At 40.2% G+C, this 72089-nt stretch overlaps 1 protein-coding gene across 1 annotated transcript; it reads right to left on the reverse strand.

Annotated features, from left to right (window-relative positions):
- Window positions 1-18078: 18078 nt before the first annotated feature.
- htr2aa (5-hydroxytryptamine (serotonin) receptor 2A-a) lies at window positions 18079-54257 on the reverse strand (the record flags this gene model as incomplete). Its single annotated transcript, XM_079170565.1, has 3 exons — window positions 18079-18941; window positions 32456-32656; window positions 53786-54257. 3 exons carry the CDS (start codon window positions 54255-54257, stop codon window positions 18079-18081), a joined length of 1536 nt encoding a protein of 511 aa, XP_079026691.1.
- Between the last annotated feature and the right edge of the window lie 17832 nt (window positions 54258-72089).

Below are 72089 nucleotides of genomic sequence, written 5' to 3' on the forward strand. Positions count from 1 at the left end.
TTCTTTGTCAACAATATCACCACTCATAACCACCGTTGTATTATAGACATCGCTCCATTGCTTATTATCTCTTTGGGCTATAAATTTGTCTGACTTCGTTCTTCACCGTGAGCAGCAACCGGAGGATGCTTGACCTCATACTTTGTGTGGACGAGCTTGTCACCGCTCATTCTGACAGCCATAGGAAGAAGGATCCGAAGTAGACAAGGCGTACGGTGATAAAAGCACAACACTCACAAGCAATAATCACTGTCTGCCAGAAATGGGCTTTTCGGTCTTTGTTATGAAAGTGTCTGACATACAAACCTAAGGACAGACAGACATGGCTAGAACAAGCTTTGCCTCCATTTCAAGTTCAGAGATCTCCAACGTGAAGCGCTCAGAACGGCAGCACTGGAGTGCTCAGAAAAAAAGCATGGCTACTGTCATCCATCTGTACACAGTGCAGTACAATATATTATAGCGAGATGAAATTGGATTTCTCTGGTTTCTGGTGCAAAACAAGAAGAAGAATGAATGATGCAGCTTTCAGTGGGAGTGCAGCAAACATACACATAAGATGCAAAAATAGACACAAAACAAACTACAAAACAAGGTACAGACAAATAATGCGATACCAAATGTAGTGCAACAGTAGAAATATATATATATATATATATATATATATATATATATATATATATATATATATATATATATATATAACTAGTGGAAACAAGGGTGAAGTGAAGTAATAGAAGTGACGTATTACTTAGTTTTACATGTTAAATATACTTTCAGTTATACTTTCAACCAGTTTTCCTACTCCAAGATAATTTTTATTCATAAAGAGATACAATCTCTGCACAACTTTCTCTCTCTCTCACTGTATCCACCTGCCAGTGTCCATTTAATAATAATTAGATCCTCTTCCAATAACTCGTGTCTGAGGGCAAATCACAAAGTGTCCTTTTTGGGCTGCGTGGCTGAAACTGTTATGACCTCTGTCACTGAAGGCGAGACGTTCTTAATAAAGGTTAATTGACAGTGTAATTGTGTTCTTCACACATCGATTTTATTACCACTTATGTCCTTAACAAGGTGAAGACATCATTGCACCAAAGTAATTTGCTTATCATTATTTTCCATTCATCAATTCCACTGCTTGTCAAAAACCATGTGAGTCTATAACAATAACGGTACAGGCCATTAAACTCTGGGAGCATCGCTGTCTCTTTCATCTCGCTGCTCGTGGAATTCTTTTTTCCTTGATGTTAATTTATCTTTTAAATCGTAGCGCCGCTTCGCTCCGATGACTAAAGGAGAAGTCTGGATGCCAGAGGGTCTGACTTTAATAACCTACAGACACCAGAGGTGAGGTGGAGCACCGTGGAAAATAACACTGGGGGGAAATGGAGCGTGACCGTACTGTACTATTAACCAGGAAGGTGGCACGCTTTTCTTTTTATATTTTGGAGGTGTGAGAAAGGCTGAACGACACTTTGCTGGGAGGCACCTGGAGAGGACACAGTTCCCACTCTGTTCCCTCGGTGACATGCAGCATGTGTGACATCAGGAATCAGCTGCCACACAACAGAGTTGTGTTCACAGGTGTTGATTGAAGAAAGATTAAAACTGGAAAAGCAAACAATGACAAAATGATCAAACAATAATCTAATTCCAAGTTTAAAAAAATAGAGATCAATTGGAATTGCGGATCTGCACATGGAAGAATTGTACAAAATGTGTAGATGCTCAGCATAGTGGACCATTGCCCAAAGCAAGATTTTTAAACTCTGACACTGTGGTTTCTAAGTGAATTTATTTGTCATGTGTTCAGAGTTATGAGTCCAAATTAAATCAGCCAGAACAATCAGACGTTTAAAGGTTTTAAAGAACCCTAAATACCTCCATGAACTGTGCGTCACTGACAACTCAACTGCTGGCTGTGAAATCAGAGCGCCAGACAACAATAACTTCTTGTGTTTTTTACCTTCATACTGTCACTTTCACATTGACCCAGTATCTGCCACAGAGTAAGGCTGGTACGTCTCTGATAGGCTGATTTAATGACAACTGAAGTTCACAGATTAAAGAACAATATGTTCCTCTGCATCATTTACATTCTGCAGATTTGGACGGTTTTGCTGTGAGATCATAGTCCACTTTGATGCAGGACTCTGTGATGTGTCAAAGCACGGTGGATGACAGAAAAAAGATGGATTGGCTTGTATCACAGCGCTGCTGCTGTGCACAGCCCACAGTATTATGTAACGTGTGTTTTAATCCTACAGTGTTAAGAACCCACTTCATCTGTCATTGCTGAAAGATATGCAGTGGAGGAATGTAACCAAGAATATTTGCTCAAGTGTTGCACCAAAGGGGATTTTCCCTTTGCGCAGAACAGATCGGGTATGAATCTCGGGAACCCACCAGAGCTGTATCAACTCAGGGGTCATCGTCAGATGATTCGACTAATCGACTTTCAGGGGCGAACGCTGGTGCTAGTATTAGTACTTTTACTGAAGTAAAGAAACTGAATACCTCTTCCATGTTACCTCTTTCTATACAAGAATCTACATATTTCATATTGTAAATCAACAATGATGCATTTCTTGCATATGAAAACCAGACACTGCAGTAACTTCTATGCGAACAGAAGACTTAAATGTGATAACGACGCTGTATCTTCATCCTGTTTTATCTGCTGATGTCCTCTACATGCTCTACTGGCTTTGATTTAATCTCTACTTTAAAAAAAACCCTACATGGTGTACTTTTTCTCTTCTGCTGTAGTTTTATCACTATCATAATCTTCTGCTGCAGAAATGCCACATTCTCCCCACAGGCATCATATCTTATCTGTCGCTCCTCAGATTGTTAATTCTACTCTAACTTTATAGACTTGTACCCGAAAAGAAAGCCAAGCCTGACTTGTATTATGCAGTTCATTATGCAAAAACCGGCGAACTTAGGAGGATGTGACTGCTGCAAGAATTTATTATTAGAGAAGTTTCACTTTTATTGGATTTCCAAACTGTTTGAGCAGCCAAGAAAACTGCTTTGTTTTTTTTACTTCTACACATATTTTTTTTTCAGACATACTCTTATTCTGTCTGTTAACCTTTGGTCCAGACTTTAATGCCTTAACTAAGCACTGTTGGGCCTGATTACAGTCTCACAAAGCTGCTACAGCATAGCCGTAGATTTACCTCTATTACTTCTGTTAAAGAGGTTATATTTGCAGCCTCGTTTGTTTGTTTGTTAGTTAGCAAACAAAACTACTCAACTCTGAAAGAATTTAAACATATTTTGCAGCAGAACACAGACTGAGGAAAATAACCAGAATGAGGCTCTGACAGAGAGACAGGTGGGCTGCAGGTAAACAAGTTAACAGACAGTAATGGTTAGAAAGCTACAAACGCTATACCAGCAGAGACAGTCTGACAAACTGCTGATAAGCAGGGGAATGGGTCAGCAGGGAGACTCAGAGGAGGCGACAGCAGGTGAGGAACAACAGAGTCTGAACCATTTCAGAAAAACCTATAAGCTAGGGAGGGCTTGTGAACAATCTGTCCTTTCTCTCTCTGTGTATCACATTTAATATGAAACGTGTCACTGTCTCATTAGCACATCACAACAAAAGGAAATTACCTTCACAGCTCAGCCTGTCATATGCAGTGATTACAAGACACACAAACAGCCAAGAGGTTCAAAACACAGAATATACGGTAAGGAGTGAACACACATACACACACATTTGTACTTCTATTCAAGTCTCCGGTTTTATTAGTATAAATAAGAGCATGCAAAACCAGTTACTCTAGTAAGAAAACAAATCTATACTTCCACTTACTCAATAATAATTGAAATAGGAAAAACGTTCTAGTCTAGTTGTAATAAATTGAAATGACAATATGTTTTGTCAGTCATTAGTTTTCAGCCCCTGTGTGTTGAGTCCATTGAACCTAGTTTCAGCCTCATTAAACAAGAACTGGAGAAGAGACGATGCAGATTCATTGGGCTGCATCTATAACCTTTCAGTGGGGAAACTGACGAAATGGTGCAAAAGTCGTGCAAATTATAGTTAACTGCCCACAATAAATGTTAGCCGACCAATCAAATAAAAGGTTGCCCAGTTGAGCTGGACAAACGCTGAAACACTGCAACACAACCCTCATTGCAACTGTGCGTCTCGTTGACCGTGCGGAGAGTGTTTTCTGCTCTCCGCCCACAGGGGGCAGCGATGAGCCCATTACAACTTGGTGCTGCAGAATGAGCTGAATATAACAATAAACTTGGACACGCTGCACACAGGTATAGATTCATGCATTATTGGAAGTGTTTAACCACAGTATGTGTTGGTTAGAGATAAGATTTTAAAGATGAAGACCAACTGGTTGGTTTAGCAAATGCTCCTGTGGTTAACTTCTGATAGAGAACAGTGCACAAAGCTTTGCTCCAGGAAGCATTTGGCATTGTCTCTCTCGCTGTCATAACATTTGATACAGCTTGTTCATGTCCTGTACCTGATCGGCCATATGTTTAATAAAACAAACCCTCTCTCTCACTGAATGTGTTCCTCTTCTCCATCGCAGTGTTTCTTGTTTGTGTCTCTCAGCACTGTTGGCCTGATTCCCTGCAGGCCGACGCGTTTCCTCCAAACCAGTGATTTGCAACCTTTAATATCTGAGTCAGACTGAGTGGAGCATTACTAGCATTGCTCCCTGAACCCATGAGTCATGATTTACACTTCGTGTGCTGCAGTGAATATTCATTGACAAATAAACAATGGCATCTCATTTAAAACTGGAGCTGTACTCGACCGGCAGAGAGAGCCTCACAACAGCCAAACTCACGATGAAAAACATGATGGAGTTCAATCCTGCAGGTGGTACAGGGTGAAACGTTTGGAAAGAATTAAATTAAAATAAATTCTCATAATTAGAACATGCTTTAATAAGAAGCTTTTGGGCATTGGATATGAATTAACTACAGTGCATCCTCACAGAGCAGCTAGCTGCTCTCTGACAATGCTAAATTGTGTTTACTGTAATATTACATTATCAATTATTAGAATAAGAGAGTAAAGAGAATTGCACCTGTTTGTGTGTGTGCTCCAAGTTCTCAGCTGATGTTTTGTTTTGATAGTCTTTTATTTACAATGCCAATTATGCAGCGTTTCCCAGCAGCCATTGCAGCAGCAGCAGACTGAAAAACTGAATAGAAAGTCACCATAACAACCTCTCTCTCTTTTCTTTATTTAGCACCGGTCACATCAGCACCTACGTCCACACACAGTTCATTTAAACGGAGTCGTCTCTGTCGGTGGATTTCCTGTTTTTTGCTCTGATTTCAACTCTTGGTGAACTTTTAAGACATGAATTTTGGCTCCTGGCTCCTTCAGTTTCATATCGTTCTTTACTCTCTGTGGACGGTGGAGACGGAGAACTATTCTTTGGAGAAGAGTCTGAATAATTTTGTCCCTTTTCTTGTCAATTAAAAATCTGATGTTTTCTTTATTGTTTTGTTTTTCTGCTTTACTTTCCTTCTCCCTACTTGATTAGTTTTCTCTATTATATTACCTAACACATATTTAGTCTGTTTCTCTGCTGTTTTTAGTTATTTGTCCTTGTTGCTTTTCTTTCTTCTCATCTTTCTCCTTTAGTCGTTCCTTCTGTATTACTTCTTTCCTAATTGTTTCGTCTCCTCGTCTTTCATGCTGTGTTTTTAATTTTTTTTAAATTAATTGTCATATGCACAACAATTACAGAGAAGCAGCCATTGGCAATACAAATCTTAGATCTCAGGTCCCTTCCAACAATGCCCATTAAAGGATAACAAAGGCGTAGCTCCCAGTGGAAAAAACTCAGGTTAACAAAAACAAAAGGTACGCTTCTGCGACGATGCCCTTATCACCGGGAACTGACGTATGAGCGCAGTGCAGCTGCGGCGATTAGCCGGCACACATACACACTGACATGCACTAACATGCATGTACTGCCGGACCGTCTACCACAACAAAGAACAGAGAAGCTCGGACTAAAACACACAAAGAGGGAGTGACTTCATCCCTGCTCAGGACGACATTACTCCACTCTATCTTTACATCGCAAATGCTCTGAATTTTGTGTAAAGAATCTTTAAGAAAATTATACAAGTAACAAAGAGAGAATCTAAAAAGTGTAAAGTTAAAGGGATGAAATATAACTTATACAGAATATAAAGTAATATATATATATTTGTAGAGGACTAATTGAAAAAATATGAAACTGAATGTAAACAGGAATGTATTAAATAGATATATGCTTATATAAGTAAATGAAATTAGAGTTTTTCTTCCTCAAACACACAAATTAATCAGCACAATGTGGGTTATCATGAAGCGTTGTTGGAATTTGTTAGACAGCATGTATGTGGGCATGCTGGATTTCAGAGGGTATTATTCATCTGGACAGTGCTGGAAAGGCACAGGCGCGTGGTAATGCAATGAATTGTGGGTAAACAGGGAGTAGCGATGGCCGGATTACCGTATACTGATGGTAAATCACAGCGAGGTCTCTGCAGGCAGCAGGAGGAGGAAGAGGCTCAGTGTGTTGTTGGACAGAGAGATGAACTCGGAGAAAATAGCGCTAGATGAAAAGACAGAGGATCACCAAGGAGAGTACAGTTCATCCAGAGGGGGAGATGAATGTGTTCAAACATTCATGATGATGAGTCATTCAATGTTTGTTAAGATATTTTGGTTTGGACCAAAGTGGTGGACCATGTGTGTGGCTAAACAGCTCTATTTAAACCAGACGTCTACAACTCTCTATCTTCAACATGGACGTCCTCACTTAGTTTGACCAGCTGACATGTTAAATCTTACGGATTTTATCGGACTAATGCATGGGAGTGACAACACGTACGGCTCCTCTGGTTAGTTGTTGATGCATAAAGACTGAAGATACAATTAATCAATCAGAAAGAATTGATGATCCACAGCTTTGTTCTTGTGTTGTTCTTGTGTTTTCGGGGTGGAGCTGAAGTTATAATAAACTCAAAGATAGTCACCAACATGTCCTCAAGCACACAGTGGGCGTGTGACTGTGGGTGTGAGAGATTCGGTTGAGTGAAGCGAGCGCTTTCTTTTTTCTTCTCGTGTGGATAAGTTGTTTTATTAAAGCATGTCAGTCTGTCTTCCTCCTCTTCCTCCCACCTCGTTCTGCTTCACTCTTCTCCCTCCTCGGTTGTTAATAAAAGTCGAGCTGTGCGAAGAGGAGTTCTCACCAGGGAAACATGTTCACATGAAGAGATGTTCTACATAAAAAAGTGATAATCACCACTTAAAAATTGTCCTCGAGCTTCTTGCAGAAATCTCATTCCACTGAGGACCGTTTCCCAGTTTTTTATTTTAACACTTCAGCACACACTTATCTCAAATACTAGAGCTGGCCGGCCCTTCTGAAAGGACTTTGCATGTTCCCCCCCGTGTCAGTGTGGGTTTTCTCCGGGTTCTCCGGCTTCCTCTCACAGTCCGAAGACAAAGGTTAAGTTTAATGATGACTCTAAATTGCCCGTGGGTGAGCCTGAATGGTTGTCTGTCTCTATGTGTCAGCCTGTGCTAGCCATGGTAACCTGTCTCACCTGAATTGACTCGGTGGTATTTTATTCTTAGCAAGTTCATGTTCTTTGCACATAAAATGAAATAAAAGTTGCAACATTTTACAAACGCAACATATTTCAGTGCTGGATTGGTGTCATTAATGCAAATACCGTTGAGATGAGCCGATTACTCACTGAAAATAACTTTGCAGTGTGTACTGAATTAATTCAATCGCGGATCAATTCGCTATGAGCGATGGTGAAACTCCAGCCGATGCGCCGACATCACGATGAAAAACAGCCAGCAAAAATAGTTTGAGTCAGAGAATCGTCGTCCTGCTAAGTGTAAACACTGTGAAAAATGGAGTAAAACCAGCAACAGATGCTGATCAATAAACCTGCAGAGCCTGAACGCTGAGGCAAATATGAAATACAATCCCCTGTTAGATCTCCTTAGGGAAAAGACAGAGGGGAAAGGATCAGGAGACAGTAAATGAGTCAAATGTTTGGGATCAATTTTGTGGTATCTTCTCCTGCCAACATGCCCTCTGGTTTAGTCTGATATCTGCTCTTGTTATATTTGTTTACTCAGAAACTTTTCCTCGGGGGGTTCATTGAAGGTACGGTGCGATCCTGAAAGTCAATATTTAACCTTAAAAAGCTTTTGATGAAGTCCCAATTGTAGATACAGTCACATCTTGCTGCTGTGTTCACTAAAGTAAAATTCATTGGATTTCGCCTGAAGGGAGGATTAAAGTGGAAACACGAGCTTTATAAGATGTAAAAACGAATCTTATGTCATCGATGTGAAAGAGCTGTTTGTTTTGTTTACAAAGAGAGTTGAGATAAGAGACTGCAGGATGCTTATGGAAATAAATGAAACAGAATAAAAGCTAGAAGAAGATAATAATCAAGAACCAAAGAGGAATCATCGTCGTTATCAGACATTTGGTCGGTGACTTCAGGAGGTAATGGAGGCCTGCCACTGTGAGGGGAGGAGTAATCGGTAAACACAAAGTGCAGCCATGTTAGAAGATGAGCCTCCTAAACATTACATTCCCATAACGAGACCGCTTTGTCGATTACTTTTTCTCAAATGTATTTTCTCCCGGATTATGTTTGTTTTTGACCACACATATCACTCGAGTCACAGTCTGTCAGTCAGGAGGAGGTCGATGTGGATATATGGGCCAACAAACACAGGACTTTTAACCAGGAGAGAAAGTATCAGAGAGAAAATATGTTTTCTTCTAAACACAATTGAAAAGGCAGTTTAGTTATAGGGGAACATCATTGTGTAGGGTTGGAAAGACTGACAGCAAAACAACGACTTTAATGTCATCACCTCTTTCTCTTTTTAGGGTGTCTTCCCAGAGAATTCAATCAATGTTTTTAGATTTTTGTTTATACACATTTGCATTAATTACAACCTTGTAGCCACAGAAATAGGATACAGCAGCTCTGAGAGGATGTAGAGCCGTGCTCAGCGCTGAATGGTAACATCAGCAGGCTAATATGCTTCCACAGAAAAATAACTAGAAAAACGATCATTCGATTAATGTTTTTCTTGAATTTTTTAGTCTCTCTGTCACACACAAGTTTGGATTAACAACCAGGCAAAGTGGACTGCCCCCGGGCCCTACACCCTCAGTCAACCCCGGAAAGCCCCGAGTTCACTGTGTGCTAATTAGTTTGTGACAGTTTGATTAATTGCCCGTTTGCTTCGGAGGAAGTCGAGATGAACTCTGGTGTCTTGACAGAGCTGAGCCGAAGAGTCCGAAATGGAGAAAGCTATCGTAACTTATTGCGTCACCAACAAATTGTATTGATCCTCCTCTGTCAGAATATAAACTGCTCCACAAAAAAACGCATGCTTTTTAGATAGTTATGAGACAGAAAGAGTTGGTACAAATGTGTGTTTGATTTAACTGTTGCTGCGTTGGTGACTGAGCTTGCAGTCAGTTAAGCAAGCTGGTTGTGTCGGTTCTTTAAATCCTTATTGAACGATCCAGACAACAAAACGCCGCGGGGAATAAATGTCCCACTGAGAAAATAAAATCAGTTAGTTGTAAGAGAGGTATATTCTGGTTGAATTAAGACCCACTACAGGAACAATAGTCTTCATTAGAAAGATCAGAAATATTGAAGACAGTTTGTAATGTTTGTAATGAGTGATGTCACACTAGCACATTTTGAAGCATCACATTAGAAAAGCTGTATCTTTTCCTTCTTCTCCCCTCTCCTCCTGTCACACCTTCACCCTGGTCTCCTTCCTTTCATGTTACCATATCCTCACTCCCTGTTATCCCTCCACCTTGAACTTCAAAACAACTTTTACTATACTTGTCAGGACCTTTTGCCTTTTTTTCCAAACCTCTCTCTCATTTCATCTCTCTCTCCTCTCTTCCTGTGTTCTGCCTCCTTCCCTTTCTCTGATTTGTAATTAATCCCCTCTTCTGCCTACGCCTATCTCCGGAGGGATTTGTGAGGAATCCTTTAATTACCTCGTGCTTACTAAAACCACTTAAAAACTAAACTTTTTACCCCTGATAACCTCGCCTAAGGTGACCGCACCTCAGAGGAATGTCTGAAAGGACATTCAGATTCATGCACTTTGGACACAATTCTTACCGCTTACTCAGTTAGCATCAGTGAGCCCATGTTTGAAATCTTCAAACTTTGCCAGGAAGTAAAGTATTTACTCAACGTCATCCTTAAAGTTTCTTCTCTGTGGCTGATTTTGCCTCATCTGTGTTTTTTTGGTGAGTGAGCCGAGGAGGGGAGAATATTTAAGAGATCGCCTGTTTGAATAATTTATAGCTTGAGTGAAACACGCTTAAAAAAAAAAGAGGAAATAAGTGTGTATTTAAAGGGTAATGATGTGTGTCTGTGGGTGTGTGTTTGTGTGTGTGTGTGTGTGGAGCAGCAGGTGCACCAATCAGAGCGTTCATGCTGACTGACATTTCACGACCATGATTTGCTCACACAGAAAGCGGGCTGATGGATTATGACCCACCCAGAGGATTATACATCACAGCTTTCATGATCTCCTCAACACAAACAACACTCCCATCCATTAGTTCAGACACCAGGGAGGATTCACATTGTGGTTGTGTGTGTGGGTTGGTGTGTGTGGGTGTGTGTGTGTGTGTGTGTGTGTGGGGGGTTATTTATTACATATTTTATCTATGCGCTCAGCATGGCTGTAGGGATGGCAGTGTCGGTCTAATAAATATCCCACAGAAATCCTACTGGTCCTTTGAATTTTCCTCTAGTGCCACCATAAGGTGGACATTTTAGCTTTTTAGTGAAATATCTCAAGAACCATTTAGGAGGATTGTGATGATTGTTCAGACATTCATGTTCCCCCTCAGGATGAATTTGAATAATCATCAGGTCAAAATTTGAATTTGAACAATGATTTAATTTATGACCAAATACCTTCAAAACTAATGACATTCCCATCATGCTAACACTAGAATAAAACAATGAACATGTTAAATATACCTGCTAAACATCAGCATGTTACACTTTTTTAAACAAATTTCCCCAATTTCTGAAATCTCTCCACTTTCATAAAAATGTCCCCACTCTTCAGAAATGTTCCCACTTTCTGAAAACATCCTCTCTATCCAAAAATGTCCTCCTAATCCACAAATGTCCGAACTTTTTTAATAAATGGGCAAAATGTCATCTTAAGGCATTCAACCCAATTTGGTCCTCACAAAGATACAGATACGCTTGTTGCTTGTTGACTGCTTACATGAACGGATCAACAAATATTAATATTACATTATTCAATCAGGCTAAGATGAAAGCTGACTTTGTAATTACTGTACTTTGTGTCTGTGCGTGTGTGTGTGAACAGCTCTTGGCCTGTGCTATTTTAAACAGCAGAAGACAGATGGGGAAAAGATAAATTCTTCACAAAGACAAATTGGATGGTTGGACAGTACTCGCTGTGGGCGAATCAGATTAGTACGATATCAGACTCTCTCTCTCCTCCCAAAGTTCCAGCTTGTGCTCTGAATTTATTTCAGTCTAAAGATGAATCATTAGGAATGAAGCAAAGGGAGAAGTAGGTTATTATTATAAAAAGCAGTGGTGTAGGGGGAGCGATGCTGTTATGAGGACATTTGGTTGTTTGTGATGCAGAAAATAACTAAAAATAATACGCCTGAAAATGTTCACTGACTCAGTTTTCTTCATGTGCTGTCTTCACTTTGGCCCTTCAGAGTCTGAATGTGGGCTGCACTATTTCAAGGTTTAAACAGTCCATATGGTGACCACAGTAAGTCTGTACAGTGTAAAGCATCACAGCTTTGAGTCTGGCTCGTGACCAAAACAGAACTTTTTCTTATTTAGAGGATGTTCATTTAACAAAATGCATCAGGGTTTTGAGGTTATCTTAAAAGGGCACTTCGCGAATATTGAGCAGAAGGATTAGTTTACTTGGATGCTATTGGTTGCATTATGGGAAATTTAAGGTCCAGGATTGTTGGCGTTTGCCCCACACAAGAGACTAACACGTCCCATTTCAACATGTCTTAAAAATGTCTTGTATCTGGATGAAACCAAGATACATTTTAATACACTTTCATTTACACTCAGCCGATGATGGAGGCAGTATGGATGAACTTTTATGACTGCTGCATTGATGTGTTTGTTACATTTTAATACTGTAGGTGATTACTCCTTTATATACTGTTGGGTAGTTAATCTACAGCAATGCATTGTGTTCTATAAGATCATCCCATGTTTGTTAAGACCCTGTCCAGTGAAAACCACATATCTAAAAACTCAGTATTTAGTTTTCAGCTCTGTGACCATGCATTTTCCAGCTGATCCAAAAGGCTTTTTAAAATAGTTTATGTAGCTTAAGAAGTAACAGGATCTTCTCAATATTTAAAGGAACACTTCCACAAGCACTCAAACTCAGCACTGGAGTAAAAAGTACAATATTTCCCTTTGAGATTAGAGATTGGAGTATATAAGGTATAAAGAGGTATATAGATCCATAAAGTGAAAATACTTATGTACAATACTCGAGTAAGTGTAGCACCTGAACCTGTCGTGTAAGCCTTGAAACCAAAATCCAATTAAGTACAACAATATTTCAGCTAACTAGCTAACTTCTGTCCACAACAAAAAACACATGTGTGAATCTTCCAATCTTTAAGACTTTAAGGCTCTAACGCACAAACAGCTTAACGCCTCCTGTTGCATGATCCTGATATCTCTGGAGCTGCTTTTTTCCTGTCGCAGATAACGGATTCCTGAGTTCAGCTGGTATTATCACAGTGGGACGGCACCTTTTTCTGCAGCCTGGGAGATGTATCGAATACGTATTTGTCTCGGAGAGACGGGTACATCTGTTCCTTTTCAACATCAGGCTCAGATTCCAATCTGCAGCTAATGCTTCTTATTTGCGTTTAAACTTTTTAGACATCAGATAGCTACAATACTCGACACATGGCGTGTAAATGGAGTCAAAGTCAGGATGTCTTGATCTCGGCTGCTTCAATTTAGGCCGTGTGGGTTTTTTTTATATATCTTTTGTGAGCACCTGAAAAAGACGCTGATGAGTGGAGTAATTGCAATATCATTTCTTCTTTTCTGGAGGGTTGATGTGTGTTGACATATGATGGCAGTGTATCCTGAAAACCTGTCTCTGACCAAGAAATAACAAAATAAAAGAGAAAAATTAAGAAAAGAACCACCCCTAAAACAGCTTATGTGTAATGAGGCATCATGCATTATTAATACACCATAAATATGTCAGTTCTGGTTGAAAAACAAGGCAGGGAGGTTTGGATGAATGTAAACACGGGTTGTACAGTAACCATGTTTCTACAGCAGACGAAAACACGGTCTCCGATTTCCTGCCTCAGCCTGGTTCCTCCCAGTAACCCACTTTATTTTGTGAATCAAAACACAACCAGCTGTCGTCTCAGGGGAATCTGAAGTTATTTGGGTTCAGGGACTTCAAAGACCTCGGGGCTAAACAGGAGAACTGTGTTGTGTACAGCAGAGGTTCCCAAATCACCGGCTCTCAGACCAGAACCTGGCCTCAGGACATCTGCAAAGAAAAAAGCTGAATAATAATGATATAACTCTATTGTACGCTATATCTGCAGTTATCGCCTTGAACTTGGACTGTTTTTTCTAAGTTTCTTCTCTGTTTAGATTCATTGTGTCTTCTAAATTATTTAATTTGCCTATATGTGTTACATTTGAAGATCAAAAAATGCTTGTCGTTCTGGAAAACAGGGACCAATGATATATTTGGAGGACTTGTTGGAACCCCTGGTGTACAAAATATGAAAAATGAACACAGAAATGAAGTCTTTGTTCCCTCTTTATCTACACAAACATTTATTTATCCACTTGAATAAATAAAAGTCTTACGGAAAACGCTTCCTCTCCAGTTTTTCTTTTTACTTTGATTTGAAAACAATGAGAAAAAAATCTGTGTTCGATACAGTTGACATACGAAAGAAACATGACGAACCATCAAACATCAAATTCCAAAATAGACACTATAGTTAAAAAACAAAACCCTCCAAACCAAACCAGAGTCAAGTTTGTGGATCCAAAGTTACGTCAGCAGAACGGTGTCGATGGTCTTCACATCACTGCAACAGCAACAGAACTACACACAGAGCTACGTCATCTGAGTGGGTCCAGATCCATTTAAAAAACCCAGACTGGGACTGGACCAGGATGAGCAACACAACGAAGCCAAACAAGATGGTTCTTCACCTGCCACGGCTGAACTCACACATATACAAAGATGGCTGATTCGGAATCCTTTAGCATTAAAGGAAAATTCAGTTTGTTTGTCTGCAACGTCCTGGGTTTCATTTCCGTGGTTTTGATGAAAATGATTATAAGAAGGCCGGGTAGTATCACTACAGTTCAGTCCAAAAGAGCGGGAACATGAACCATCAATTTACAGCAAAGTCCAAAAGGTAGAAAAGTTGAAAAACTGGTCCAAAATGTTAATTATACATTGAACAAAACATCTTGAACAAAAAACTAAATTGAGATGAAGAGTTCTGGAACGAGCCTACAATTTTCAATTATTTCTTTCACTGCTGATGCATTTTAACGAGTTTTTTACCCCAGATTTACCAAAACTTATCGGAAAAGAAAACAAAGGCAAATATTAAAACTACATCCCGACCTGTGTCTTGTAAACACCAATTAGAATTAGAACTTTAAGTGCAGTACAGATTTTCTATGAAAACTATTAACAACATGTTTTGGTTTCAGTTTCACCTCCAAGTAGTTTTAATAAATTGCCACGTCTCCAGACCTCTTTAAACTTCACAATGGATAGGAATAAACCCCAGATCATGAAATAAACTCCAACAGATGGAAGCTGAAGAATCTGAATTTTCTGTTTCCATGTTAATGCAGGTTGTGACTCAGCAGGTAGGAGAAAATGCATCACTGCTGAATGTTGCTGTACCACTAAAAGCAGACACCTGCTGAGCTAATCTTTCTCTTATTACTGTTGGTAATGAGCAGCCTCATTGTTGCAAGAGTCCTTCTCTGGGCCACAGCACTTTACCTGCTGCTGTAAATAACAGCTGTGGTGATGACAAAGAACCTCCCTGCTGCTTGCTTTGGCTCCTTTTCTTCTTCAAATAACTTCTAGTCCCTCTGTATCACATATAGTGCAACAATCATCATAATATCTCTCTATACCTCTTAATAAACCCTGAGCAAGCTCTATTCATCTCATTGCATCTGAAGAGTTCTGGTCCAAAATGAAATACACTGATTTGTGGAATAAAGTTTCCAGACATGATTATTTTTAAAGAAGCTGTTACCCTAATAAAATCATAAACATTTTGCAAGTGAACTCCTCATTACATCCTACTTGTCAAAGCCACGACAAACGGGAAACATCAGGGAACAAATTTGTGGTGAATTTTGTTGAGTGAATACTTTTTACATCTTTTACATTCCACTTTTACTCCACATTCATTTCCGCCCGTCATCCTGCGTCTTGCCTTTGGTTTTTAAGGCCTCTGTTAATGTGGTAGTCGCCGTATGATCCATGGATGTATTAACAGAGCTAGAAATAATCAGCAGCCGACTGCAACACAAATATACCCTGTGCCCCAAAAAGCACTTTCTCTTCAGACTGCATTTATAAAAGCAGCACAGTCTCACCCAATGTCCACAACGCCATTCTTGCTTTTTGTGTCATTTTATGCCACGTAGTCTCAATGTAAACACATACGTGTAAACATATAAAAGAGAGAAAGACTATTCGCATTGGTTGTGACAGGGGGGGGTGTATGAGTCAAACAAACGGAGGTCTTTCAACCAGGAGAACAATGTTGAGTTGTTGTGAATTTACGTTAGTGACGTTTTTTCCATTCTCATGTGATGTTGTTTAAGTACTTATTTCAAACCCAACCGTGATGTTTTTCCTAAACCTTGATATGTGGTTTTGTTGCCTAAACAAGCAAGGGGCTGCATTGGTGTTGGGGTGCTGTTTTTATCCAGCATCCCTAGCTATACCTACAAATAATAATGCTCTGTAATTCATACATATCCCACAAAATCAAATCCATGTAATCCTGAACTAGACGGCAAACGTTCACAGAGTGGGCGGGAGAGGCAGCAGATGGGTCAAACAAAATACGATCTCTCCCCCAAGAGACCGCTGTTTGTTGAAAAACGAGAAATGTGAAACGAGAAATCAGCTTTGATTTATTTGTCCTTTTGCGTGTATACTTCAGTGACGGCATAACCGTAGTTATTTTAACCCAAACAACGATTTTTTCCTAAACCTAACTAAGTATTTCACAATCTTTGTAGTGGCACAGGACGATTCAATCTGGTTTTAACTGATGCCACCATGAGACGGCAATTGGGCACAGTGGTTTGTAACATGGATTTTACAACTCTGGAAAGTTATCGGGACACACTAAATGTAAATATGACTTTAGTTTGTTCATAAGAAAAACTTTAATTCATGCAAATGTGGCGAGTGAATGTTTTTTTCCGCTGTCAGTGTTTATGAGCGAACGTGTGTCGCATCCGCTCATGTTTTTCCTTTGACTATGTTTGCAGTCATACAGCGTCTAAAATTCAGTTCAGTTCAGTCTGAACAAGAGCTGTGATCAAACACAAGTCCACAGGTCTGAGCTTGCACCTTGTTAATGCATCCATGGTTCAGGACTACTTTCATGCATTAATCCAGCTTCTGTCCTTCCTGCAGACGATGCGCTCTCTTCAGCCTCATTAGATCCACATTTAAAACAATGTCTATACTCGTGGCAACCGACTACTCGACCATTTGTTACAACCTGTAAAAACTGAAGAAAAAACATGACGCGTCTGCAAAACAAATGCCAATTTTCTGCACTGGTAGTCTGAGAAGAAAAGTATGACTTTCACAGTGGAAACATCTGCAGTTAAATCCTCTTAATTTCCTGTCAACGAAATCTCATTTTACAATCTTCATTCTGCATCACATCTGTGGAAATAATCCTTGTGAATAACACAACTTATTGACCTCAACAATCATTTACATTTATTCACATACATCTGCACAAAATACAAATATAGATTTATTCACGTCTCTCTGTAACATCATTATCTTGTGAGCATCTGTTTTCAGACGTAATATATATTTTTCTTGTTATTTCCAACAGAAAATACAGAGGAAGCAGGAACCTTTCCTTCCTCTATTTGGCAGCTTTATCTGACCACTTCAAGAGTCTGGAGTCCCGGTGCGCCAGGCTCATCCTGGATCTCCCTCCCCGACTCTAACATCTAATAAAGTTGCAAGAAATCCAGTATAATCCCTGTTGTTTCAACCAAAGGTATGATGGGAGGGAGGGGCCACCTGACTGGTAACAGGGAGCCAGCGAAATGAGAGGGTGGGCGAGGTCACTGTAGCTGAGCATCCGTGAAAAATAAAATGATGTGAAGAATCGATTTCTTACCCTTTTGTTCAAAGAGTTTGCCAGAGAATAGGTAAGTTATGCCACCTTTTGTCCTGACCATATGCCGATGGTACATGGTCTGTTCTCAGACTGGAAGATATTGATTGATTCAATATCTCTACAAAAGAAGTGAAAAACAAACAATATGTTTTCTGAGAATAATTTCATGTGCTGGCAGTGTGGAGGAGTCTCTAAAACGTTTATACATTTTATTCCATGAAACAAGCACTGATTGACTGATTATTTTTGGGTTATCAAAAAGAGTGTTGTTGTTATAAAGAACTCACTAACTTGATTCAGCTGATTCAGACCCTTGTGATGAGGCGCGGATCAGGAAATGTAAAAGTTCAGACTATAGTTTCTTGAGAGGTTGGGAAACTCATGACCTCAGTGTTTCTTAAATCCTGACTGGGAGGCACTTTGTCTTTGGCACTTTAAACCTCAAACCCTTCGCTTTACGTCAGTATGATGTGACCACAGAAGTGAAAGGTTTTATATAATCCGTGAGTTTCAAAGGATCAACCTTGAAGCAGGCTTTTATTCACACACAGCTCTCGTCCTTGCCTCCATGACTTTTGTCCGGCATGAACTTCTTCGTTTCCTGTCTGGGTAAAGAGAAATCCGTCACTTCGCCTCGAGAGTGAGCCACTCCGTTTTGTAACTTCTCGATGTCGCCCAGGGACAGCTGGGTGGAGCTGTAGGCCAGCGGCGGGATGGTGTTCACCAGTATGAGCTGAAGAGGCTTCTTCTCCGGCTGGTACTGGCAGCGGACGTAGCGCAGGAATGCTGCTCGGTATGTTTTATTAAACAGTGTGTATACCAGCGGATTGACCGCCGATGACAAATATCCGACCCACACGAAAACGTTCAGCAGGCCTCCCATGAGTGCTGCGTCGCACACCGCCGGGTCACACACCACCACCAGCACGTTGGTGATGAAAAACGGGCACCACATGACCACAAAGAGAAAAAACACCACCCCGAGGACCTTAGACGCCTTCTGCTCGTTGCTAATGGATTGCATTGTGCGGCGTCCGAAGAGCGAACCGGAGATGCTCCCGCGGGCGCCTCCCAGGCCACCGCTGCTTCCTCTGCCACTGGCCTCGCGGCTTATCGAGCGTCTGAAGAGTTTCTCAGAGGACAGCGAGGTTTGCGGCAAGAAGCTCAAGGTGAATGTCGTGCTCCATTTAGGCCGCGGGACCAGCTGGTCCAAGCAGAGGGTGGCTTCGTTCTGCAGCGCCTTGATGGTCAGGAAGTAGGTGACGACCATGATGGTGAGGGGCACGAAGAAGGCCACGAAGGAGCCGACCAGCACAAAGTTGTTATCTGTCAGCAGGCAGCTGCCATCTTTGAAGACCTTAGAGTGGTCTCTGAGTCCAAGAACAGGAATCGGCATGGAGATCCCTGCAGAGAGGAAGGAAGCAGCACAAACTCAATAGCTAGACTCTGAACACAAGGCACATAGAATCGAAAGTTTTAACTGGTAAACAGGATTCGGTACACAGAAGTTCTGTCGAAAAATAGTCCAAAACGCCATGCTAAAGGCTCTAAATATACAGAAGCAAGGTCTAAATCACAAGTGTAAGTCATTGGGAACAAAAGGCTGGAGGACGAACTGGAAACAAACAAGGGGATCACAAAGACTAGATACACAGGGGAGGAAGGGTAATGAGGGACAGGTGAAACTAATCAGGACAAGGTGGGTAATACCACAGGCGGGAAACATACAAGGACAGAAAGTGAATCATCTGAAACGAGAGACAAAGGTGAGTCTGAATGAAACATTAATGTGTATTTATATTTAACATAGTTCATTCAAGTTGATCACATATCCTTTTGGATGACAGCTATACAGTATAAGGAGCAAAAAAACATTTCAAGCAGATGACACACAGTTTATGATGATGTTGATGATTTTTATAATTGTTCATTCATGCCAAATACAGTATACAGGATGTCAAACACCACTAAGAGTCTACAGTACTTGAGACTGTTTGTGCACAGCAATGCTTTGAGCTAAATGCTAACAACTAACAACAGCATGCTAACATGGTTACGATGACAAAGCCAACTTGCTACTGTTTAGCAGAGATAATGTTTTGTAATGTATTTTCACTTTATTAACAGCCATCTCAGTATGGCTGAGCTGTAATTCGTCTCTTAAAATTCTTGAATTCTTGTATTTTGCAGCAGCTAATTTCAGGCAGCGCAGGTACAGTCTGTCAAATATTTCACCAGAGCAGCACTGCAATTTGATAGTCCCCGTTCCTTTTTAAATCTGTCACAGTTTCCATTAAGTCTGGGGCTAAAGCTTTTTTTGGCTGTCTGTCACGGTGTGGGAGGAAAGTGCAGTCTGGCCTCCACCTCTCCCCGTCAACAGCCTCTCCTCTGTGGGTTGAGTCTGAGGTCCGACCATCTCCGCCTCTCTCTCTGTGGCCGACCCTGCGATCAATACAGCAGTTCAACTTGTATCATTCTCTGTATCAATCTTTAACCTACATTTCTGAACCATTTTCTCGAAGGTGAAGTCCAGGAAATAGGGCCGCTTTTCAGTCTTGATCTCCCTGGTGAAATATGCTGCCTATATTATTCAGTTTCCACAACCTAAATTATTATTTTTGTCCTTTTTTCTTCTGATTTTTTTATAAATGTACCTATGTGGCCACACATTAATATGAAATGTTCTGGATAAGGGTATGATAGCTGCGCACACCGTATCAACAGGAACTCGTATAACTCCTCATAACAAATATGAAGGAAGTGAGAGAGACATACAAATGATGCAGGGGAGAGGAAGAGGAGGAGGGCGAGGAGGTTGGAGATTGACAGACGCAGCGAGGGTGGCCGGTAATGGTTGCTGCACGTCGGGAGCAGTAGGGTCAAAGACGGATAATTCTCATTAAGTCTGGATGGTTTGACAGAAAAGCAGCTGGAGGGATTCAGTCGGAAGGTTTTTAAACAAATATTTATGTTATTTTTTTTACCTTACGCCTGTTTCATACTCTACATAAAGACATCATCAAGCTAAACTAACTGTCTCTGGTTCTTGACCTACTCACCGACCCAACCGTTTCAATATTCTTTGTATAATCAGCAATAGCCGTCGCAGCAATACCAGCACACAACATCCTCCAAACTGCAGACCCCAACTTTTCGACTCTTTAAGGAAGACGACGCAAAACTATTTGATTGACAGGTGATCTAAGCACCACAGTGATGGGACCCACCAGACCCTGAAGCTCAGGGACAAACACTTTTCTGGCATCTGCTGTTATTAAAACTCCACGGTGATAATATTCAGGCTAAATGTGGAGTCGCCGCAGGCTCCTCATTACAGAATGAGATTTAGAGGGTGAATACAGGCTGTCTGCTGTGAATATGAGGGTCTGTGTGTGTTTAAAAAGGCAGGTGATTCATTTTCTGACTAATCCCGGTCATATTATTCAGCATTAGAATGTTTAAATCTTCTGTGTGACGGACTGAAGGCGAAGAGAGAGGTGGAAACAGACTTTTCATGAGAGTTATATATACAAAGAAAGAAATATCGTTACTGTCTGCTTCATATCCAGCGGATCAAGTGTGATTTGTTGAGGTGACATCGTTGATTTGAGCGCCTGGATTCACTGTGTTCTTCACATAACCCCCCCTTGAGCATCCACCCCCCCCCCCCCCCCCCCCCCCCCCCACACACTTCTACAGAATCCACAAATCACAAGCTAGTTTTTGTCAGTTTCTTTTTCCTTCCTCTCTTTCTCCCTGATGGCAACTCTCTGCTCTAAATACATGAAATCAGAGACATGAGATGGTGGAGAAAAAAGAAACTTGACAGAAGTGGGAGAGAAGATGAAAGGGCATCAAGTGAGGAAAAAACAGAGGGGAGGGGGACACTTTAGACACAAAGGAGCTGACGGGGGAGAGAGAGGAGATGGAGACTTTCAGGGTCTTATTTCAGAATGCAACAATGGAACTTAAGAGAAAAAAAAAAACGCGCCTTGAAAACTTCAAAATCGTTCTTTACTCAAAACTCTTCATTCTGAGAACATTTCTCTTTAAAGTGCTTTTTATTGCCCTGCAATCATGTTGTAAAAAGCTGTGATTTACTTCAGTTGTCTGTACCTGGTGTAAGTGTGAGGTGAGACATGTGATCACTCAACATATATTTATATTCAGAATGACTAATACTACCCAAGGATGTCATTACCATTGATATCCATCATGAGTAAAAAAAGTTAACTCTGCTCATGAATCAGAAAAATATGCAGAACTTTCCTGAGAATTATTAAAAAAGTTTTCTTCAGTATCAAAGTAATCCAGTGATAGTTGTCTTTCCATCTACACTGCAAACAAGAGCTGCAAATATCAAATTCTGCATATTTTTAATACTGCAGGGATGATGTATTTTGGAGGCCAAACCATTTTACAATATTGCAGAAAATAAGCTTTGTGGCAAACAAACGTTTATGAAACTTTAAACGTTATGTTCAGCAAGATGAGCGTCACAAATGAACGCCAGTTTTAGAATTTTGCAAGTGTGAATACAATGCTAGAGGTACTAACTACCGTTAGTTTTAGGATTAACTACACAACAGTTGCATGAGCACGAGTACACACAACGAGGCTGTGAAGAGTCGTCTGTATGATGACGTTTTGTAGTCTCGTTTAGCCACTTGTTAGCAACCGGCCAATTCACGAGGTAGTTACAGAAGCATTTTATATCGTAAAACAAAACTTTCAAACCAACCTTATTTCAGGCATTAAACCAAATACCCATTCAACAAACCCATTGACTTTGACGCAAGGGAACAGAAAGTGCAAAAATGCTAACTTTTTGGTAAGAAGAAAATCATCAATATATAAACGTGACTTCTATGAGACAGGGATGCATTTTGTGACTAAAAACGCATCATGTTGATAATAATAGCACTTCAGTGTTTCATCAGATAGGACTCGGAGTCTGTTGAGGCAACCTGCTTACTGCTGCCGGGTCTCATCTGTAACTTGTGATCCCAAATCTCGTCAGAGAGTTGAGGCCTGAAGGGAAATCCGACGTTCTGCTCTGCCAGGGTGGCAGTAATTGTGGATAAAATGTGAAATGATGGAAGCAGTGATTCAGTTGAAAGATTCAGTCCTGAGGTGAAAAACTGTTTATCCCACTGTTTTTACTACCGGACAGCTCTGACGACTCGTACCTGCTGTGATGTTGTCAGTGATTCAGTCTCTGCGCTCCGCAGATCGCATAAAGACGTTTGTATAACTACGAGGACCTACTACATTCCCCCAAAGGCGTAATCCCCAACTTGAGACCCCCTTCACTTTCATAGTTCGTATTAAACCCACTCCATCAGTTATTAACATACGTGCAAATTGCCGATCTTAACGTGTAGTGCAGCGAGTGCATTGCAGACAAGATGCTGCAACATATTAGAATACCTGCAATGCTCCTCCTCAGCTCTAGTTTAAAGTATGAAGAACTTTGATAAATACTAAAGTTTGCAAGAAGGAGTATTTGTGAGAGATTTTTACTTTTATCTTTCACTTAAGTACAAAGTTTCCCCTTTGGCAGTTTGATTTTATAACCTTAAGACACTGACTCCTGCAGGGGATCCTTTTGGATATAAGGAGCAAATATGGCATCGGAAATACTAATGTCTCAACCAGCCACAGATGCATCCTCACCTTGATCAAATGCAGCCTTTGCCATGCTGATACCTTCTGTTCTTCTGGAGGCTTTTCTACTGTTTATCTCAGTTCGGAAGGTTGGTTGGAGATTGTTTTATTTCTTCTAGTTATATTTGGTTTGTTTAGTTGACCGTTGGCCACCAGCTCTATGTACGTGTCCTCTGAAGCTGTAAATAAACTCAACCGTCACCATGTTCAGCGACCTGTCTCTGTGGTTGCTTGGGACTCGGGTGATGGGATGTGGCTTGGTGAACCAATCACCTCCTCCATCGGGCACACACCTACTGTACATACACACACAAAACACATACTGACACTAGATGCACATCATGCATACTCTCACACTGACAGAGAGAGACACATGCACTCAAATGTCCTAGAACTTTCCTCGTCTTTCGGTCCTGATGAGATCAGTTTCTGGGTCATAAGAATGAGGGAAAGAAAGATGAGGGTAAAGGAAAAGAGCATCTAAACTCCACAGATACATAAAAACTCAAGAGAGTCGGGCAACAAACACACACACACACATAATGGCCTTCTTTCCTCATGTAACGGCACTTGATGCCAACCTCCAGCTCTGTGTTGTATCTGCCAGGCTGTGTGACTATTAGACTGTGGGGGGTTCAGATCACAACAGCAGCTCTGGATGGATTAGAGCTTTAATTCCTGCTAGAAATGTGTTTACTCTCAGCACTGACAGACACTTTGAACACAAGTGTTTTAGTGTCAGAGCCTCTATCTTCAGTGTAAGTAAAGAGTTGGCAGCTTTCACTTAATCGTTTTCATATTAAATCCATCCAAGACTCTGATTGTTTACTGTCCTCACACGCACAACTGTAAATACACCAACTGCACTGTCAGACTCAAATGTCTTGAAGCCCCAGATTATGATAATTTTGTGATGAATGCAAATGTTTTAAAAAAAAAACTTGCTTTCGACATTATTTGCATAGTGAAGGTCGGAGAAACATCGCTGTTATGTTAAAATAAACTATGGTTCGACACATTGGGACATATGCTAATTCAGTGTCTGAGAGTTAAGCTCCTTATATTGATGCCACTCTCATGTCTGTGTGATAAATATGAAGCCAGCTAGCTTTCTCTCCAACATGCAGTGGAGTATAAGTATCATAAAGCATAAAACAAAAACTTCAACATTGTACTAGAACAGTAAATGAGCAAATACTTTTTCTATTTACGATGAAATATTTTGTGGCCGGACCAAATGTAAATTACAAATCACTCTAAATAAAATGTGTTTCTACTCATTTTAATAAGTGAAAATATTAACCATCTGTGTGTGAGTCAAAACTGACAGACAGATTGTGTGTGTGTGTGTGTGTGTGTGTGTGTGTATCTGCATGTGTGTGTGTGTGTGTGTGTGTGTGTGTGTCGGTTGGTCTCCCTCCAGTTTCCGGATGAGGCACTGTAACACTCCCACTGGGAAACACCGAGCCGTCTGTCTGCCTGCACACACACACACACACACACCCACACACACGCTGTTTGGGCTGCTGCTTCTAACCCTGTTATATAGCAGCACACGCTGCAGTGTGTGTTTTTATTGATTTGAAACACCTCTGAGCTGCTGCATGCAGAGTTTGACTCTATTTATTGACAGTGGTGGAAGAAGTACTCAGACGCTTCATTTAAGTCGAAGTAGAAACACCACAGTCTAAAAATACTCCATCATAAGTATTATATTTTAATGTTGTAGTTCATCAATATGGAAACAAGTTTAGACCATTTTAATTTGTTTACTTGTCTGCTGCTTCGTATCATACGTTTTTATCGAATAAAAAGTAACTACAGGTGTCAAATACATGTAGTGAAGTAAAAGGTATAATGTAGCAAAAAATGGAAATACTTGGTTTTCATTGGTGTACACACACGTTCTCTGAGAATGAGCCCTTCATATCTAGACTTTTTTTCTCATTTTTACCACCAGGTACTCTGTATGGGAGGTTAACTTAGGTTAAATTCTCAGCAGGAGTAAAAATAAAAAAAACAATATTTAATCGCAGAGAGACGCAGATGTCTTCCTTTTAGCCTTCACCAAGCGGAAAAGTGAAAACAGCCTCGCAGGAAATGGTTTGTAATGAATGTGGTTTGTGTCAAAAGATGTTTCCACACCAGTGAATCAATATTTGTCGTCTTCGTGCTCAACAAGCAACTCTGGAAATTCATAACAGTGTTTACACTTTGTTGTTTATCCTGCAGAAGCAGATGGAGCCTCACATTTATACCGTTTCACAGACGAACATGCTGAGATACAGACTCAGTTTATTAACGTTTTCTGCATCTTTCCCTCTCTGCTTTTTCCTTTCTTCCCATTTTCACTTCCTCTCTTCCTCGTCCATCCCTTTCTTTCTCTTTTGATTTAGTTTTTATTGTTGGCACTGCAGTTGCAGTACAAAGTAGGAAAGAGTTGCAAATATGAAATATATATAAAGGCAAAAAGCAATCCAAAATAAACAAAATGCAAAAAAAACAAAAGGTTAATGGTTAAGATCATAAGGTCTTCATATCTCAAGTTGCTTTTGGTCAGTTGCATATATAAGTATGAAAAGTGGTATGCACAATAACAAATATCAAGTACAGATATGTGTATTTAAGTTAACATCTTTGATGTCCATTGTATTACGTGTATTTCCCATAGTTCAGAAAGTCATAATGATTATTATCCAAAAGTTATTTATCTCAAAGCAACACATTAACCTTCTTTCTGAGAAATAACGGCGCTAACCACTGAGCATCACGCTTCACCAACAACAACCAAAATGGGCTCAACGTGCCGCCTACATAGCCTCCTGACCCAGCTCGACAGGCAGCAGCCTCACAGGAGCAGAACGCAGCTCTGAAGGAGAGAAAAAAAGACTCCAAATACTGAGGCGTGTACCTCTACAGCAGCCCTGCACCCCTGCATGAACGTTTCAGTGTGGATTATGTAAAGACACACACACACACACACACACACACACACACACACACACACACACACACACACACACACACACACACACACACACACACACACACACACACACACACACACACTTCCCTACTTCTATCTTTGTGAGACAGCTCATTGACATTATGCATTCCCTAGCTCCTTACCTTAGCCATCACAACTAAATGAATGACCCCAACCCTAACCCTAACCTAACTCTAACCTCAACTTTAAAACCTAATCTGAACCCTCTAAAGGGCCTTAGAAGTGATTTTTCTATTTCCTGAACTGTCCTCACTCTGAAGGTCTAAAACTCAAATCGGTCCTCACAAAGATACAATCCCACAAAGTACACACTCACACACAAACGCACACATTACCAGCACGCATTCATGCGTGCCAGTGTGTGCACGCACACCCCCTCTCCTCCTCTGTGCAACGCTGTGTAAGTCCTGATGTTGCGTCCAATCAGATCAGATCGTAACCACAACTCACCGCGGGAGCAGCCTTGACTTAAGGGCAGCCACCACACTCCCACGAGGCAACATCAGTGCTACTTTCTCCTTCTCCTCCTCCTCTTCATGACAAACCCGAGGAGGAAACCAAGGCTGTGTGTTTGAATCAAAATTAAAAATTAAAACGTAATCTCGTCGGGCTCGTAGGTGACACAGCGTATCGTGGCGCGGAGGCCGGCTGTGACTCCGCCCGAGGCCTCCCTGCTGCCCGCCATGCTGACATCACATTATTAAACTCTTCCTCCTGTCGGCTCTGTGGAGCTTCAGCTCAGACGCTTTTTTTTAGCTTTAGCCTTCAGCTATTTATACAAAAAAACGCACAGAGAATCTGCCGTGAAACTGTGTGAGAGTCCAACAAAACGCTAACAGCGAGAGTTAAATCTCAGCTCAAGAAAGAAGAAAATTAAACGAACATGTTTGAGCAACATGAGTTATTCTGATAAAATATCAAAATATCCAAACACAACTAATTACGAACCTTCCTTCTGAAACTGAAGAACAGAGAACGTGAGGAACACACTGCTGTTTTTGCCCATTATCTACAAACTGTCCTCTTCACTGCTGAGAGTTTCACAAAGACAACTTTCACAAGGCAGCCACTTAACGTAGCACAGAACATTATTATTTATACCATTGTGTCGTTATACAGTTGTGATCAGGAACAGTTTTAAAGGAGAACTGCACTGATTTGACACATTTAGATCAGTTTATTTATTATGGTTTGCACTTAGACATTAGTAAAAGTAGAAATACCACAGTGTAGAAATATTCTGTTACAAGTTTTGTATAAAAAATGGATTTAATAATCTGCAAATTAAGCCTACTTCGTCACATTTGTTTCTCATAAAACAGTGATTAGATCAGCATCGTAACATTTTTGACCTTTGCACTAAAGTTCTTTATTTGCACATAAAAATAGGTGGATGGAAAGTTATTCAATAGGTTGGCAGGTCTGAACTATGATCAACCTGCCAATGATCTCAGATCTCAGATCAGTTGTTCAGATGGCGACCGGGACAGTTCATTGGTCAGCATCTTAATCTGAAATAGGTGCTCAAATTTATTTAATACCCTTAAGTTTGGAGTAAAGTGTAAAATGCTTTGAATGCAAAAAAACAAAAGTCACATCATTATTTTAAGAGTAACTACTTAGTCTTTGTCTTTCTCATATGTTTATCCAAAAACACAATTCTCGGGGGTTACAGCGTCCATCGTAACATAACTTTGACGAAAATACTGACTGTTATTCTTCATACACTGATCACAGTTATCCCTACATTCATGAATAAATGATGAGTCCTCAGCTGAATGCTAAACAGGCTGATGTTGCATCACAGAAAAAAAAAAAACAACTGTTATGTCTCTGAGTCATTTCTTCCTGTAGCCTCTGAAGGCTGAAAACAACACAGACGGGTTTATTTTCCTGTTAGAGACGAAGCAGAAGTGGTGACACTTACAAAGCAACACAAATAAATACAGAGAGACATAATCAAACTGAGGAAAAGGATCTGTCACTAAACAAAGAATCAACTTGTCTTCGCGTGCATGACAAAATACAGGGGCATGAAATCAGAACACGGGATTAAAGGTTGCATGTTTAGCCTATAAGTGATCACAGAGCAAACCACGTTCCCCTAAACCTGACCAAGCTGTTTCCTGTGAACACGGAGGTTTATTTTGAAAAGTCTATGCATGTAACAAGCAGAAAGTGACACGTGCTTTAACGCCGCTAGAGGGGTACGTAGAGCATCGTAGTTCAAGTCCACAACTTGGCAGCGCCCTAGAAATAGCCGTGTTCCATTTTCTAACTGTCAATGACTTCACCTTGCTTATGTAAATTCCAGATCAATGAGAATTCACAGAAATCAAATGCCCGTGGATTTATGTAGTCGGCTCTGCATGAGGGGCTGACAATATAACACTGTATCCATTATAACTGGGTTTAAACACCCTGAATGAAGCACTTTGGCTTTATGTTAGGTTTGTTTGTTTTCAGGCACGTATTTATTACAGTTATTACAATTCATCCCGAGGGGAACACAAATGTCTGAACCACCTTTTATCTCAATACGTCCAATGGATTGTTTATATATTTAAGAAGAGACAGAACTTCATTTGTCCCGCGGGAAATTTGCAGCAGTTGCAGTACAAATAGGGAAGACAGCAAATAAAATATAAAAAAGGTGGAAATATAAATATATAAATTTGAGTCTGCGCCTGAGAATCACCTGTTTGCTTAAAGTAAACATCATTCAACCATGTCATTCTTATGTCTTGTTTCATTTTGACTCTGTTGTTTTTCGGTGGTTTTATCTGCACAGTAGAGCTGAACAACACAGTGAAACATTGAAACGTATATATCTCCAGATCTCAGATGAATTACACTGCATTCGTTTATCTGGAACAGAACGTAAATGACGAGCGAATCCCAGCTATCGTGAGTTGGATCTGGACGAGGAAGGAAGGCTAAATTAGCTATCTGCAGCTCCGGCATCACTCGGTCATTAGCGCACAGGGCAGAATGACAGCGCTAATGAAGTGGAGGCAACAGGAAGCAAACACAGACCTCTGGGGCCGCCGGGGAGCTCAGAGGCATTTGTTTCTTCAGTTTGATTGGTCGAGCTCTCCCTTCCCCCACCCTCACTGACCTCGTCCTCCACCCGCTCCACCTGCCCCTCTTAAACTGGGAACAATGGGAGGAACTGCTATTGAACTCATTCACACCAATATGTCTTTGAAGGTGTTTAATTGGATTTGCTGTAACGGCCATATCGACAGACTACAGTGGATCCATTATAATCCTACAGTTAGTTGTTACAATGTTCATGTGTTGTAACCAGCAGGAAGGAGTTTCTCTTTAAACTGTCCCTCTTAACCATTTTTTTGTTGTTGACCCATTGAGACGTACAGATATTGGGAAATACAAATAACCCTGACTAGTTTCTTAATACATTCTTTAAATCGGGTTTAAGCTGAAATAGAGCTTGAAAACAAACCTCACGACTCAGGCTGGAATTGTATTTCTGCAAAGATACATAATTTTTTGTAATTTCCACAACAAAATATCATCTTGTATTTGGGACAATATGGTGCTTTTTATCATTTTGAGTGTAGCAGCACACTCAAGCTTCTTTCCTGAACCGTATAGGCTTTGCACCATTCATTTGCTCACAGATAATGACATGTTCATAATTTATTTCTTGGACCATACAGGTGATCCGAGAGTCTGAACTGAGCTGCAGCAGAACAAACAAGGAGAAACATTAATGAAAAATATCACAATGATATGACCTGAGTGCCATTCTTTATGAGCATGACGCCATAACAAGCATCTGAATGGCAGATATTTATAAATAGGCAGCTGAGTTTTACTTGAAATTAGAGAGGAAGGAACAAAAAAAGAAGAGCATTAATGTGTTGTTGCAAAGAGGCTTTTCTCCAGCGTCCTTCACTTCCACCATTAGAAGACTATTCAGCAGGACTATATCTTTCATGATGATGCTTTTGTGCTGCCAGATGATTTGTTATTTGCCCAAAAAGGTCACATGACACTTTAGTCCCTGACAGCTGTATCCTAACAGATCAATCAAGTGTTTCTATTGTCACATTGTTGTCACAAAATATATTCTCTTGATGTGGCAGACAAATAAAACTACAAAAACTAACAGAAATCATCCTACCAGCACCTCTGAAGCTCACTGATTAACATGTTGTATATCTTGTGTGTTTCATCCGTACACAAAACAAAGTGTACAAACGGCATGTTGTGTTTTTATTCGGTAACTAGTGGTCGTGTTGTGTCTCTTTCTGTTCATCTTGCATATCTTTTTGTTTATTTTGCAGTCGTTTTGCATCTCCGCAGTTGTTTAAATTCTCTTTGTGGTGATTTTGTAGTTTATTTGTGTCTCTCTGTAGTCGTCATGCATTTCTTTGATAGTTGTTTTCGAGTCTGTAGACGCCGTCTGATATGATCCTAAATATTACAGCACAACATATCATATGAAACCATCAAAGAAAGCCTGAGATGCAGGTTCTTTTCCTTTCTTTCTAAAAGCAGTTGTATTTCTATTCTGTTCTGATTTAAATTGCTTTACTAGTCCTTCAGTATTTGAATAAGATGTAACTGTAGCTTCAGTATGCAGGAAGAAAAACTAAACTAAAACAATTACTGGTATGGTTTTCTTTGGCATGTATGCAATATTAACCAACAAGAAATCACAACGACGACACTTTTAACTGAGCTCGATGAAGTCATGTTTACAGCAACTTTAAACAGGCTCTTGTCCAGAGCCTCTCGCGCCCTTTCAGTAATCCAACCACACAAGTGACATTACATTTATCAAGGTGGCATTTATTCATATATCACATTTCATCCTGTACCTTTTGACATTCATGTCACTCTCCCGAAATAAGTGGCGCTCGTTTTTTTATCTTCTAACATCAGGATAACTCAGTTTTTGTCAGCAGTAAATTATTAACAGCATTGAAGTCGAGCTGTAATGTTCCTGCCATCCGTTCATTAGATACAATCTAAGGGCTGGGCTCACTGCCACCTGGATAAAAATGAACTATTCCAACATTTCTCATTTTAATCAGCTTAGTGTGAGAGCATGTTGACTAACAAACAAATCAATTAGGACAGGAAAGTAGCAAAGCTTTCTGATAATTCAACTCCAATCAAACAACAACTGATGGTTTGTTTTTGCAGCTTGCTATAACTGAAATGTTATCAGCTGAAACTCAAACACATTTCCATACTGTCTTCTTCTTTTTCCTCCTTCTTTGAGCTGATAATGGCCGTGCAGATTTAATGTGCACTCTGCTGCCCTTTCCTCCTACGACCGGTATGTTCTGCAGCCGCGTCATTACATTTACTGCTAATCTATAGCGCCATTGACCTGAGCAGCTGGATACCAGCCAGGCAGGCAGAAGCCAAATATCAGGACCTGATTGTTCCCTCATCTCCATAAAAATTATATGGATTCATAAACGTCCCTTTTATCTGGAAGAGGACAAAATTGCATTTAATGCGACTGCCCTCCTACTCTCATTGTGAGTGGCTTTGCCCTCTCTCCGCTCTCCTCGCCGTTTTAACTGTGGCTTCTCCACAAAAAAGAATATTCACTTTTACTAAAGCATTTCTGAGTAATTTTGTTCATCTGCAATAAGAGCGCCTCACAATGAACAAAGACGAAGACGTCAGAAATGGACAGTTTCATCCTTGACCGTGAGACACAAACATAACTTAACATAACTTATTTTCAGAGCCTTGGTTTGGTGAATTCATAATATGTGCTGAATGTTGTCTTGGTATGCGTTCAGGGATACATCACTTCTGCTGCACCACCTCAAACCCCCAGAACTTCCTCTCAGCTCACTGTCTGTTCCAGGCAACTTACTGAAACATGTGCTGTCCTATCTGTTTGTTTATCTTCATCCTCAACACATTTGATTTTCTTTCTTTATTTTTTTAATTTCAATTAGCTGAGCTACTCCACAATATTTCATAGTTTTCCCTGCAGGTACAAGTACTTTGAATATGCAATTCTCTCTTTCTCAAACGCGATACGAGCCCACTCTTTCAAACACAACTTTCAGAACACAACACTTCAACATAAAAAATAGCACCTCGTGTTTGAATATTAAGCTATATTTAAAAACTTTGGGTAGATTTAAGACAAATATCAGAGCTTGAACACAAAATAGACCACATGACACAGACAGAAACACATCTTTTCAAATAGAAAAATGAGTCTTTTGGTGTGTGTTCTTACCCACTGAAATCGTCCACACTGCCATGATCTTGATGCGGGCCTTGGTGTGGGAGTTGAAGCGGCTGTGGTGGATCGGGTTGCGTATGCCGATGTATCGATCCAGAGAGATGGCGCAGAGGTGCATAATGGACGCCGTGGAGAACAGGACGTCCAGGTAGATCCAGATGGGACAGAGGTCAGAGGGCAGCGGCCACCCGTAATCTGCAGAGGAAAGGGACGAGTTGATGGATGGAAAGATGAAGAGGAAGAGAGAAGAAGTAAAATACTGTTAGTGTCCTGGCTCTGATCAACCCTTTCATAAAAGGTTGACGGTGGATTTCAAAAAGGTTTTGCTTGGCTGAGATAGAAAAGAAAACCGTATTACAAATACATTCAAATTCTGATTAAAATGAAAAGCAGCAAACCTTTGTGAAGTCGCAACATGAGATGTTTTTTCATGAAAAAATTACTTAAATTATCAAAATAGTGGCCAATTAAATTTATGTCAGTCGACTTATTGATTAATCACCTAAGATTCATATGTTTTGTTTCTATTGTAATCTGTACAGTGGCTAAAGCTGTCAGATAAATGAAGTGGAGTAGAAAGTAGCATGAAAAGAATAAACTGAATGTACATAGCTACTTCAGTGTGAAAACAAACCAGAACTATCGGCCCGTCTGAAGAAGTAATCTATAGCTGCTTCCTGTGTTTCACATAATGACGCTCTGGAGCAGCATTTGTTTTTGTCCCTGACTGTATTTGTTTTAATATAACTGGTCTCTGTATTAAAAAGCATTGGCGGGGCCGCAGTGATGCTTTTCATGGACTCGTTGCCCGTCTGTATCCTCTGAAAAGCTAATAACACAGCGGCCACGGCGTGATAAATGGAGTGAGTCATACAGATGGAACATGGCCGAAGGCCTCAAAGCCTGAGCACACGCTCCAGATGCATGCACACGGTCAGAGGCTGGTACCTTCACATATCACACACACTCACACACACACACACACACGCAGCGGTGTCCTTCATGGCCGCCTACAGCAGCCATCTCTATATTTAGTCCAGTAAATTGGTCTTTAAACCACTCAGCTGCAGATTGAAGTGGCGTTATACAATATTCGGAATATTAACATGAATGGAGGCAGATTCTATACATCAAGATGAACTTTATTTGAAGAGGTAATTTCACTCAAGGCAGTTCGAAGATGTATAGAGCATAAAATCAGATGGAGAATTTATTCATTTATTTTTTTTAAATGGATTTAACAAGATATTTTACATCGTCTTCTTCATTCTCTGTATGGACGGACGGAAATTAATTCATTAATATATCTTTATTTCTCAGTCAAACAAACTGTTTCATACTCAATTGATAATCAGTTTCCCTTATAATGGACTCTTGTTAATTTCACTTCCTGTTACTTTACTTCCTGCCATTGTTTAGTTTCCCGCCTGTTTTGTTCCTCACCTGCGTTCCATTATCTCATCGGACCTCCCAGGACTTAAACCCCCAGCTGTTCAGGACCCATTTGCCAGATTATCTAATTTCTTTACACAAGACTAGCTCGCCAGTGTTTGTTTGTTCCTAGTGATTTACCTCAGCCTGTTTCTTTGTTTTTCTGTTTTCCCCAGCTCCCAGGCCAGATGAGATATATAATCCCTCCAGCGTGCTCTGGCTCTATCTCTGAGCCTTGTATCAGTCGTACATGTCCCGAAAACCTCCAAAAGAAGGCGTCCAGGAGGATCCTGATCAGATGTTGAACCACCTCTGGCTCTTTTCGACACGAAGGAGCAGCGGCTCTACTCCGAGCAGCTCCCTCCGGATGTCCTCACATTATTCCTGAGGCTGAGCTCAGACACCCTGCAGAGGAAACTCATTTGTGCCGCTTGTATCTGCGATCTCATTCTTTCGATCACTGCCAGCTCACGGGCTTTGGGAATAAGAAACCCATCTTTATTTTTCTTTAAAAATAAAAGACAGGGTGTCTACATCGTGTTCAGGGTCAGGATGAAGCATTTACTCCTCCTCCTCTATATCCTCTGTCGTTACCTCCATGCAACAAGTGAGGGACGACCTGATGAAGGCTTTTATTATTTAGGAGATGACTCATCCGTGTTGATCCACGTCACCATAGTCACCGCCAGACCCTCATCCTCGTCTGATTTCCTCTTTTCTTTCAGCTTTCCATTTATCTCCTTTTGCACTTGAATGGTGTTTGTCCTCCGTCTCTATCGCCTTCTTTTATGAATCTCTCCCTCATTCGGTCACAAATAGAATTCCTCCTTCTCGTTCTTTGTGCTTTCTACTTCTCCCGAATTAAAGTTTCCATTCAGTCTGTCATGTCTTGATGCCTTATTCTCTATTTTAAACAAAGAAATGTTGAGGATTACCACAAGTCATCAGGACTCGTCCTCTGAGCACCATAAACATTTGCACCACATTTCATAGCGATCCATCTAATAAATGTTGAGATATTTTACTCTGCGTTGGACAACGAGACTGATTGACACTGATATTCAATACCCCATAATGACAAAGCAAAATCAGGATTCGAGACATTTTTTTGCAAATGTATTCAAAAGTGAAATATCACATTGACAGATAATTTTTGAGATAGGAGTCCAGTGCTTTCAGACTTTGAATACTCCTGTTGTAAAGGGACAGAGACACACAGGGACAAATTGACTGCATGGACGAGAGGAAATTAATTTAAAGTTAGTGGGCTAAAACATACGCTAACACAAGTTTGGTGCTTCAAAACTGTCTGACTTGTGTTTCTTGTTTCTTGTCCAGCGGGGATGTTGCTCTGCGGTCGATCCTTTATTCTGAGTTCCCCGTTGAGAGCCACAAAGAGAAAAGAGGATTCACCCTGAGGGACTGATAAGGTTTCACGCTATTACCGCCTCCTCAACCTCTGATGGTGATGACCTGGAACTGGAGTGAATTATCCCTCGCAGAGAAATCCAAACCCTACGCCAACATGTGCACAAACTCAGACACACGCTGAAAAAAATCCCCCCAGAAAATCCCTTAGGACCCGCTGAGATGTGACTTTCTGCTCCCACGCCTGCTGCTGCAGACAGAGCCGGCCTTATGAGACCGCTGCTGTGGTTTCAAACTCAACATGTTCTGCTGTTGTCACCTCTGCCTTGTTCCTTTCAAAGAGCTGACATTTCTGGATCCCCGGATTGTAAAACCTCAACACAGGAAAGGCTGCGACTGTGACATTATTCCTCAGTACCTGACACCAATTAGACCCAGTCGGCTCTGCACCAGAACTCAATCTGTGAAAAGACACCCGTTTTCTTCCGGTTCAAAGCAGTCCTAACAAGCCGGCGTGTTGGAGAAATAAGCTCAAGTTTCACGGAGAATGAATCATTTAAGTGATTATGATACAGACTCCCCAGCAGATCACATGCGCTTAAGAGCACACGGAAGTCGTGTAACTTTCAAATCTGCTGGAAATCAGAACAAAAACAACTGGCAGGAACGTTTATTATGTTACATCCTGCAGTGTCTGACAATGTATCCCGCTGTAATTGAAATGTTAAAGTAATAAGTTTAATTTAAGTCAACTTTGCTTTCAGGGGCCTGCTTACTTTACTTCCATGCACATGTTTGTATTGCACATTTACATTAAAATAAAAGACCTTCAGTCACTTTGTAACCAGCAATCATCACAAACATAAGAGCTGAAACGATCAGCTGATTCATTAACTGACACAAATTTAAGTCATTTTTCAATCAAAAATCCTAAAAGGCCTCTATCACACGTGAAGACTTCTTTTAATGTGCAGCAAGTTTATTATCTTTACGTCCAGGATTGTTGGTGGGACAAAAGAAGACAATGTGATGGTATTAGACCAAAGAGAAAGTAATTGTTTGCTGCAGGCCTGTAAACATGTTTTCATCAAGAAGACAGAAGAGATTCTAGAATTTATGAATATGAAGCAAAATTAGATGTATGAGAGTTATGTGACTTGAAGTATGGAACACAGCAACCTGCTGACTTTTTGTAAATAATCAAACTTCTTTTCGTGTGTGAGTTGTTCGTGAAACCACATAATTAAAACCACTGGATCTGAAACAGCTGTGTTTTCATTGTGTAACAGTGAAGGTTACCAATGGGTCATTCTTTCAAGTCTTCTCAAGTTTTCGACGTGTTGAGTCCAGAGAGGGGAACCGCAGGAGAACGGAGTGCAGAGTATCGATTGTCTGACACACAAAGAGATTCGATCACGTCGGTCGTCTCCGGGAGGTAAATCCTCGGTAACTGAATGCTGCAGACTGTTAATCACAGCGGAGGCTTTCATGTGACACATACTGTAGCCGACACTTTGGCTGCTGTCAGTTTGGAGGAACTACTACAAACCGAAGCGGAAGACCTTTTTTAGCTCTCATGTGTGTTTCCGTGGTCCGAGTTAAAGAGAATTTAACCTGGAACATGTGACAACTGTTGGTTAACATCTGACTCTTTTATACACAGTTTTATACCGCATGAAACAAAACTGCACTCGAGCCTTTTTAAACTCGTTGAACTTGTGTAGCGCTCTCGACCGAAACAAAGCAAACGACCTCGGAGTTTGACTCACCAAACGATTCACCAAGATAATAAGATAATTATCAAACATTTTAGTTTTTTTCACACACTAAAATTGGAAAGTAAATGTTGCAAAAGGATTCTTACGAAATGTTGATTCAAAGATGGTCAATTTCAACATATGCATGAGCATGGACGCACATTTGAATCTGTAGTTTCAGAGTGACAGTTATTTGTGAAACAAGATAACGGGCACAATGTGCAATCTACGCGCAAGTAGTGCTTGCAAACCACTTTAGTGAGAATTAAACTAAAGCAGCTAAATGGAATTCAGCCATCATTTGTTCTATTATTTACATCTGTGATATGTCAAAATGTCTACCGTGAAAAAGGCCTATTATTGTGTCTCATCACACAATGCAAGAGACTGAGTGCACAACAGCTGCATCAACAATACAGACCAACAAACACATTTCTAATCACCACCACCAACTGCGCATCAGAGTTTAATCAACCAGGGAATCGCATACACCTGTGTTTAATTGCAGGGACTGGTTATCTTCAGAAATACCAAAAAGAAAATAATTCATGAACCCTTCTCTTTAATTTTTTCCTTGAACAAACCGCCAAACTGTGCAAAAACACTGGTTTTAAATCCACTTTTATCAGACTGTTCACTGACTGAATGGGTCTGCAGACACACCAGGAGATACCAGGAGATGATGGAGTCAGACGATGCAGCTTAGAGCTTTGTGATGCAACTTTAAAAACCTGTTGAAACACAAATCAGAACACTGGACTAAAACAAACAAAAGCATTTTGTATTTATTTTCTTATCAGGGGCCCATAAGTAGAAACCGATTTCTGCCATTACGTGTTAGGTTAAGACAGAGGACAGACTTTCAGAGAGGCACGGGGTAATTTGGATACAAGGGTCATGATTCCTGAATTAAGAAGTAGAAATAACTCTGAATGTTGTTTTGGAGGCACTTCAACAGAGAGAAAACATAGTGTGAAGGCTCGGAGGCGGCCTTGTTTAGGCCAAGTGTGCATGCTGCTTTTAAAAGCAAAGAAATGTGAGGCAGAGAGTTTGTGGAGCAAAGATGAAGACAGACAATCTCTCTCACTCTCACACACACACACACACACACACACACACACACTCAGCATGTAGTCTACATACTAAACAGTGACTCTGGTGAACACACATTACACACTTAAACTCACACACACACCTGAATCACAACACATCAGCTTGATCCTCCCGTCTCCCCAAATCCAACTTGTTTACCTCGTCAGAAACTCTGCCAGATGTCAGATCAAGCCAGGAACGTACACACACACACACAAGTACACACACACACACAAACACACAAGTACAAACACACACACACACACACACACACACACACACACAAACACACACTCAAATACCTATAATCACTCCTCTCCGAACGTGTTTCTAGACCAACAAGATCAAAGCATCCCTTTTAAATCTGGAGTGTCCTTGAAAGAAAAGGCTATTGAACAAAACACATTTATTTTATCTACATAAAACAGAGACGTAGCGATCTAATACTGACCCAGTTAAGGAGATCTGGTATTGGTTAATCACTCATCCAGATTAAACAGTTTTCTGTTCTGCAGTGTTCAGTTGCAGCACTAAACTAATATTCTTAAAGCTACTGCTGATATCCTGCCACTCGCTGCATGTGCTTCACAATAAAAGCATTCTAATCTAAAGACGGTGGACTTTACTGTGAACCTGGAACTGGTGACGGTAAGTTTCACGGTTACCAAACGAAACAAAAACAGCTTTATTTTTCAACTTGAACAAAATATTTCCAATCTGTTTTTACACATTTTTTATCCACAATAAATAAGTTTCAGTTTGGTTGTATTTTACAAAATGCAGTGTGTATGGACTGTATCTCTATTAATTAATAAAGTGGTTCCTTTCAGCTGCATGTCTCCTAATGAGATATCTGAAAATAGGATTTGATGTACGAAGGATCAGCTGATCATGTGAGTGGATATTTACTGTGACAAGCTGCTGACTCAGCAGCAAAACGGGTTCACATTCAGAAAGAAGCCCTGCTGAAAATCTATTTTCTAATTGTTCGCTCCCAGAGAACCACAGCACCCAGCAGGGCTGAAAGAAAGTCTCAGCTGGGTGAGAAGTGCTGGCAATTATTGCCAACGTTCCATCCAAAGTATGTTTGCGATGATAAAATAAGTTGATTGTGTTCGTTTTCAAGAGCGCTCGGTCTCCTGAGGCGGCGGGATGACAACGCTGGAGACGACTCGACAGTCAAACAATAGACAGCAGAGAACCGAGTGTGAAGAAGGGGGATGCAGGGAAATTGCCAAAGTGCTATCTTCTATCAAATCCTGTGAAAAGACTAAAACCAACATTGTGTAAGTGTGTCTCTTAATACTGATCTGACTGGGGCTCTCAGCTCAAAGCCCAGTGGTTCCTACTGATGACGTGAATCTTTAAAGCACCTCACAAATATATAGTTTCACATTTAAAAAAGAAACATGCAGGAGGAAATAGTGCATTTGTTGAGGACTATATTTAGAGGCGTATTAATCCTCGTTTGGTGTTCTATTGAGTATTTTGGAAAGCAGGACGGTGTAAGATTGAGACACAGTCGTATTGCACATCGTGAAATATTCACGACATACAATAAATACACATTTATTTTGTGTCGCTCTGCACAACCTCTTTTTCGGGTATGACATTCCGTTACAAAATCAACGTTCCTATAAAAAGTACTCAGCATTCAACATTCAGACGTGAACTTTGGTTGAAGAAAAGAGCATGATCCCATTTGCACGCGCGCTAACCTTCACTGTTCTGTTTGACATTCAAGGATTTGTACTTGACATGTGAACAGCATGAGCTGGTCAGACACAATATCACAAGCTCCTTTACAATATTAATCCCTCAGTTCATCCTGATAAGCTTGTCAGGTCCTTTGTCAGTGGTCCATTGTGTTTTTTGAACTATTGTGTTGATGCCCTTCTGATTTCTGTGACCCAATATCTCTTTCTCTGTCTTTAAAAAAAAAAATCCTAAATATATGTGCTTATTTTGCTGGAAAAGGGGTATTTTAGTTAATAAGCTTCTGCCTGATTTCTGTTCTCTTCCTCATCATTTCCTTCTACATATGAAGTTAAAAGTAGTTGTGTGGTAGAAGTTCACCGCCCACTCTCTGTGTTAACGTAATTGCACAAATAACAGCCCTGATGACTGTCATTACACTGTCAGCTGTGGCAGCAGCCACAACAACAACATGCTAACAGCACTGTGTTGTGCGCTGTGATTAACGTTTCCACCCACACTGACCACTTAATGTACACATTCAGCAGGAAAACTAAAAAAAACTCCAGCTTTCTCCTCAGCTGCTGAAAGCCATTTCTTTTTAAACAACATGGACTTCATCTGCTACTGAGAAATGTTTTGCAAACCAAGTTTGATTTGAAGTATAAATGTAATGTCCTCTCGGTGGAGTAAGTGATACGCATGCTTTGTTTCGGTCTGTCTCTGATGATGTGACCACACAGGGCCTGTTCACTTCATTACATTGCAGCGTCTTAATAAAACACAATGTTCTGTCAGTTGCCGGTCTCGTCTAATGACACTTTGTTGGAGTGGAGACAAAGAAGATAAGAGATCATTTCTAAATCATTTAAAAACAATAAATTCAGTTGAACAGTTGAACGGGAACAGAGTCAGTCTCTACAAGTCTAATCCTGCAGTTTATTATGTAACAGCCTGTTAATCATTGGGGGACAGAAACCTGGTAAATATCTCCTTCTCATCCATTCTCATTGTTTTTTCTTCTCTCATCACCTAAAGACCTTCTACAGTGATTATGTGACTCTGATTCCTTACATATATTTCTCTAGTGTGTGTTCACCAAGTGCCAGTATGTTAATAGTGTTCTACTGTATTTGGAAATAATGATTTAGTCTACTAAGTGAACCTGATGATAACCGACCAACAGAGACACAGACCTGTGATGATGTCATAAAAGAAAATATCTCTCCCCTTTATTTTTTGTTCTTTTATTCTCATAAAGATACATTTGGGGAAATGCTGGACTGCAGTGGTGGATAGTAACTAAATATATGTATATATCTGGAATGGTCTATTCTGCACAACAATTACTTTTATGCAAATACTTTTGTATTAGGATTATCACTCATTGTATTTGGTTTGAAGGTAAATTATCCCTTTTTACATTTACCTTTGTTTTCATGTGTTTGTTTTTCTGTGGGTTCATGTGTTTGCTCTGTCTGATCTCATTGCCAAACCGTTTCATGTGTAAAACAGATTGTCTGCCGGCCAATTAAATGTCTGTTCAAATATTTTTTGTTTAGCTCTGAACTGTTGTACAACAAAGGCAATTAAGACATGATGCCATGATGCCAAAGTTCCCTGCAGCTCTGCACTGATACACACAGGAAGGTAGACGAGGACGGTTTTCTCTCAAATCTTTTTGTTGACGTTACACCAGTATTGACGTATCTAAGATGTCTGAGTGAACTGGCGAAAACAAGTTTGTCATTTACAGCACACATCAAGACAGTTTCAAAGTGACTTAAGTGCAATTTTACTAAAAATAAATAGAACAAACTAAAGAAAACTGCACTAAAGATAGGAGAAGAACACATTTACTTCAACACACTGAGCTAGTTGGAGGCCTGCAGGTCTGAATAACTAAAGAAGCTGGAAAAGCTTTAAAAGAGTCAGATGCTGTGAGCCAAAGAGCCGTTTATTAATGACGTAAAACTGCAATGGTTGCTTAATTAAACTTAAATAATTTTCCCAAAAGCAATATTTAGAGACATGGCGGCTAAACTCAAAGCACAGAACCACATGTAACATGGAAACCGACCTGAACCTGATTTTCTTTCTTTCTTTTTTTCATGCATTATTTCAGGCAGAGTACTGAAGTCACATCGGCTGATTGGCATCAGCTGTTTCAAATATGCTTCACAATCATTGGCTTATTCACAGCTGTACAGGTTAGTCTGCTGATTTGCTGCTGCTGCTGCAGCTCCCTGCCCCACCCAAACCTCCTTTTTATTATTCTTAATTAACTATGATTTATGTCGCTGTAATTGGGATTAGCTCGGTCAGCAGAAACCTCATTGCTGTTCAGATTCTTTGAAAGCAAACAGCAGAGCCATTTCAAACTGCATAACTATTTGCTATGAATGTGGGCTGCAGCTAATGCTTCATTATCGATTAACCTGCTGTTTGTTGCCTCCATTAATCGTTTAGTCTATAACAGTGCTTCCCAAACCTTTCTGGGGAACCACTTTGTGAAGATGACAAAATAAACACCACCCACTTCTGTAAAATGTGAGAAGACACTAAACATTTTGAAAAGATGTAGATTTGAAAAATTATAATTCTGTTTCATGCATGTGTTATTGAAAACGTTTACATGTTAAATACTTTATTAATGATACCAAATAATTGTCTTTAGGCTCTAAACAGGCTCTTGTTTCTTTCCTCTCATAACTAAAACAAATAGACTGTACATATTAAATTACATTTTATAAGTAGGCTACAATCATCAGAGCAATACAAAGATTAAGACTCCCTCATGTGGCTTAAAAGAGTACTGCAGATATAAATAATTATTTAAAAAAAAACATCTTTAAATGTCTTGTTTTGTCTACAACACTCCAAAATCCAAAGATATTCAGTCAGTAATGAAATAATTGGGGAAAAGCGACAAATATTAAAAATGAAGGGCCTTAAATTGGAGACTTTTGGAGATCATCACCATGACAGTCTTGTACAACGCCCACCAACTTTACAAGAGTTTGATCTTTGCAAGAGAGGTTTCCTTCATGCATTTTAACGACATTCCGATCAAAACGATAATCTGATGATCATTACTTCGAGAGCGCCAAAGGCACACAATCCTATGTTTTTAAATGTATTATGTTTATTTGTTTGTTTTTTTGCAATGAGACAAAGGCCCTTCCCCTCAAAGACAGAGGCATGTACAGACACTGCGGTTCCATTAAAAGAAATAAAGTGTGTAAGAACTGTCCACTGAATATTAATGAGTGGCTGATTGCTCTTTTTTAAACAAGCTCCTTCTTTAGCTGCTGAGCTCTTTGTCTTCTTTCTTTAGTGGCTCCGTCACTGTAAACAAAGTGCAGCGGTCAACATGGTGCTTCATCTATTAAGCTTCGCTCATATATCAAGTTAAGCAACTATGAGCTCCAATATATCTTATGTTACATTATGAAACCATTCATTAACAGTTCACACTTAAGAAAGGCATGAAGTCATTATATAAGCAGCAATTACTTTGTCTGTTGTTGAGTCCAAGGCTCTGCACTAATTAACTCATTAATCAGGACCAATTAAAAAGGAAACATAAACAGTGTGACCTATGTCTTTAGGCAAAGGAGCCATAACTGCAGTATTGATCACCAATAATAAAACACAACTTGTATTCATTTATGCACAAAGAGAAGAAAAGACGAAGAGGTGCAGAGGTCACCGAAAGAAACGATGTCATTGTTTAGCAGCTTTACAGGCTTTTTCTCAGTCATAATTAGATGAATAACAGCAGCAGCAGTGGTAATTATAATAATAAAATAAATATTTATTAGAGCAGAAGAGACGTGAAGCCAAAGAGGAGCAAAAACGTCAATGCAGTCGACTGTTCCAGAAGCAAAACACAAAAACACAATTCATCAGGGAGGGATATGACTGGGCAGCAGAGACCAATATAACTACATGATTAGTGAATTCCAGTGAAAGAAATGGCAAGCAAAAACTGGCAATGTGAGGGTAAAAACAAAAGCTGCTCAGGGCCTGAGAAAATAATACATGAACTGAAGGGACATGAATAGACACAGTTCAATCCAGATGTCTGCATTTTATTATTATGACCCTGCAGACATTTAAACACATGTTTAGATGGTCGTACATGTGAGGAGTTAGAGGTGTTAGTGACGTCTTCAGTGGATTGAAAAGGGAGTGTCGTCCCCCGTGAGCGTACCAAATGTGCTCGATCCAAATTACAGCGTGCCAAAGCAGTGTGTCATCATAAGCCCTAATTATTCAACATTAATTACATGCTGCTCTCAGGAGTAAGTAGAAAAGTTTCCATCTTCAACCATCGACAGCCAGGAATGAGAAAGTTTGTCATTCTACTTTCGCTTAGACTTCGGATCAACGGGACAGTTGCCATTTTTAGAAGTACACATTTTATGTTTTTGGAATGGTAATTCAATTAACCTTCACTGTATTTGAGTGGAGAGTGAATTCTCAAAGCCTGGAAAAATACAACAAAAAGTATTTTCAGAGATAGATACTAGAAATGATTATCCTATTATTTATTTGTATTGATTTGGGTGAATCAAGCCTGTACAGTTACAGCAAATCTGGCATACAGGAGGCTGCTGTATGTCAGACCTCAAAAATAACGTTGATTCCAGGACGGTTTATTACGATCAGAAGAGTTTTTGAATGTCACAATTACACGGAAATTATATATGAAGGGTTTTTGAATGCTGATTCCAATTTCCTTTATTCAAATATTGCTTTTTTTGGATGAAATTTAAATTTAGTAGTATCCATCCTGGGAGTATGGAGAAGGTTTGGAACCAGCATTTACCTTAATTTATTATAGTGTGGTAAGATTTACTGAAAATATAGCTGAAATAATTCACACAACGAGCGAAATTTCTATCCTGACAAAAGGTTTTAATTCCTCATCTCCACTAATTCCGCTGTTTGTATGAATAATAATTCTGTCTTTATGCATCAAGCAAAACAAAATCCAAGATGTTCTGTTTTTAATCCTACTAAACCTGCAACAGTCAGTATAAATGTCAATAGAAAAGAAAATAGGACTTTCTCTTTATCACTGAAATGGCCCGAAAATCTGCTTTCCTTCTTTCAACATATGTAAACACAGTGTATTATATAAGGTGTTAGCTGTTGTTTCGCTTTAAAACAACTCTGGAGCCTGCACTCACCTCCCTATCTCTACTGTCTCAGGTGTTCATCTGCTAACCTGCCGGTTACTCCTGCTCCCCTCCACACTCTAATTTTGACATTTTTTCCTTCCACATCTTGACCTTTTGCCCTGCTGTCTCACATCTGGCCAGCAGAGCTTGAAAATGGTTCTTGCCCTTTTGTTTGCATCTGTTTCGTTTTTGTTCCGTCTGGTCATGCGAGAGAGAAGAAGGCTGATGATTTTGAATGCCTGCCTGCCTGCTGCTGCAGCTCTGTGTGTTTTTTTTATTTTTTGTTAAGGCCGCTTTGTGCTTCGCTCTGCAGCTCAGAGACACACAAAAAGAAATAATCTCCTCTATCTCATGCAGTTGTGCACAAATGGATGAGCACAACACTGGCTATTTTCCACTTGGGATGCTCTATCTCACTTTCTGTCCAGATCCCTTCCTCATCCTTTCTTCTATCGAGCGAGGAATTAGAGGTTATTTTTGCTCAGGGCGACTGTCTCATCAAGGCGGCCGCGAAAACCAGCGTCTGAGGACTTTTCCGCTGTTATATAAGACTTGTTACACCCGCCCTACTTCTCAGAGTAAAAAGTGAGCTCAGATTATCAAAGCCTAAACTGTGTCCAGAGCCTTTCAGAGGGCATTAGCTCTAATGGAAATGTCCTCCACAGCAACATAACGCAGAATTTCCTCAGCCATGTTTGATCTATTTAACCTTTTCTGTCTCCGTCGTTTGTTTGTTGGCATTTAGTTTCTGTTGGTGATTCAACAGTTCAACAATCGTGTCATCATGTAATCACTTTATCTATAATTGCCCTTCTGGTAGGAGGTCTAATGAGGGAGATGTCAATGGCGTGTGCACCCTGGAGTACACAATGTAAACCAAAAATGTTAGCAAAAACAAGAGGGTTAAATTTGTTCCTTAAAGGTGTTGAATTCAGAATTCAGAACATTAACAGACAAATAGCAGCAAACAACTATTTGTTATGTAAGCAGTGAAGTGATGTCTACCTGAGCAGAAAACTAAATCGCTCTACCTTTGTGTGTTTTAATCCGTGTTTCAGGATTACAGTTGATAACGCCGTCCCAACCGACGTCATCGTCACAGAAGCGTAGCCCCCACGGCCCAGTCTAAGAAGCTCAGTATAAGTAGTCAAATGAATCCTACATATACAGTTATATAAATTAGTGTAATATATTTTGGAGGATCCAGTTTGTGGTGTTGTTAAATTATATTTGTCTCTCAGTCAACAGTTTCAATACTTTAAGACCTTCATGTAGCCGGGCTGATCGCAGGACAATCGTATTAGACTCCATCAGTTTCAGCTGTACCTGATAAACTGGCAACTGTGTGTATTTCCTGGATTGAAAATGATCCAGGAGTCAGTCATCTGATTGAAGTAGCTCAACATTTCATGTCAGATTTCAGATATTCTTCTTTCAGAAACTAAAATATTGATTTCTAATAATGTGTTTTCTTTGTTGGTTTGGAGCTGTGTCAGATAAGGCTTTTACGGTCTCCTTCAGCTTTTCTTTTTCGATTGACGTGAGCCACTCTGCCCCTGCCAATCAATACTTCGATCAGAATCAGCACACTCCTATAGTAGCATGAACGGCACAGGCCACAAAGGCTAAACAAAGAAAATGACACAAACCGCTTGAATAGAGAGTAAGACGACGTCACACGTTTGTTTTGTTTGGCTTCTTATGAGATTGTTTCTGAATAACTTCAATAGAACATGATTTAAAGTCATCACTTGGAGACAGATCATGCTCATTTTAGGTCCATACTTTGGGTTTCCACTACAACACGTTTACATGCGTTAAATGTTTCTCTTACTGTCTGTCTGAATACACCTGTATTCACCTTCTATTTGAATGCGTTTTAAAGGAATTCAGTCACTAGGCAACAACTTGGGCTCGTGTTTACTTCCTGTCAGCTGATGTCATTCACATCATACTGCAACAAGGAACCGTTTATACATTTCTCGCACTGCAACGGGAAATACACTGGGACACATTTATAATGTTTACTTTCAAACTGTGAAATGATGCATTTAGTGTGTAGTTCACATCACAATGAATATGGACTGTTTGTAGTCCTCCATGGACGGAGCGTTTTTAGGCTATCACAGTATTTATACAGCGCTTAGACCGGCTTTTTTAAAAATCAAAAACACGTGAAAATCTCACTTTCCAGTGTGAATCCAGGAAAGAAAAGAGTAAATCTCATCCTGCTGCTGCCCGTCCAAACCTGAGAGCTTTGAGACACACGTGTTTGTAAATAAACCCAAAATTGAGAAAAATCCATATGACTATGTTATTTCTGTGCCTCTAAGGAGCAGAGGTGGGACTGGAACAGCAACAGAGATTTGTTCTGGCAAACTGGTTGACTCGGCAAGCTTCCACTGAGCTCAGACTGGAATACTCTGTTCCCATAGGTGCTCTGTTTGTCACTGTTGCCTATAGTGACCAAAGGACCAAAGGCTGAGAGAGACTTTACCACAAGAGGCATTGATTACTGAGCAACTGAATTACAAAAACCCTGTGGTGAGTGAAACGAGGGGGGTTGAGTGGAGGTTGTTTTATGCTAAAAACTATTTGAGTGTGTGACGAGGTTTGCAAGTGCACATCAAACAGATACAGTTATGTCCAGCTCACTTAAAACCACTTTAAGGTGTTTGTATCCTCCTAAAGCTACCAATCAATCAGGCTTACTGCCGTTGTGTAATGTAAAGTGACGTTCGACTGAAGGTCCCTGATGAACAAGGAAGATATATAAATGGATTGAGCTGCTAATTTAACAGCTTCAGCAGTAATCTGATAGCACAGTGAATGGGATTTCAGAATTAAGACTAAAAATAATTAGGAATATGTTACCATTTTTAAGAACAACCTCATCAACACATTACAGCTGGAGACATCAAATGACTGTGAAAACCTTCTTGGCAGGCCATCCATTAATTGTTGAGATATTTCAGTCTGGACCAAAGTGGCAGGCCCGATAGACCAACACCTCCGTCCCCGGAGCCAACGCTGCGACCTTGGCTAAAAACACGACGGTCCCCAGAGCTTCGTCAAACCGCCGAGGTCAGACAGCTCCAGATACAGTAACACGTACTGATACAACCCTACGGTACATGTGCTCCTTACAAGTGCTGCATTGCGGAAAAATACAAGTTCTGTTGGTTTTTTTTGCTGCTTTTTGCTGCTGTATTTGAGGTGTTTTTTTTGTATTAGTATCAAAACAATTAAAAAAAAAGATAATTATTTGATTTGACTGACTCATATTAAGATGAATGTTGGAGTAAATTCACATTGGAAACATGTTATGAAGATATCTTAAATGTCCAGTATGGACAGGAGGAATGATTACAGCAATCTGTTCCGATGTTTACTCGGGCACCTGACAACTGTTTTAAGACCTGTCCTTTTAATTTACCCTTTAACTACGTCACAAATCTCTATTGTAATTGTGTACCATCTCTCTAAATCTTTTAATTTGTACTGCACGTGTTCCTGTCGGCAACATTGTTGGAAAAACAGTGTTTCATAGTACTGCGCAAAAAAGAAGTGATTTAAAACCAACTTACACGAGGGTTTTGGAGGAGATATATTTTAAATGACCTTCCAACACAATGAATAAAGAACAGCTTCGCCACCATTTCTATTTGTGTGTTCCCTGTTTACAATTCAAGTTTGCCAATTAGCTAAAGTTTCTCTCTAAAGGATTCTGCCAGTTCTTTGGTTCCTAAACTTTTCACACTGCAGTAAATTTAACTCCACTGATTAACTGTTTTTTTACCTCCGAAGCAGCTCAGCCACTGACAAATGTTGACATTTGCTAATAGCAGATGTGATGAACTGCAAAAATCAGCTTAGAGTTTAAATCGTCTGTATGCTGACTTGGATCACAGTCCAACAAACCGTAGAGTGCCTTCACCTTAAAAGCATTTTGTTTCAAAGTGCCATCGATCTCTTTCGGGAAAATAAATGTGTCTCTTGAATATTTCCCAAGAACTTGGCCAAAGATGCAGAAGCCAATCACAATATTTATCTGTGTTTTCGATGGGAGATAATTCAAATAGAAGCTCTCAACTGTACATTTCAACTATCACGGGTGCAAATTCTAGTCAAGTGAAACCCTTAAGTTATTCAAGCTCTTTAAACCAGTGAGAAGAGTGTCAGGAGGATTGTGTAAGGTGAGAAAGCACATCAGTCTGTCGAGTTTATTTTGACAACTCATCCCCGGGGAGTGCGTCACAAAAACACGAGCGAGGACAGGAAGAAACAAACCCAAACTACACAGTATGAAATGGTATTTGCCTTCTGTATTTTCATGTATAATTTAGGAATCAAGCTCTTTGTCCGCCGTGTCCACACAGCCTCGATGGTTAGGCTAATCCCAAATTTCCCAAGACAATTTGAAATGTTTGTTTGAGTCAAATAGATAGAACTTGATCTGTTAAATCCTCACTGGGCCAACTGACAAGATAAACACATCAGCCAAAACAGTATTTGGCTGGTTAGCCGACGAGTATTTCACATTGCTCAATATGCTAGCTCATATCTAATGTATGACTGTATACTCCATCACTGGGTAAAGCAACAGTGACTCAGAGGAGAATAATCCAACGCTCATAATGTGTCCCAAAATGGGATTCAGAGAGCGATGACAAATTCAGAAATTTGGAAAGAAGGTTTCTGGGGTTGTTGTTTCACAAGAGAAATCTTTTTAATGTTGGACATTTTTTCATTAGCCTCTGGCAAAAACAGGACTAAAGGGCCGTTCACAAACGCCTTTCGCGGCGCTTTCTTCCTTTTATCGAAGGTTGCACTACTGTCGCGCTTGCCGTCTCTAAGTAACCAAAATCTCAGGGCTGCGACGATGATGATGAAGTTGCAATGATTTAGCAGTAAGTCTGAAAAATAGTCTCTGGGAAATACTTGTGCATGTGAACACAGAGTTTAAGTCTAAGAGTCTACAGCCATGTTAGCAGCTTTGTGAGACTGTACTGAACTAGACACACTGGTGCATTAAATGGCAACTTGTTCACAATAATATGCTTACATGCTGCTTATAAGTGTTTACCATCTTGGCATGTTAGCATGCTAACACTTGCTGATTAGCATTAAACACAAAGTACAGCTGAGGATGATGGGAATGTCATTAGTTCTGCAGGTATTTGGTCATAAACCAAAGCATTGAACACAATTTTAAGTTTGACCTGATGATGGAGAGAAAAAAAAAAGTCAGAGGATCACAAAAGTTACGAGGATCAATTGTCTGAGAGTCATGAATGTCTGTGACAAAAATGTTGTTACAATCCACGTAAAAGATATTGAGATATTTCACCGAACATCCATCAGATGGTTTTGGAATAATCACATTCTGGACCGTAGTGGTGGACTGACTGACCAGCATGTTCTTCTCTGAACAGAACATTTTGTTCTTGGTCACTCAAGAACAATGTGATTACAGGTAACTACAGTTCCCAAAGGGGCTCAGTGTCACGTCTCTTCATGAGCCAACAGCTGTTTCCATCAGCAGTCATTCTCTTAACAATTAGTCTGGGCTGGACACGCCTCGTGTTGTTTTGTTTTCAGAGAGCACAACAGCATGTTGTTTCCATGGGAAATGGTGCGAAAAGTACTGAAAATGTCCTCCTTACAGGTGAAGCTGCATTTCCACCTCATATACAACCAAAGAGTGGGGGGGGTTGAAATGTACGGTATAGCATACACTGAGCACATCATAGACAAAAGCAGTCAAGGTGCAGCAGCTGGCAGTTGCAGATCCGGGTAGAAGACTTGATCAAATTGTTGCTTTCCTGGAGAATTGATGGGCATCGATGCTTGAATCAGGACAGTGTTTTTAACATGCATTACACTCAGCTGTTGTATGTCGACCTTTAGGGGAAGTAGATGTCTTGATTCACAGTTAGTTAGAAAATATCTGGTTCTTAAATAAATAATATTCCCGACTTTACTCCAGTGGTTAGCATAGATGAAAGAAGAAAGACACTGAAGATGTTTTCACTCTTCTTACGACACATTTGATTGATGGTTCATCTATCCAAATCATGTTTCATGGGTTTACACCTCCCGAGGGCCCTAATTCATCAGTGCTACATTGACGTAATTTGCAGTTGATTTACCTTGTTTATCGTAATCGTACTATATTGTCACGTATCGTCTAAACTAGTTTAATATACGATGGCGATACTGAAATGACCACCTGTGATTCCACCTGTTATTTCATGCATGAGTGCCCTTAACCTCATCAATGACCCCATTAATAATCTAATCTTCAGAGCCATGACATTAACCACAAACCAATCTATGCCCTCATTAATAACCGTTCACATCCTCATCTCTGGATTTCCTCCCATAATCTTCTTTATGACATGAATAATGACCTATCCCACGGCCACCAACTCACTCTGTGATATTATCGCCGTGCCCTCTCACCCTGAAACAATGCTGTGTTTGCTCTCCAAATCAGTAAATGAATGTGAATCGACGATCCTGAGTAGCAACATGAGAAAATAACTGCGGCGTGTGTTTGTTTTTGGCGTCGGCGCGGCTAATGACTTCTTTTGTCTTCTCATTAAAGAGCGGGGTAGGCGAGAAATAAGCACCGGGGTTCGTTCTTTTTGGAAGCTCTCTTCCTTCTGACTAATTTACCGCCGCTCGTTCTCATGCAAATGAATTTGCTACTTAGGGCTTAAAGCCCCTTATGTGAGCAGCGGCTCGTGACATTTAGAGAGACACAGGGGGAAGCTCAGGGAGGCAGAAGAGCCAGGATCAGCTGGAAATGGGCAACAGTGTAGGACAGTGGAAGGTGTGTGTGCCTGTTTGTGTGTGTGTGTGTGTGTGTGTGTGTGTGATTGTGTATGTGTGTGTGTGTGTGTCTGTGTGTGTGTGACAGATAAACAGAAAAAATGAGGGCGAGCAGAGAGGAAACATTCAGCTTCCTGAAGATGACCGAGGGAAGCATTAGTCAGCTGCCACCTGAACCACCAGCAGAGGGACATCAGTGTTCAGATACAGAGGAGAGAAGAGCTGCAGGCTTCTGAAGTTATTGTTCCAGACTTAAAAGATTTATTCTTCATGCTGGTGTCATGGTTTTAATGATGGCAATGTCAGTCTATCGGTCGATTCACCACTTTGGTTCAGACTGAAATATCTCAACAACGATTGGATGGATTGCCGTGAAATTTTGCACAAGCATTCATTAATCCTCACTTCTCTTCCAGCGATGACATTTGTGGTTCAGAGTGAAATATATTTCCAACTGTTACATGGATATTTTGATGGAGACCCATACTTTGGGGTATGGCAACATACCTGCAGAACTAATGGCATTACCATCAGCCGCAGGTGTACTTTGTGTTCAGCATGCTAACATGAAAAACTAATATGGTAACCTACTGAACATCAACATGCTAAAACTGTTACTAGCCATGTGATTGCCATTCGTTGCCTGCAGACAACAGATGATAAATCCCAGTTACATTTGTTAGGACATGAAATGTGATGTAAAATGATGACCCTGGTCGATGTTTGTGCCATCTACTCCCTGGCAACAATGTACGCATCTGCATTATTTGAAGGGCTAACGGTCTCTTGCAAAAGTTGCCCCAGTATCACTGCTCTTGTCGAATTTAAAACCTGTCACCCCATCGGCTAAATACTGAACTTCCACTACTTTGTATGTCACGGTTATGGTCTCACGGTTAAACTTTACACTATGTGGTAAAAAACTAGCTTAAAATTAAAAACTTTTCAACTTTTCTTTAAACGTCTCTTTAAGTATTTGCTCTTTAAACTTGGTTACATTTAATTCTGTTGCACCAAAACTTTAAACTCCAATTAAAATGTGAGGTCAGGTATGTCATACAAAAGAGGACTTGATCTCAGTGAGATTTCCTGATAACAATTATATATATTAAGCTTTTTTATTTCTTATGCAAACGCAGAGCAGAACATGTTCATACCCATACAGCACAAAACAAACATCAGGTTGCTGGGACGGGGGTCCTGCATATTTAACAGATTTTGCAGGCTTGTCTTTTTGTTTTGGTTCTTGCGTCCAAATCTAAACTCAAGACCTGAGCAGTTTGTGTGTTAGTGTTATTCCAGCAGATGAGTTGTGATTGGTCTCTGGCAGCGTGATGTCTCACTGTATGTAAAGGGAGCTAGGAGGCGACAGGGCTCATGGACACTCAAACAGGGTGGTAGGTGGTGGGTTGGGTGGTCAACATGGGCCCAACAGCAAGGTCTCTGCTCACTTCGTCTTTTCTTGCCATGACTGCTTCTTTCAATCCACTGTACATGCAGATATTTTTTTCAGCATTTTCCTGTGGCTCCTTTCTTCATCCCCCGTAAACTCACCGGTTTTGCAGCTTTTTTTGTGTGCATCGAAGCGGCACTCAAAATAAACACATCACTGTCAACAACAACACTGAACACGGCCATCACCGCTGTTCTCCATCTGCCACAAGAGTCACGCATGTCACGGCAGACATGAGAGTGAAAACAAAGCATTGAAAAGGAAATGTCAGATTTCTTTTTTGTCATTTCTTTTCTTCACGCTGTCATTTCAATAATATTTGAGCCACTTTACTCCGCAGAGCGAGTGAAGCCACACACATGCAGGCAGGTGCAGTTTGTTTCGTCAGATAACAATTCAAACACTTTGAGGGGAAATTGACTGTGTGCCCGTTGGACTCGAGTCAGCAACACACCAAATGTCAACTTAATAAGGCTCAATATCAGTGTCACTCAAAGCTTACCGTAGAGGATGGTCACCATGGAGACCGGCATGACCAGGATGCCGAGGAGCATGTCGGCGACTGCCAGAGACATCAAGAAGTAGTTGGTGGCATTCTGCAGCTTCTTCTCCAGGGAGACAGCCAGGATCACCAGGATGTTGCCCATGACCGTGACGGCGATGACGAGCAAAATCAAAAGCGCTGCCCAGTTCTTCTCCACCGCCATCTCTTGTTGAGGACAATGAGACCCGTAAATCCTACCGCCCTCCTCGCCATAAACTCCCCCGACGTTACGGTGAGACAAGTTCCCTAACTGTACGTCAATGCCGTTACGGGGCGCGCCATTCCCGTGACACCCCGAGTTTGTCACGTTATTGATTCGCAGGGTGATTTCCTCAAATCTACGCGGAGACCAGGTATTGGACTCCAGAGTGGTTACGACTCTGACGGTGTTGGAGATCAACTCTGACACGTTGCCACCACGCAGGTTCATGGCGTCGGCTCGGTGAGGGCGTCACAGCCAGAGACAGAAACGCCTCAGGACTGCTGCCTGGAAAATGGGTCAGAGTGGAGACGGAAAGAGGAAAGTCTTGTCATCATCTACTCACTCTCCAAATCCTTTCCCCAGGTGAATGCCATAAATATAACACCACCATATCACTTGAGTAATGAATTGTATTGCAATATGTGCTGTCACGTATTTACTTCATCATCTCAGAGGAAACTGTGAAGCCTCAAATCGTCTGTCAAAGGATCAACAGATGACGATCTTGTCCGCACCGGCAAACAAAAATAGCTGCTTAATTCAGCACAACAAAAAGAGCAGCTGTTCAAGCTCAAAGGACAATTTTCAATGGATAGAAATTAAATTGTTTGGTTCATACCGTGACTGCGTGCAGCCCCGTCCCACAGTACTGGAAAAACAAACAGGAGTAGTTCCAGTTGGGCTCTGCTCGAAATATTCCAAACCAAATATTGGAGTGATTTTGACTCACATGTTTTCAGTCATTTTTAAAAAAGAACCTCTTCTCATCTTCCGATTATAGAATCCATTTGAAGCTGGAGCGATGGGGGACACCGTTGCAGGTTTCTCATCCTTGAAGTCTGGGCTTGTCAAAGCTGCACTCATGATAAAAACATTAGGCCCATCTGAATCCCCAGATCTTACAAATCTGAATGTCATGTCCTCCAAGTCTCTGTCTCTTTTCAAACAGATGAAGCTTGACCTTTAGTCTTTGATTTTCATGACGCAAACATCCAAGAACGATTGGAAAAAAATCACTAATCTTTTCATTTTCACTCTTAAATGACACACACAAAGAAACGCGTAACTTATTTCAGTTTGAAGCCGATCTTAAGAGGTCTTCTTTGTCATGGTGGGTTTCCCCTCCACTACATACCTGCACAGATGTAATTGCTGCGTGTGTGTGTGGTCATGAATGTGTGTGGAAATCCTCGAGTGTCCTTGCCGTCTTGTCTCAACTCATCCCTGCACCTGTGAGAGTGCGTCGGCAGCCGACAAAGATTGATGATGAACATGATGATATTTGACGTGTGTGTGTACAACCTGAAGACACTTCGCTAACTTTCTCCTCTCTGTTTGCCTCTTCACAGACATTCAGTTCGCCGATAAAGAAGTCCCAACAGGAAAAAACATCCCTGTTTTCCAAAAACCAGAGATCTTAAGTATTTTAATTTGTCCTCCTGCTTTCATAAGCCCTCAGTTGAGAATGTCAGTCACTCTTCAAATCCTCCACAAACCAACGCAGATCTGGTTCGGTATTCCTTCAGCTCCAAAAAATAAATCTTCAGCTTCTTAAGACCTTCATCTTTTCCTCTTAAGGATATTTCCACATCTCTTTCCTGAAGAAAAACAAACAGAAGAAGAAGGAAGTCTCTTGTTCCTTATTTAAAACCGTCAGCACGCAGAAGAGGTTTCATGCAGATTTCGGGATTCCAGAGAGAGTCGGTAAGTTGTTGAGTCGTCTTCAGTGATGATCAGGAGCTGAATGATTTTCTGCTTTCACTCTCCTCACGCTGCTTCTCGCATACAGCCCCTCACTCTCTCTGCAGCTCTCTCACTGCTCTCTCTCTCTCTCTCTCTTTACCCAGGGTCTCTCTCCCTTGTACCGTATTGGCTCTCTCTCTCTATCTTAAGCGTCTCTAATTCGCTCTCACATTCAGTGCATCCTTTTCTCTCTTTTGCTGAGTCTGAAAGTCCTGTGCTCTCTGGTTTTTCTCACTCTGTCTCTCTGCCTCTATACATATATATACGTATATATATATATATATATATATATATATATATATATATATATATATATATATATATATAATACTAATTAATTGAAGGGCTCAGTCATCTCTCATCACTGTCATCTCATTAGTCAGGTTTCTATGGAGCTTTTTTCCTGTCTTTAATCAAGAGCGTGGTCTCTAAATTTCACTTCAGATTTTGTCATGCTTTCCCTCGAAACCCTGTCCTCACACTCAAATAGCCCCTGCTTGCGTTTGGAATTTAGGTCAAACTGTATGCTTAGACTTAGACTTAGACAGAATTCCTGCGCTCTAGCTTTAGCCCTTCTCCTCACACTTTGGCTGCTTCTGTGCTCATGACACATCTGCTCTCAGATTTATCCCCTGCTCTCTGATTTTTTTTTTTATTTGTGCAATTATTTGCCCTGTCAAAACTACCCAACTATTAGAATGCCAGGTGTAGTGTTTACCAATGGCATTATCCCTGCCTTGTTGTCGTCGCCTTCGCTTTACTTCTTAGAGCGTTCCAGACGAGCGGTTACTCTCTAACTTTGCCCTCAACGGCTTTATTATATACTTCCCTTGCTTTCTTAACAACTTTTGGAATAAAATGATAGTATAACAACGCAGAAGCAGCCTGAGTGTGAGGAGAAGGGCTGAAGTTGGAGCTCAAGGAATCTGTGCAGGCTACAGAATATACAGTTTGAGCAGAATCAGAGCAAATCCAAGTGCAATAGTGGTTATTTCAGTGCTAGGACAGGGTTTTGAGGGAAGGCATTACAAAATTTGACTGTAAAATCAATGAATCATGTTCTCACATTGAAAAAAACTTGTTCTTAAATAAAGATTGGAAAAAGCGTTATCGGTACCAACTTTAGTTTAAATTTTAAGCGAATGTCCAGGAAAGAAAATGCAAATTTCTGCTTGTTTCCATCCACTACTGGTAGGGTGATGATCATTTAAATGGCACTGGACCGTCGTGAAGATTATTTCCTCTTCTCGTGCCCCCCTTATATCCTTATAGCTGTTTTTCCTTCAGCATCGTGCAGTCAACCAGAGAAGAAGAAAGGAAGATGAAGTGGTCTGGCGGTGTCCGTTGGTTTACCGGCTGCCTCATGGTCTACTTCCTCCCGTCGGACCTTCATCCAAGCTGCGAAGCTGCCTCGTGCAGGCTAGCTAGTCGCTACCCCACCGGCCAATTGCCAGAACTGTGCTTGCTTGCCTGCAGAGGAGCTTCGGCGTAGAGCGACGTCATGGACTGTACTTGTATAACCTGAAGACACCGCTTTTCTAGTCTTCCGACCACTCAAAGCGCTTTCAACACTATATTTCACCCATTCAACACTATATTTCACCCATTCACACCCATTCATACACTGATGGCAGGGGCTACCATGCAAGGTGCCACCTGCCCATCAGTACTATCTAACATTCATACAACATGCGAGCTATGGGAGCAACTTGGGGTTAAGTGTCTTGCCCCAGACATCACATTGAGATGGACTGATATAGTCAGTGCTGTGGAAATGTATAATTAACCATGTGACCCCGACCCCCGACCTCACAGCCTATATTTGTTCACGGTTAATGATACTTGTAACTGTAATGAAGCTGTTAATGCTCCATCTAATGGTGACTGGAGAAAGACAGAACACAGCTTCGTATTTGACCACACAAACCATTGAGAAACTTGACGTGGGGTTGTTGTGTCAGGTACAAAAAATTACATTTAAATCATGCAATTAAAATTTTGTTCTTTCATTTCCCCTCAGGTGAAGTAAATGCTGTTTCACGCTCCGGAACAGCTGCTGAAATAAAAAGCCTTGATCACACAGAAGCTGTTCAATTAAGCAAAAACTCACAAAAAATCACAATGAAGATTATCAAACATTACTCATTGCTCTTTGTCTCATTTTCTTTAGCTGAACCTCTTCCTGTGAGTCTGTTCTCTGACGTCACAGTATACTGTTCATTTTCCCATTTCTTTTTTCCCATTTTGTATTTACGTATTTTTAAAGAGGAGAACGGGTTAATCCTTGTTTTTGTAGTTCAAAGGAAGGAGGGGTTGTTGTACTTCTGTTTCATGTATTCTGTCTCTATGACTACTGATTCTTTCCTGTTTTTTAATGCCTTTGTGTATTTTTTCTATCTTGAAGGACATGGGCAACATTTGACATGTTTTTTTTCTCCCAAGTCTTTAGTGTATAACTCTAATTTCAGTTGGTTATGAATCGATTTATGCGGATTGCAGCTTTGTTGCCCAAACAAAATGTTCCCCTCAGAGACAACAACATATATCTTATCTTGTCTTATCTTGGTATAGTTTTTAAATACTGTACACACACTGTTCATGTTTACTAATTGACAAACTGTATATTCTATATACATTTCTTTCTCAGTTCATGTTTAACCACTTTGTATTGTAACTGTTGTAGAGCCAATTCCCTCTGAATGAATAAAGTTTTATATTATCTTATTTTATTAGCTGTGTTACACCAGTCCACTTTATTTACCTTTCTCTATCACAGTAACTGCTCCACACTGGAAAAAATAACTCTTCAAAAATTACTTTAAAAAAAATGTGATGCTTCTGCATGCTTCTTCTGAAGAAATAAGATGTTTCTGTTTAAAACAACATCAGGGACAGTAAGTGTCCAGTGTGACTCAGACTGAATGAATGAAACGGTCCGTCTGAGTCGCTCTCTCTCGTTCTTCCTCATGCTCCCTCTCAGTCAGAAGGGTAATTACTGTCTCCCGTGTTCACCTGCTGAGTCTCAAAGTGTCTCTTACACTCTCCATCATTTACTGAGTCTTCTCTCTCAAGCTGACTGTCCATCAAACTCTCTCAGGCTCCGTCTCTCCCCACTTTCATTTTCTGATTTGTTTCCTGCCTGTCCCTGTTGCAGGAATCCCACCATTAAAGAGACTCTCTAAAAAACGTTATTGATGGATTAATGATGGCTCAATCAGCTAAGGTCTCGGCCATGACACCGTTAACTCTATTTGACATGTGAGTGTGTGTGTTTGTGTGTGTGTAGATATAAACAGTAAACAGACTCATTATGCATTAGGGTCTGTTTCAGAATAGTGGATTTCTGTGTTCATCCCTTTAATGTTGCAGCTGGTAAAGATTAAGCTCATTTTAGTTATTTTATATACTGCTCAGCAGTATAATCTATAACCATACATCTTCATTTATTGGCTGATTATATTTTTGTATTAATAATTAACTTAAGTGGCTTTACCTATAAAACAAATCTAATTAGTTTTAAAATATAGTGTTGTAAAAAGTACAATATTTCCCTTTGAGATGTAGTGGAGTGGAGTCGAAGTATAAAAGTAGCAGAAAAGGAAACTAACAATGAAAGCTAATGTGAAGAAGTATTGGCAGAATTTAAATATACTGAATGACTACATGAATAGCATAAAAAACGGGGTTGATTTAATAAAAATCTTAAGGATCAGCATAGTCTCTTATCCAAGAGCTAAGCATCCACGATAGACAGCACACACACACACACACACACACACACACACACACACACACACACACACACTGACCTGTAACACGAAGAGAAGGAGGGAAACAGATAAGCAGGAATGAAAAAGGGGGTGAAGCAATAGATAGACAGCAGAGATAAACGTGAAGAGTCAGCAGGAGGGAGAGCAGATAAAGAGGACAACAGGGATGAAGAAGAGACAACAGCAGTGTGTCTGTTATCCTTCAAACCTAAACAACTAAATCCTCCACACACACACACACACACACACACACACACACACACTATATGTGCACACAATGAAACACACAAACACACAGTGTTATAGTTTATTTTTTCTTAAATATTCTTTAGTTTTGCAAAGTAGCTGGTTGAGCGAGAGAGAGAGAGAGAGAGAGAGAGAGAGAGAGAGAGAGAGAGAATCTCAGGACTCTTAATTTTGTTTTTGTTTTTTAATTTTGACTTCATTTTAAGGATCACATGCTCTCATTGTTGAGGGAATCCAGCCCTTTGGCAGATGAAGTCCTTTCAAAGCCTCAGTGGATGAAATGAAAAATGCAAACTGAAAGCTGTGTTCCTCTTTGTTCATGGAAAAGCAGACAATTGTTTTTTTCCCACCAGATAAATTCACTTTACTTACGTCAGTGATGTGTTTTCAGTAATAGGAGTCAAATATTACTGACACTATTTATAACCCTATTTCAGCAGAAAATTGGCCAATTAAAGCTGCTCTGTGTTCTCATTTCAAATATGAACATAACGTCCTATAGGTGTGGTATATTGTATTTACTGTAAACATTTGGTTGTATTGTGGTGGGGGTGATGATGCAGTATCTCTCACAGAGCAGTTTTATTGTTACAGTGAAAGTAAATAAATTATAATTGATTTTGTTCTCAGGATGCAATTGACAACAACATAAATTGCAAAATCCTCAATTGCATGACGCCATTTCCTTTCAACTTTTAAATTCAGGCCACTACCAATAATAATAGGCTAAATTACATGAAAAAGTCACAAACTACATCCTGTAAAAATGATCACAGGGTTGAATCAACACATCTCTAAAACAGTTTCAACAAAGACCATGAAGGATTTATTACTTAATAAACTTTCTATAAATTGTGGCAGCAACAGTGGGATCAAAATCTTATATCTTTCATCCTATATAGTAATTGTTTTTTCTTCACTTCTTCCACCATCCAAAAAGCTTAGACAACAAAGGCCAACACTCCTCCACCTTCTGTCTGAGTGTGCACTGTTGTTAATCTGCAGCATCTGGCACTTCAAAAACACATTAAAGTCATTACTGTTATACACAGGCAGGAAGACATTTTCCATTCTGAGCTGGTCATTTCAACCTGGACCTTGGCATCAGTTCTCCACTATAACTTTTTACTTCTCATCTTCAGGTTCTCTGCTGCATTTTTATCAGCCAAGACTTCTTTTGTTATATGCATATATGTGCAAATTATTTGTATTTACAAGATTTCCTTCACTCTGCAGCCTGAAGCCTCGGCTAATTAAAGCTGTTGGTCAGTTGAAATGCTGATGGCACATTTCCTCAGTGACGGTAACGCACTCATTTGAACTGAACTAACACACACATTGATTTTTTTTATATTTGGGCAGTGTGTACACATCTGTATATATGTGTTGGCAAACATTTGCTCTGTATTTAGCCGATCCTCGATCTGATGGGGGTTTGAGCACAGCAACAGAAAAAACAGTTTGGGACTATTTACCCAACATTTTATATGCACTGCATGTTGTTCATTAATATATATAGTTTCATATGAGGGCAGTGTTTATCTCCCTGTTTTAAACACCATTTAAAGATGATTTAATGAGTTTTCGCAAATGCTGCAAAAGGAACTCTTGATAGAAGTCATCCAAGCTTTACATCAGCAGCATCACTGCCCAGTCATGACTCATTTTTTTAAAAACAGCACAAAAAGGAAACAATGGGACTGTGTGTTGCACTAAAATCTTGTTTATAAGCCTATTTAGCTCAGTAGGTTTTCTGGAGTCCAGGCCAAAATGCTTTTAAATAACATTTATGTATACAGTAAAATAAATGTGCCACAGATCAATTCCTGCAGGAGAACGTTGGTGCATGTATGTGTTAATATTAAATATTAGTAAAATGACCAGTGAGTATGTGTTTCCTGAATCCTCTAAACCAAAAATCAACACTGACATTCACTTGTCAACGAGAAATAGAGGGAGGTTGGGAGTTTCGTGTGACAACTTGCAGGGCTAACCGCTAAAAGTTATCAAAAAGGGAACATAAATCCCTACGAGCTAACACATTAGCTTAGCTTAGTCGCTAACTGGACAATTAGTGCTCAACATTTATTAAAAAGATGCATTTGTACCAGTAACCCTTGCTGCCTACCAGGACATTTATGTAGATCAATTTTGCCTCGTCGGTTGATTTTACAGCAAATCTAGCTAATTTAAATTGTGTCTTGGCCTTTATTCGTGTACAGTTGTTTCAAGTAGACGCCCCTCCTCACCTACATACTGGCCACAGTTGTGCTGTTTGGCATAACACAGGGAAACAATTTAGCCCCAGTATTGTCTTTATTTTCTGTTGAGAAACAGTGTTGCCAGTGTTGACTTTTAAAAGAATTGGTTAATGTGCTTGTTTGTCTTCATTGAAACATACTGTGTGCGTGTATAAGTGTTGAGCAGCACACTCCTGTAGATATAAGCTTAAATGCAAGCAGAGGAAATACCCAGAAGAACAAACTCAGTTTCTCTCACACGCAGACGCTAAAGTGCAAACACACTGAGAAGATGAGTCAACAATCAGCAGCGGGAACTGTTAATATTGAGCTGACACCACGTTAAGTCCTTAATGCCGCCTGAACAACGTCTCTGCGGCGTCGCTTATGTGACAGTGGGATCCCTTCGGCTGTCGACTGACTCATACTCAGACTCGCCGCCACTGAACTCACCGGAGCGGGTCGAAGAGAAGGAGCAGATGGAGACAAGAACTGCGGAAAAGTATCAAAGAAAAGGGGGCTGAGATATGTTTGTCCAAACTCTTTCCTGGTACTCAGATTACTCAGAACAGATTCAGGACACTGTGACTTACTTGACTCAGAGGAGAAACTCATCTTTGTAACCTTAATAACAATGGATCATATTACATTTGATTCTGTCCTTCTAAAAATCTCTATTCTTCGCTGTTTGGGTCATTGGTGCAGCATCATTTCTAAAAAATATAAAATAGGAGTAGAACGGACATTCCCATTAAAATCAGCGTAGCAGGACAGTCAGAGCGGCAGCCATTTTATGTGTACTGTTCCCAATTGTGGCTGTTGTTCATTAGCTTCCGTATAAATAGATTAAATGAGTACAATTTAACAACTTAGTGCTTCACTCACACACTCGTGACAACGTAGGAAAGCACATTGGTTTTGCCAAATTAACTGACAACTATTTTCTTTCTATGAAGTCAACTGAACTAAAAAAACAAAACAAAAACGTAAAATTAAGTTCAGTCAACAAATGTTGAGCTTTTTAACTTCCCGTCATGGTAATTTCCTCCCACGTAAAGCAGTTTCAAGTCTGATCCCTCATCCACTACACTGTCTAATCATTATAGCATTTGCTGAAATGTTAGTCACAGACAGAATTAACACTGATCCTGGTCTTAATGTCTGATCAGGCACTTATCGTGGAGCTTTTTGTACAGTTCACACATTCGATTTTAGTATAGCGTTGAGAGACTGGAAAAATGTTTTACTTTCAAGTCACGTCTCAAAGACCTGAGTTTACTTGTCCTCTATAGTCTTGAGACTTGGATAACATTTTTTAAAACAGCTTTGTGCAGAACACCCACTGCAGGCTAAAATGCCCCTGCTTCCTTCTGTGAATCCTTAAAAACCCGTCCTGTTTCCTTACCTTTGTTACCTGCTAACAGACGTTTGCTGTTTTGTTCATCTTCAATCTCAACAAGATATACTGAATGTTGTCTGGGTTGTTGTTGGGTTTGTGAGAACAAATAAAAAGAGAACGTCTTCTGTCTTTTATTTATTTGTGGAATAATGAATCACTGTTGGTTTTAGGATGTTTTGTGGTATTTTATTCTGCTGGATATATGGCGCCGGTAATTCAAGCTCAGGGCAAAGTGCGGCTCCATCAGTATATTAATCCTCATCACATCCCTCTCATTAAACATGACATGGTACCTCCACCATCATGTTTCACATCAGTAATCAGCTCTCTATTACTTTGTGAGCAGAGAATTTAATTAAAGCAGAAATGAAATGAAACCACAAAGGAGATTTAGTGTGATGGATGGGAGCAATTAAACTCTTTTATTCTTTATTTCTGGTCGAGAGAGGAACTGGACTTTAGTTCGCTCTCGTTCTTGTTCCTCTCTTCCTCATTTAAACTACATCATGTTTCATAATTATGATTGTGCGTTGGTGGTTTTATTTGGTGTTGTAATTAGGGCGGCATATTATAAGGGTGTCTGCACGAGCTTTATTAAACCACAATGACTCATATTGAGTATATACTGGACTGGTTGGCCAGAAGGGCTTAAGCCAATGCCAAAGCAAAAGCGGGATAGACAGTGTGGACCCGGACTGGGGGATATTATGGAGCCGTGGAAAAAGCCCTAACCAACATGCCCTCCGTGGAGGAGGCCGAGTTTGAACACTCAGGGTTAAGTTGCAACCATATCCCTGCAACGGTTGCTAAGGTAGTCAAAAAGCTCCTTGGTGGCAAGAAGCTAGAGGTGTATATGATTACCCCTGAGATACTGAAAGGTTTGGACATTGTTGGGCTGTCTTTGCTGACACCCCTCTTTGGTATCTTGTGGAGTTGCAGAATCCCAATTTTAGAAAGGGGGATGAGGCAGTGTGCTCCAATTATAAGGGTATCACAAAACTCAGCCTTCCTGGGAAAGTTTACTGCTGTAAAGGAGGCTCAGACCGATTGTCAAACCTCAGATCCAGAAGGAGCAATGCATCCGTCCTGGCCGTGGAAGAGTGGACCAGCTCTTTACCCTTGCAGGGCTGTTGGAGGGGTCACGGGAGTTTGCTCATCCAGTCTACATGTGTTTGTGGGCTTGGAAAAGGCCATGTCCCCCGAGGAGTCCTGTGGGGGGTACTGCAGTAATTTGGGGTTTGGGGATTGTTGGGGATTGTTGCAATGTTAGAGCTGAGTCTGTATTCTTGGCAAAAAGTTAAATATGTTTCCAGTGGGTGCTGGCCTCCGTCAGTGATGTCCGTTGTCACTCTTACTGTTTTTGATTTTCAAGGCAGGATCTCAAGGCGCAGCAGAGGGGAGGAGAGTGTCCGGTTTTTGGGACTTCAGAATTGCATCTCTGCTTTTGCAGATGATTTGGTTCTGTTGGCTCTTTGAGAATGTGACCTCCGGCACACACTGGGGCGGTTTGCAGCAGAGTGGAAAGTAGTCGGGATGAGAGTCAGTACCTCCAAGTCTGAGCTATGGTTCTCTGATGGGAAACCGTAAATTGTGCTGGAGTGAGTAACTGCCCCAAGCAAGGGAGTTCAAGACTGTGCTCTTCAGGGTAAAACTTGGACTTTTCAAAGCGCTGAAGTGAGAGTGAAGTGGTTTGAGCGGCATGGAATATCTACATCATCTCAATCAACATCTAGAATGTTTTTCAAAGAGAAAGTAAATGAGTATTGAGTATTTCGCTGAGATCCTTAACTCATTAAAACACACCAGAGCTCTTGCAGGGAGAGGGAAAAGGAAAAAGGAATCAAACCACATTCTGGCCCCCAGACCGATTTTCAAAAGGATTTATAAAAATGAAAGGTCGCTGGCCATACCCTGACACACACACACAGACACACACTTGTTACAAGGCTATGATGCAGAAATCCTTCTTTCGAACTGATTCCCTGATGTAATACCTACATGAACATGCTGTACACATTTGTGTTTTGGGACCAGCCACCCTCACTTCCCTGCAGGACCAATAATAGCACACAGCTGACACACATCTGTCTGCCTCAGTATCTCACAACACATGTACTCTGTTTCACTGTGCTCTCTAACCCTCATTTAAATAAATATCCATCAATCGTATGTTCAGTGTCTACAGATTAAAGCTCTGTCGTTGGAGACTCAAACATGATGTTGTGTGACTCATCCATCAGGCTCTTTGTTTTATTTGTTTGCTTGTTTGCTGTGACAGTGACAATGTAATTGTCTTGCTGTGTTCAAGAGGAGACTATTCTTTCAAAATTCAAAGGGAAACCAGACTTAACAGTCTACAGTTATGGCAGCTCTGTGAGGCTGTACTTATACACAGCTGTGCTTTGATCTAAATGCTAACATCAGCATGCTAACACGCCCACAATAATGATGATGTTTAGCAGGCATAATGTCTACCATGTAAAGTTAACTTGACAACTTAGTTAAGGGGGTTCGCATGCTATAGTTAGCTAGCAGTAAACACAAAGAACAGATGAGGCTAATGAGAATGTCATGAGTTTGCAGATATTTGGTCACAAACCAAAGTAATGTAAACCAAAAATGTATTTGTATTTCCTAAATTAAATTAAATCCTAATTTGAATAAAACTACAAATGTATACTTCTTGTTACATTGCCTCTATCAACTGATATAGAACATAAGAATACCATATTTGGACTCTTTGGGTTCTTTGTGAGCATCCTGAGCTAAGTTTTCCTGTCTAACCACCAGTCGCGCTCAGTGAGCACATGTCATCTGATTACACACCTGCTACCCATCAGCCAATCTACAACTGTGTATGAAGCCTTTGCCACATTGTCTGTCTTGTTGGAGGGCTGCAGTCATGCTCTTCTCTGGTGGACCTGCTTTAGTTTTTTGCCTGCTGCATCTGTAATGGAAACTGCTGGACCCCATGTTGTGTCCCCAACTACAAAGCAAAAGTAGCACCTCGAGAGCGCAGCAGCAGGTTCAGTGCTTCAGTATCTACTGGATCACTGGATATGATAGACTCAAAGCCTAACAAGATGCTTTTCATCACAATAAATGCATAAGTGGAATGTATGAGTGAAATGCAAGCTGTTATCGCCCCTGTATGAGACAGCTGTATTGATTACAATTCATATGGGTTCATTCAGACATCTAGAGCAAGTCCAATCTGTTTAATCCTCTAGTCCCTTCTCTCTGTTTTGAGTTTGGTTGTCTGAGCCTAAAACAATAACGTGTTACAGAATATTATAGAAGAGCACTCACTCATTTTCTTCTCACATTACTTTTCATATTTCTTTCTATAATCCACAAAACACAAACCTTTTAGGCTCGGTCTTCCTCTGCGTAAGAACGTTGTTCCGATAACGGGCTTCTTTTTTGTAATGTTTGGAAATTCATTGGTGGTAGAAATACATATATGTAGCTTTTACTTAAGTGAAAGTTGTAAAAATGCTAAATTCAGACAATTGAGATTTAAAAAATATACAAATATATGGACAACAAAACAATACTTAAATATTAAAGTAAAAATATACATATTGGGCAGAATGGTCCCTTTCAGAGAGTTATATTATTTTATATATATATATATTTATCATTTACAGTATAAGTGAAATATGAATACTTCTTCCACCACTGTATAAAATGCACAATTGTACAGTTTATCAAAGCACAGAACTATTTATTTTTGAACATTATTACTTTAATGTTCCAGCTTTTGGAGGTGGATCTCATTTTAAATATTTAAATACTTTATATACTGTTGGATAGTTAAATATGTAACGCTGCATTGCTTTGTTTGTACAGTCCATAAAGTGACAAAAGCTGTCAGATTAATGTAGTACAGTAACGAGTACAATAGTTCCCTCTGAGACGGAGGAGTTGAAGTATAAAGTAGCATAATATTGAAATACTCAAAGTAAAATACCTCACAGTTGTACTGCGGTACCGTACTTTACCGGTTTAATTTATTCTCTGTGGAACACGACTGTTGTTGAACTAATCATGCATCCAGCAGTTGTAGGCTGATCTCAACCTGAACCAAAGTGTTGGACCGATCTTGGACTGAACCTTTCCGACCTCTGACCTCTGTCCTAGCATTAGCAGCACAACAGAAAATAATAGTTTCCTAACAAATTGTATCTAATCCACTATATGAGAAGAAGCTTTTAATCAGTTCAGCGAATCCCTCGGGATGAATAAGATTACATAATGGATTAGTTCAAACTGCATCTGTTGGCTTCTTTTGCTTTTTAAAAGAAAATTCAATTACACAATTGAGCTTTGAAGATGTTAACAGTGATACTATGGGAGAGCTTACAAATCCAACTAAAGCCCCTCTGGTTCCAAAAAAAAAATGTAATTTGTTATTATTACTTTTCTCCCTTTGGTACCATGTTCACCCTAGTCCAGGAACCTTTTATTAACAGTATGGTCATTTTAAAAAGTCTCAATCTAAGTATTATCTCATTGATACGTCCGCTTTAGGCGGTAACATGTGAATAACATGGGTTATGGTTAAATACATGTTAGGTGACTGTGTGAAAACAGATGAAACACGACAGACGGCAGTGAAGAAAGAGGAATATTGGAGCAACACATGGGTGGAGCAGGTGGTGGTGTGTATCGGCCTTCTCATGCAGTTCAAAGGCGGGTTCAAGCTAAAATGCGTTTTTTTAATACTTGATTATTTATTCACTTACTTGCTTGTTTATTTTGTTGCTTATTCTGTTGCTCACAGTCGCATCAGTTTGGATATGAGGGAGCAGATTAGACCTGTCATTCTGAAATCTTGAAAACTAATAAATAAAGTTGAGCAAACAACTGAAATTCCAAATGCGTTCCAAATGCCTCTGAACATTTTTACAGTCGCAAAAACAAGATTTCCAGTATTTCAGAACTAAACTCACAGGCAACTTTATTGCTTATGGCATATTATTAACTAGCAACATAAGTCTTTGCTGCTTGATTTAGATGAAGTTTAACAATCTTTTTTTTTACAGCGTGATTGAGACCATTGGTTTCTAGTACACACTCAGGTATTTACAGGCCATCTTTGGGAGAGATGTCTGTATCTGTTGCACCATCTGTTGGGTTACTGTCTCTGCAGAGAGAAGGTTGCCCTTCATGTAGGCCTGCAACTCCTGAATAATGTGCCGTTTGGTTTTGCTGTATTCACTCAGTTTATATAAATCCCCCAAACTGTTTTCCAATTACACACAGGGCAGCTGTCTTGAATTCTCTCTCATTCTCAGTCATGTCTTGAAGAAAGAAAATAATTCCTGGAGTTATGCAACTCTGGTATTTAGAGATGCACAAAATATTTCTTTCATTTTGCTCAGGGGGAAAGTGGTCCAGACAGGACTTCATCGAACACGTCTTGTGTTCTTTGCCTAACAACACCCCTAAGCTGTTGAATAGTCATTGTAAATCACGACCTTGAGGGGCTTATTGCTTTTTTTTTAAACTGGTTACTTCATATACCTGGCAAGGTTTCATTAAATAAACACACAGCAACAGAGAACGCAATCATGTATTGATAACAAATAATCATTCTGCTGCCAAGCAATGTAATTCTTCAGCGACATTTCTCAGAACAGTTGCAAAGAAAAATACAGTCACAGTGGAGAGCATGCTTACAGATCGGGGTGATTGTTGATGTTTATCTGGAATTGTCTAAGTAATGTTCAATCACTCCTCTTTGCCGGGTGTTTGACTCCGGACAAGTGCACTTAAATTGTACGGTGCCAGAAGCACAGGAGGACATTGCTGCAGCATATTCTCTCGCTGTAGTTTGGGCATCAATAAGAGTGCCGGCACGATTCACACGTATACCCAGTAACTCACATGATTTCTTTTGCCTCTAGGCCGGCATCAGAACTGTTGCAGTTAATATTACCATTGGCAATATTATGCTTATTTTCCCCTGTTGTCACACTAGTCAAGTTGCAAGCTAGCTAAGGTTCTATCGATACCATAGATCCATAGATCCATAGATCGTTGGTGCAGTTTGTTCGCTTTGGATGAAGATACAAATCATAAATCCCTGTAGTCTCTCTTTGTTTCTTCAGCTGGCATCTTTGTGTTTTTTTGTGAATTAATTTAATGACAGTGTTGCCTCCTACTGACCGGATGACATGGTCTGAAAACAATCTGAACGAACAAGCTGTTTAACGGTCCGAACACCGTGTTCGAATGCGGCTTGGCCAATCCTATTGAAGGGATGAAACTATCCCTTTCATAAATCTAAATATTTGGGTATAACGTTTTTGGCCACAAAACCAGGTGCATGCTGCTAAACTCACATCTGCACTCTCCTTTGAAAATAATGGCCTTGTTCTGTGCAGAATGAGCTCTGTGGTATATGCAGACTAGCACACCTCTCTGTCTCTCCTCTGCCCCCTCTCCTCCCCTGACTCATGCAGCCAGCAGGTATGAGTCACCCGGCCACATGTGGAAGCACCTCGCTCATGGCAACAACAACCCTGTTCGGCCTGTGGACAACCTGCCCTGCTTCTTCTGAGTGGAGAAATTACATTAATGGATAAAGAGAGTTTAAGCATGAATTTCAGGTATTTTTCTAATGTATATTATCTCCTCTGGTTCTCTTTACAGGATTTTTTTGCAATTCAAAATCTGTAATAGCGCTCGTCAAAGCTAAACTAGGTCTAATTCTGAGGAACTTGTGAACTGAAAACTGCAGATGTTGCTCATTTCAGAGCTTTTTTTACCAACTCAGGATGTTCAGTGTTTGTCAAACTCTTATTCTACTCAACTCTATATCCTCATGTTCAATTCTAATTTAAATATAAAAATATCTGTTTGTATATGTATTGTGTATGTGTAGCATCGAGAGGGCTACAGCTGCATGTCAGTGTGCAATCCTAATGAGAATAAAACCTTGAACCTATAGTTGTATAAACAAATTCAGGCTCAGAATCAGAAAGACAGTTTTAACATAGGACCTTCACTTTTAAAACAAATACTGACACAGTGCCTTTACGTGGTCTCTGCCTGCTGAATGGGCATTGTGTAATGTTTACAGCATCCATTCCTATGACTCTAGCTGCTAGTTTGTTCGCAGGTCTCACACATTTAGGGGTAAAAACACAGCGTTGACATCTAAAAAGCTCGGCTGTCGTATCTGTTCAGATATCTAAAGCATGCTTACATATTCTGCGCTTGTTGCATATTTTTTGGAAAGAGAGAGTGTTTGGATTCATTTTGTTGGCTTGAAGCTCGTGGTGCAACTCAAGGAAAACATTTTCATGTAGTCCTGTTGCCATTACTGAGTACTCTATGAAAGAGCCGCTGAGAATGTAACATTGGCAGTTGATTGCAGCTGTGTGTAGCAGCACCACAGCCCAAGCTAAGTATATCTTATCATAAAAAAGTAAAACACTTTTCTATTCAAAAAAATTCTAGTCCATTCTTTCTGAGACAGAATGAAAAAACGCTGACGGAAGAGGAGAGAAAGCTGCAAGAGCTTTACGACTTTCATGCTTGTCATGAAAACTGAACCATAAATGTACTTTAAACGTTCCTCTCCTCGTCTCTTTATTTACCTTTCTCTGCATCTTCCTCCCTCCCTCCCTCCACCCTTTTTGTCCTCAGTCTCCCCCATCTCTCACCTCTCCCGACCTCGGTCTGTCTGTCAGCCCCCTCTGTCTCCATCTTTACCCTTTTATATCCCTTTTAGTCTGCACCTTGCTGCCTCTTCTTTGATCTCGGCCACTTTCTTCTTTCCTCCACACACACTGTCTTTGCTTTCTAAGCCCTTTAGGCAGTTTGTTTCCCTCAGCAGTAGGTGAGGCAGATTAAGCAGAATTAGTTCCTGGCAGACTTGCAGAACCTCCACTGAATTTTCTTTCTTTTCCTGCTGTCACGCTCCTCTGACTCTTTACCTTCATTTGCTCCGTTTGTGCAGCAGAAGGGGCTGAATCTCTTCTTCCACACTTTACTGGCTTTTTTCAAAGACATTACAAAGTCACTTTCACTATTTCATCTCGTGAAAGGGCTGCTTCCCTTCTCACTGAACCCTGTTTAATCAATAGCTGATGTTTTACATTAAGTTTATTTATGTGATGCAAATTTATCCAGTTACATAAATAGTTGTTTAATTTGTGTTTTACAGTGGTGTTGTGCTGTATTCACGTCATATCAGAGTTATCATTTCAAACATATAAAGTCACTTGAGTCCAAGTTAACATCCAAGTCGTAATCATGACTGGAAACTTCGATTTTTCAGAATTTTTGACTTTGGTTTAATAATACGGAAGTCCCTGAAAACCAAACAAACATGGATGCCTAACATTGTTGTTTAATGTAAATACACCCATAAATTCAATGGATAAAGTGTTATATTGTTGTTGCAGTATTCAAACTCGCTCACAGCTAACTCTGTAAACCTACAACTCTGTAATCCTGTTTCTTATTTTCTAACTGCATCCCCGTCTATACCGCTGTATCTTTCTGCTTTAATTAGATCGAGTCTTCAGTTGCGTCCTTCACTAAGAAAGCTGTCCAGGAGATCTCATTGAATATTCAACAAAATGTATTAAAATAAAGATCATAATCTTTTTGCTGTAAATGAGTTTGTACTTTTAGTTAAGTGAAA

The sequence above is a fragment of the Pholis gunnellus genome (assembly GCF_910591455.1).
Source record: "Pholis gunnellus genome assembly, chromosome: 12".
NCBI lineage: Eukaryota > Metazoa > Chordata > Actinopteri > Perciformes > Pholidae > Pholis > Pholis gunnellus.